The 70,783-nt window shown below is 42.8% G+C and overlaps 3 protein-coding genes across 5 annotated transcripts in view; all 3 read left to right on the forward strand.

Annotated features, from left to right (window-relative positions):
• Positions 1–1,659: 1,659 nt before the first annotated feature.
• Positions 1,660–28,076, forward strand: LOC138196977 (alpha-2-macroglobulin-like). Of its 2 annotated transcripts, XR_011178176.1 has the most exons (37): positions 1,660–1,745; positions 1,873–2,053; positions 2,222–2,378; positions 3,434–3,486; positions 4,104–4,124; positions 4,350–4,515; positions 4,603–4,687; positions 4,808–4,964; positions 5,402–5,519; positions 6,278–6,387; positions 6,489–6,656; positions 8,531–8,758; positions 9,388–9,451; positions 9,544–9,689; positions 14,483–14,632; positions 15,050–15,190; positions 15,338–15,428; positions 15,540–15,702; positions 16,034–16,259; positions 17,227–17,353; positions 17,509–17,630; positions 17,781–17,832; positions 18,148–18,231; positions 19,138–19,314; positions 19,510–19,591; positions 20,369–20,525; positions 20,857–20,931; positions 22,154–22,316; positions 22,392–22,579; positions 23,857–24,069; positions 25,058–25,176; positions 25,294–25,384; positions 26,564–26,632; positions 26,720–26,825; positions 27,485–27,523; positions 27,778–27,843; positions 27,880–28,076. XR_011178176.1 is itself a non-coding variant. In XM_069147392.1 (36 exons), the coding sequence occupies exons 1-36, from the start codon at positions 1,660–1,662 to the stop codon at positions 27,780–27,782; spliced, it is 4,380 nt and encodes a 1,459-aa protein (XP_069003493.1). In that variant the 3' UTR covers positions 27,783–28,076. The 2 variants fall into 2 exon arrangements, 1 of the variants encoding a protein (XP_069003493.1); XM_069147392.1 differs by having other exon boundaries at positions 27,778–28,076.
• Positions 28,077–30,938: 2,862 nt separating this feature from the next.
• On the forward strand, positions 30,939–59,605 carry LOC138196979 (alpha-2-macroglobulin-like). Of its 2 annotated transcripts, XM_069147395.1 has the most exons (37): positions 30,939–31,024; positions 31,152–31,332; positions 31,501–31,657; positions 32,713–32,765; positions 33,383–33,403; positions 33,629–33,794; positions 33,882–33,966; positions 34,087–34,243; positions 34,681–34,798; positions 35,557–35,666; positions 35,768–35,935; positions 37,810–38,037; positions 38,667–38,730; positions 38,823–38,968; positions 43,764–43,913; positions 44,331–44,471; positions 44,619–44,709; positions 44,821–44,983; positions 45,315–45,540; positions 46,508–46,634; positions 46,790–46,911; positions 47,062–47,113; positions 47,429–47,512; positions 48,419–48,595; positions 48,791–48,872; positions 49,650–49,806; positions 50,138–50,212; positions 51,435–51,597; positions 51,673–51,860; positions 53,138–53,350; positions 54,339–54,457; positions 54,571–54,661; positions 55,883–55,951; positions 56,039–56,144; positions 56,804–56,842; positions 57,097–57,114; positions 57,151–59,605. In XM_069147395.1, the coding sequence occupies exons 1-36, from the start codon at positions 30,939–30,941 to the stop codon at positions 57,099–57,101; spliced, it is 4,380 nt and encodes a 1,459-aa protein (XP_069003496.1). In that variant the 3' UTR covers positions 57,102–57,114; positions 57,151–59,605. The 2 variants fall into 2 exon arrangements, with proteins under 2 accessions (XP_069003496.1, XP_069003495.1); XM_069147394.1 differs by having other exon boundaries at positions 57,097–59,605.
• A 2,628-nt stretch (positions 59,606–62,233) lies between these two features.
• Positions 62,234–70,783, forward strand: part of tbcela (tubulin folding cofactor E-like a) — a 14,841-nt gene continuing 6,291 nt past the window's right edge. Inside the window, exons 1-9 of the mRNA XM_069147396.1 lie at positions 62,234–62,354; positions 62,468–62,538; positions 64,375–64,554; positions 65,913–66,052; positions 66,495–66,676; positions 67,746–68,002; positions 69,796–69,922; positions 70,112–70,228; positions 70,363–70,474. Coding sequence (XP_069003497.1) covers positions 64,407–64,554; positions 65,913–66,052; positions 66,495–66,676; positions 67,746–68,002; positions 69,796–69,922; positions 70,112–70,228; positions 70,363–70,474 — 1,083 coding nt within the window. The 5' untranslated portion in view covers positions 62,234–62,354; positions 62,468–62,538; positions 64,375–64,406. The remainder of the gene's footprint in view (positions 62,355–62,467; positions 62,539–64,374; positions 64,555–65,912; positions 66,053–66,494; positions 66,677–67,745; positions 68,003–69,795; positions 69,923–70,111; positions 70,229–70,362; positions 70,475–70,783) is intronic.

Genomic DNA, 70,783 nt, shown 5'->3' on the forward strand with positions numbered 1-70,783 from the left:
AGAAAACTCAAGAAAAACAATCTTACCTCCTTTATTCTAACCTCATAATCCCATGTGGCAGTCTGCAACCAATGCCACCAAACCACCCCTCTTTCTTTATAATACTGCCAAAAAATGCCCTTTGTACTTGGTCTCAAAACCTCTGTTGTGGAGCCTTGGTCACATGAACCCGCGTCACATGACATTTATAAGTATGTGAGTGTAAGTTTCAAAGTTTCAAAACGTATAACTTTCACACCAAGACAACCCAAAGCGTGGCAACCTCACGTTTTGCTACAGTGGATCGGCGTGTCTATTTCATGCTTTGGCGTGATACAAAAAATAAACCCCTTTCTAAAGGGACGGAAACAAAGTGACCCTCAGCAGGTTGATCTTTGAATCTGTTGACACTCTGAAGGCCAGTCAGCCTCTGCTTATATTAAATATCCAACTGAAAAAAACTGGACAGTAAGATTATAACACTGATAAAGCTGTCTGAAAGCAGACTAATATCTACAGAGCTGGACGTGGCTGAAGGGCCTGTTTGTCAGACCGGGTCGGGCTACATGGGACAGAGTCACTGGGTTTTGTATTATTCCTCAATTTTACTCTCTTATTTCACTCATTTCTCTTTATCTGGTGAAACATGAAAACTTTATTGGAATTTAATCTTTTGTGTACCAAACCATTATTTTTATCCTGGATTTAGTGTTGATAGGGTTTTGTTTTCAGTAGGTGGTGCTGTTGTATTGGTTTTTTTTAGTTTAGTTTGTTTTTTTTCTCTGTATTTTCCCTATAAGTAAAATCATTAGTGGGGTGAACTATAGAAAAACACGAAAGTTTCTTTATTAAAGAAGTGTAGGTTGAGAAAATATCATGTTTTTAAAATGCAGGCACATTTTCTGAATATTACATGAAGAAACCAACACGAGTTCAAATTTCAAATTGATCCCTGGTGATCATTTGTTTATTGGTTCAGCCCCAGAATATTCAGCTAAAACCTTTTTTTCATAGATTTTTTTTTTCAAAGCAGACATATTGATTTGTTACAGCAGGAGGATAATTAGTGCTGCTCATCAAACCAGCAGCACTGATTTCAGACCAGCCTTACTTTTATCACAAGATACTTTAACAGTTTCTATTAGAGGAGATTGTAGTTTAGCTCAGCAGATTTCACACAAAACCAAAACTGTTATTTGGTTTAAAACTATGGAGCCTCATATTGGCTGTAGCTCTACCTGCTGCAGTGCACAGGGTGAGGTTAAGAAACGGTTGCAATATATAGTAATAAGTCAACTTTCCACATATTTTTTTGTTTGTTTTAATAATTAACCAGAATCACCAATACATGTATTTGATCACTGCACACACTCTACTATTATCTGGTCTAGAATGAAATATTATATAGTGGGTAAAATAAATATAAATATATAAAGTGCTGGAAAATTACTGTTTGTACTGGGTTAGCTATAGTCTTTGGTAGAAAAGCCAATCTCCATTGAAATATTTTTCAATTCTGTGGTGTTTGGCCTGTTTAATTGTAAATGATTGACTTGAGATACCGGGAAATCATACAGAGGAGGTTTGTATGATGAGTGGGAGTGTGCTGGTGTGGGTGAAGGGTTCCTGTATCAGCAGCTATTTAACAGATGCTGACTCTGAGGATCATCGCAGTCCGTCATGGGTCAGCTGGGGATTCAGATGTGGACATGGACACTGTGTGTCTTCCTGAGTTGGATGTGTGGGAGTCAAGCGGTGGCGGGACCGTAAGTTCATCTGCACTGTCGGAGGAAATAATAGAAGTAGTTTGGTGTGTTTACGTATGCAGTGTTTTCTCCCATGTCAGAGCCGCTGAGGTGACTGCTGTGTGTGTGACTCTGTCTGCGTCTGTAGGCAGTACATGGTGGCTGTTCCTGCCGTTCTTGAAGCTGGAGCTGACACCAAATTCTGCGCGAGTCTCCGGCAGCCCAACGAGACTCTGGTCATGACTGTCACTCTGATGTCCAAAGAGAAGAACACGATTCTTCTCATACATTCATCCAGTGAAGAGTTTCGTACCTGCGCCGAGTTTAAGGTCAGCTCCCGAGATGGGTTTCCATTTAACATCCAAATACACTTTTCTTTCAGCTGGGGTTTTATAACACATAAAATGCTTTTATACACATCCTATGGTTGATTACATTTTTGATTTGGAGTTCATGTCTCTTGACTTTTGGCTAATTGGAATATCTTTGCGTCACAGGTTCCTTTAGTGCAGAATGAGGAGGTGCAGAAGTTTGAGGTGGAGGTACGAGGCGACACGTTTTACTCAAAAGAAGTCAGAAAAGTCATGATCCGAGTGTATCGACCGATGACATTCGTCCAGACAGATAAACCGATCTACCTCCCCGGACAAACGGGTAACTATGAGCTGACGATCTACAGAATGATATTGATGTGTGGTATTTCTCCTTCTGCAAACAGTTAAGGATGGTGGCATAGCAAAGGTGTAGAATATTTATTCTCGCAGTACTATGTCTTATATAACGAATTAATCAGTTTTCAAAAACAAAGCACTGTGCTTGGAAGAAGGAGCCTGTTAAGCTGTATATTCATTTGCAAGCAGCATTCATCCTTTGTTCTGAAAACTTTGCTATGCTGAAGTCTGCAATACAGGCAGTGAGAGATGAATTGTGTGTGTGGTTGAACATAAACAGAAACACCAAAGAAGACATTTGCAGATAGAACAAATTACTTCAAGTAACACTAACGTGAAAAAGTAACATTTCTTTTTTGTAAACAAAGTACAATAAGTGTGTATGCCTTGATTGAATTTGCCTTGATGGAAAAAATATTGCTGGCCTATGTAAGAAGAGTAAAACTATTTTAGATGACAAAAGTAACAACATGAAAAAAGAAACTTTAGAATATACAAAAAAGTAAAAGTAGCATCGATGGGAAAATTTTTTTTAGCCATATACAACAAATACAATGAAAAGAAATTGCATAAATGAAAAAGTTACATTGGCAAATATGAATAAAGTACCTTCAGTGTATATAGAAAATATTGACATTGAACATTTACATGAAAAAGCTTTCATAAAAAAAAAAGTGTTGACGTGTAGCAAAAGTAAAACTGTTGTGCTTGTTAAAGGGCTGCTGTCTGCAGGTGGGCCATCATAAACTGAACCTAAAGAAGTTTATTTCAGATTGTAAAGGATGTAAAGACGATGGCAATTTGATAAAGCTGAATGTAAAAAAAAAACCATGAGTACAGTAATGAACACATAAATACAGACTTCTAGAGACCGACTGAGTTTGAATGTGTCGCTCTGTTATAAAGGTTGATGAGAATGCTGGAGATGATTTTAACTTGTAAGTTTGATAATAATGATGTCATTTCTGAGCAGACAGAAGACGTTAGCATTAGCAGCCTGATGGATTAGATGAGATGTAAAATCAAGTCCTCTCTCAGTGCATTTCAGAGTCGTCTCTCTGGACACCAAGCTGAGACCTGCCGGTCAGCTGGTGAGTAATTGAACGGTCTCTTCCTTCTATTAGATCTCATGTACGAACAGCAGCAGTGATACCCTGTGAAAACAGCTCTGTTTGTAATGTGAACTGAGATATACTGTACACACACCGGCCAGTGGAGGTAAGCACAAGTGATGCAATGAAGTGAGCAACATGGGCGCGTGCTCTTTAACCCCAGTTACATTATGTCCACAATCAATCTGATCCTGCTGCAAAATCAATAGTACAGCTGAGGTCTCTTTAGGTAAACCTGTCTGTGTTGACTGTTGTTGATGTTGTAATAATTCTATCGACCTTCCACGCTTGTCATTTTGCAACGTTTTGCTGCAGATAATATCATTTGAGGGAATAAGCATCAAAATGTTTAACTACAAAATACCAACCGGACGAACGTTTGTTTTAATGAATTACAAATACTCCGTTTAAAGCTCTTCTCATGTTAAAGTGTGGTAAATGTTTCTTAAAGCCTTTCTCAAAATCTCTGTTGAGTGCATTGGAATCTGCAATAAATAACGAGTGTAAAAATAAAAAGGTTGGACCCAGACTCCACAGTAGACTTTATGATCAGAACAGTATGAACCAATTTAACATAGCTCTTTTTTCGTTTTCAGTACGATATCATCGAAATCGAGGTAAGAAAATATCCAACAGCATTTTTTTTCTTTTGTAAATTCAGCATGTTAACCTCCTCGACTCATCTGACCTTAAGTTTTCTGTGAGTTTCTATGAACAACATGGAGTTATAGCGCAACAGCTCTGAGATCTTTTACACTAAACAGCTTTTCACAAATGATCACATCAAGTCGAAGAACAGCAAACTTCTCTCTGAATAAATCTGTCGTGTGTAACAACAACAGGATCCGAACAACAACAGGATTGGACAGTGGCTGAACAAAACATCCGATGGTAAAATACTGCAGCTGTCTTACTCCTTGAACCCTGAGGCCCGCGAAGGTTTCTACCAAGTCATTGTGTCAATGGGTGAAGAAAAAATAACTTACAGCTTCAAGGTGGAGAAGTATGGTAAGTTAGGGCTTTTTTTTTTTTTTATGTGTGATTGTGTCCATTGATAATGAAGTATGGATGCTAACATGCAGAATTTGTCCCCAGTTTTGCCCAAATTTGACGTAACAGTAAACATACCTGAAGAAGTAAGTATTGGGCACAAAGAAATCGACGTTGAAGTATGTGCAAAGTAAGTAAAAGTCATTTTTCTGAGACGTGACAAACTCAAAGCTCAAAAAATGGGAAGTGCAGTTTGGTGAGTGAATGACTCAGATTTTTTAATGTTTTTTTTTTTAATTTTTTTTATTAGGTACACATACGGACAGCCTGTCCCAGGAACTGTCAAAGTTCAGATGTGCCGACCTATAAATCATTATATGTACAGGAACATTTTCATCAACAACGATGATCCAGAGGGAGCCAACAAGCTCCAGATAATTGCCCCGTGCCACATGGAGACAAAACAGGTACAGTTGCTACAGTTACAGTCTCATCTCTCTGCCAACACAACACACATGTATAGGTAGAACATTTACAGGATGCACACTGCACATATAACATACTGAAATTTGCACTAAACTCATCATTGTGAATAACCTCGTTCTTTTACTCATCACAAGTTCGTGTCTTTGCTAGAGCCACAAAAATTCCTTTATGACTACATGGACTGAATTTTCAACCTACAACTTAGAGTTTCTCCGTTCCTCCCTTTCCACAACAACAACACATACAATACAATAAAGCAACTTTATAAATAACTATTATAAAAACAAATATACCTCATATTACAGATGTTAAATTGAACCTTCACTTTATCGATGTATCATCCCAACATCACTTAAATAAAGATACATACATGTTCTTTATGCTCTTCTTTTTCTTTGTATTTTCTTGGACTTTCTAGGCGGACATTAAAGGCTGTGCCACTTTAACCTTCAAGATGGCAACTTTCACCAAGATTGACCAAAAGGCGGTGCAAGACGCATTGGATGTCACCGTCACAATGGAAGAGGAGGGAACAGGTGAGTCTTCCTGGTTTTTATATCACGTCCAGGGCAGGAAATGAACTTCTTTGTGTGTGGATTTTAAAATCTGTCAGCCTCTCCATGATTTCACCAGACAGACACTTTCCTCTTTTAACTAATGGCAGAAAATAGACTATTTTAAATCACACTTTGATTCACTGTAAAACGCTATCTATCTGATCTTTTTGCATTTTTAGAGATATGTGCTTCTAACAGAACAGAAACAATACAAATATCATAATTTTATTAAATATGATGCATTACTGTAGATTAGCCCAACCAACAGTATATACGTTAATTCAACATTAACAGGAAACATCCTATAAAATAATAAAACACCAACAGGGAGTATTTATTCGATATTTTGTATTTTGACTTTTCATACTTTGAACACATCTTGGTGATTACACACACTTTTATTAAAAAGGGTTTGGATGCAGTACTTTAACTTGTAGTGGAGTATTTTCACAATGTGGTATCAGTACTTTCACTGGAGCAAAAGACCTGAACTCTTCTTCCACCCCTGTCAAGAGTATCGCTTGGTTACGATTGCATTTATTGTTTTGTTTACTCGCTGGTAGGTTGAGCAGATCGTCGCTACACAAAATCTCCTGCATTTAGCAGTTGTTGGGTGATAATTTTCAACCCTGATTATGACTCTATTCCAAAAAGAGAGGGGTTATTACAACGAGAGAATGTTTTGTATTTTTACAACGTGACATGGACATTGTAACATGGAGGCTTTTCATTTTCAGGTGTTTCAGGCCTAAAAATAAGGAGAATAAGGATTTCATATGTTATTGGAAAGCTGTCCTTTACCGACACGCCCAAGATTTACGAACAAGGATCAAATGTGGAAGGAAAAGTAAGTGCAAAATGTTGTCTTCACTTTTTCTGTGTCGTGCAACGGTCAGAGCAGCTCAAATCATGTTCACTCTCAGTGATGCAGCGTTGTGCTTTCATCAGATTAAAGCTGTTTACTACAACGATACGCCCATCGCTGACATGCCGATCTACATGTTCGAGGGTAAACGGTGGTCGCCTCGCTTGCTGCTGAATCTCACAACCGACAGCGATGGTTTCGCCACGTTCTCACTGAGCACAGATGACTTCAATGGAGATGTCATCATCCACGTGAGTAGAAAGTAGCCCAAGAACTACAGTGGGTATGGAAAGTATTCAGACCCCTTTAAATTGTTCACTCTTTGTTTCATTGCAGCCATTTGCTAAAATCAAAAAAGTTCATTTTATTTCTCATTAATGTACACTCAGCACCCCATCTTGACAGAAAAAAACAGAAATGTAGAAATTTGTGCAAATTTATTAAAAAAGAAAAACTGAAATATCACATGTTCATAAGTATTCAGACCCTTTGCTCAGTATTGAGTAGAAGCACCCTTTTGAGCTGGTACAGCCATGAGTCTTCTTGGGAATGATGCAACAAGCTTTTCACACCTGGATTTGGGGATCTTCTGCCATTCTTCCTTGCAGATCCTCTCCAGTTCCGTCAGGTTGGATGGTGAACGTTGGTGGACAGCCATTTTCAGGTCTCTCCAGAGATGCTCAATTGGGTTTAGGTCAGGGCTCTGGCTGGGCCAGTCAAGAATGGTCACAGAGTTGTTCCGAAGCCACTCCTTTGTTATTTTAGCTGTGTGCTTAGGGTCATTGTCTTGTTGGAAGGTGAACCTTCAGCCCAGTCTGAGGTCCAGAGCACTCTGGAAGAGGTTTTCTTCCAGGATATCGCTGTACTTGGCCGCATTCATCTTTCCTTCAATTGCAACCAGTCGTCCTGTCCCTGCAGCTGAAAAACACCCCCATAGCATGATGCTGCCACCACCATGTTTCACTGTTGGGATTGTATTGGGCAGGTGATGAGCAGTGCCTGGTTTTCTCCACACATACCGCTTAGAATTAACGCCAAAAAGTTCAATCTTGGTCTCATCAGACCAGAGAATCTTATTTCTCATAGTCTGGGAGTCCTTCATGTGTTTTTTGGCAAACTCTATGCGGGCTTTCATATGTCTTGCACTGAGGAGAGGCTTCCGTCGGGCCACTCTGCCATAAAGCCCCGACTGGTGGAGGGCTGCAGTGATAGTTGACTTTGTGGAACTTTCTCCCATCTCCCTACTGCATCTCTGGAGCTCAGCCACAGTGATCTTTGGGTTCTTCTTTACCTCTCTCCCCAAGGCTCTTCTCCCACGATTGCTCAGTTTGACTGGACGGCCAGGTCTGGGAAGAGTTGTGGTCGTCCCAAACTTCTTCCATTTAAGGATTATGGAGGCCACTGTGCTCTTAGGAACCTTGAGTGCTGCAGAAATTATTTTGTAACCTTGGCCAGATCTGTGTCTTGCCACAATTCTGTCTCTGAGCTCTTTGGACAATTCCTTCGACCTCATGATTCTCATTTGCTCTGACATGCACTGTGAGCTGTAAGGTCTTATGTAGACAGGTGTGTGCCTTTCCTAATCAAGTCCAATTAGTTTAATTAAACACAGCTGGACTCCAATGAAGGAGTAGAACCATCTCAAGGAGGATCAGAAGAAATGGACAGCATGTGAGTTAAATATGAGTGTCACAGCAAAGGGTCTGAATACTTATGACCATGTGATATTTCAGTTTTTCTTTTTTAATAAATTTGCACAAATTTCTACTTTTCTGTTTTTTTTTCTGTCAAGATGGGGTGCTGAGTGTACATTAATGAGAAATAAAATGAACTTTTTTGATTTTAGCAAATGGCTGCAATGAAACAAAGAGTGAAAAATGTAAAGGGGTCTGAATACTTTCCGTACCCACTGTATATTTGTCAGGCACATCACAACGATGCAGCCCACAGGCCAAAAGGTTTCTCTATATGCTGCAACTGTTCATGGTGCTGCCATGGTTACTCGTGGCCACACTGAAAGACTTTACTCGTTCCAAACATTGACATTTGCCTCGCCTACGAAAACTGAGCTCACTTTCTCTTACATCAGCCACCATGAGCTCAACGTTTCTTCTCTCTGATCAAGGTGAGCAACATGCTGACACTGAACCACCCTGCATACAGAACCGCCTTCTATGAGACTGGATCTCGCACACTGTCTGCGTCCCAACCTTCCTCTCAAGACACAAAAACAGTCAGCACGCTGCAGGTGAAGAAGAAGAAGGAAGCACTTCCCTGCGACACTGAACAGACCATCTCCATCCAGTACACTGTGGTGGGAGAGGCCCAGGGCTCCGTGGATGTCATGTATCTGGTGAGTTATTTCTCAGCTTGCCAACAGCTCTCTCTTCCAGAGAAAACCAACAGAGGATGGAGGTTTTTAAAATGGCCTTCATATCATTTATATATATTCGATTTCAAGGAACACAACTGCGGTACTTTTATAGCACCGCAGATCTGTTTTGATCTACTCTTTGTCATTCCGTGCCAAACTTCTATACCTACGCTACATCCACACTAATGAGTTTTCATTTTGAAATATTTAACTTTCTCTCCATTTACACAGGAGTAAATCTCCTCGCCTACAGAGCTAATACTTGGGCGGCCTGCTCATGTAGATAACATTGCTCAGTTCCAACTTGTAAATATTCTCTCCGCATGAAAACGAAACATTTGTTGATAACAGAGCTGGTTTAAGACCGGTTACACTCATGTGAGTGACCAGAAACCAGAAACCTCAAACAGACCAAGTTACTTTGTGAAACAGGCCCCACAATCACATGTTTACATCTTAAACACTGAACGTTAGCTGTGCATGAAACGCATGAACATGTTCCACTACAGGTAGCATGAGAGAAGCGCACCGGAACAACAGACAGAATTTAATTGAGAATTCATTCATTCATTCTAATTCTTTGTGTCATTTTCTGTCAAATCCTGCAGGTTTTGTCCAGAGGAGCCATCACCATGCAAGGACTTAAACAGGTTCAAGTGCGAGATACATCCGGTGAGTAAAGACTGTCCGTAATCATGAGTTTACACTGTAATATCATCCGATAGAAAGAAAATAGCTTTATAATAGTTGCTTTGCTGTTTCAGTGAATGAGGGCGAGGTCTCCTTTCAGTTGAGGGTGTCTCCGGAGATGGCACCAGACGTCCAGGTCGTGGCTTACGCCATCCTCCCCAGTGAGAACGTGATCGCCCACAGCGCCGACTTCACCACTGAGAAATGCTTCAGTCACCAGGTCAGTGTGAGAAGAGGAGAAGTGGCACCAACTGCAGCAACAGTGTAAACTCAAAGGGGATGTTATCGTGCGTTCAAGCTGCTGAGAATTGGAAAAGTCTCCATTTGCGAACGTCCCACTTCCTAGTGGACAAAAAGGCATTTCCACAAGTCTTGATGTGCTACCGTTTTTAACATTTAATACAGATGGCAATCTTGGCGGGCTAAGCTAACCAAGTCTGGGTATTTTCACCTCATTATTTAGAGGAAGTTGATTTTCTTCCCCTTGAATTTGAGGTTTGACAAATGGTCGGAGCCTCCTTTCCAACACCCTGGCATAAGTTTTGCCCGGGACGCTCAGTGGTGTGATACCCCGATAGTTGGAGCACACTCTCCAGTCCCCTTCTTTGAAAATGGGAACCACCCTGTCAGTCCATGCTACATTGAAGAGGCGTGTCCGCCAAGACAGTCAAGCAATGTCCAGCACCTCCAGCATCTCAGGACAGATCTCATCCACCCCCGGCACCTTTTTGACTACCTCAGGGACCTCCACCAGGGATATGGGTGAGACCCCCCCCCCCCCCCAAGTCTTCAGACCCTGCCTCCTCTCCAGAGGGCATGCTGGTCGGGTTTAGGAGTCTTCCCGTGGGTGTTGGCCTCCATCAGGGCTGCCTTTTGTCACCAATCCTGTTTGAGACCTTCATGCAGATGATGTGGTCCTGTTGGCCTCTTCAGACCTCCAGCATTCACTGGGGTGGTTTACAGCCGAGTGTGAAGCAGCCGGGATGAGAGACAGCACCTCCAAAACCGAGGCCATGGTGCTCTGCCCGAAACCGGTGGATTGCTCCCTCCAGTTGGGGACTGTTGGACTCGGGCTCATGCTAGTACAAAGCCAATATACAGTATGTAAGCCCCCAGTCCTGCGTGTTCTTTAATGAGGCAATAGGAGAAGATGTCAGGCTTCAAGATATTTATTTAACAGCAACAGAATAATCAGTGTTACAGAGCTCTGGGTCAAGACTATGCTTCCCTGACAACAACAGAGTATGTGTCAGTTCACGAAGTCTGAACTCCTGATTCTCCCTGACCCAGTCTTCTTATAGTACAGGAACCAAAAAGTCATGTGTGGTGATGTGTCCTTTGTTGATTGGTCGAGGTAGGCCGTCTTGCCTTGTGGGGACGTGTTGCTCAGGTCAGTAACTTATTCCTGTTTTATGACTCGGAAGAAATAAGAAAGACAGGAGGTGAAACTAGTGGTCGTACCATCAACCGTTACAGCCTTGTTATTATGCACAGTAGCATGCTGACCCCAACAGGATCACTGACCTCAGCAGCATGCTGACCTCTACAGAAACAGCCTGTTGCATACGCCTGAGGATTAATAGTTGATTAATACGAGATTGTATATAAGGAATATAATATGGCATACATATATAGTATTATTGTAAGCAAAGACTAGCATAGGATAGCACAATTCCCCCTTTTGGTCTCCCATAGGAGACCAACAATCAGAAGAAAGAAAGAGAACACAAATCAACGCAAAAGAGACACGAGTGCATACAAACAAACCCTACACAACCTGCTCCTCATCATCCTCCGCCTCGTCCATCATGGCGGCCGGCTCTCCGCCCAGGAGCAGGGGCATTTGGTATGGGGGAGGTTCGCCCGTCTTCTCCACAGTGGCCACAATGATGCGGTTGCACAACGACCTAAGGCAGGGAACACAACCTAAGGCAGAGAACACAACCTAAGGCAGGGAACACAACAACAGCCGCACAAACCAAAAGCACATAACATCCCTAACACCGACAGAAACACAGATACAACAACATTCTTCCATTTACCAAACCACCCGCTAAGCATACTATCCAGGGGATTGTCAATACCTGGCATTTCATGCATTTCCTGGGAGAGCGTCTTGAGGCCTTCTAGGGCCCTTGTGACCGACCCATCAGGTGCCGTGTTGTTGGCGATATAAGTACAGCACTGATCCCCGAACATGTGGCACACACCCCCTTTTTCCGCCAGCAGCATGTCCAATGCCATCCTATTCTGCACTGTCACCAGCGAAGTCGCCGCCAGCTGCTCAGAGAGTCCCCTTTGGTCTCCGTCACCTGTGTAGAGAAACCTGACACCAAAGCTGTTAGTTGATCATAGTATGGCTTATATTTCATCCAGGAACTTGTTTCGATCACCACCGGGTTTCCTGCGCCTGGACCCGGAAACTGCTGTCCAGTCCACAGCTCAAAAGGGGTGAACCCTGTGGTAGAATTCACAGAGTTGCGCACTTCCATCAATGCTACTGGCAGAGCCTCCACTCAGGACCGCTTGGTTTGCGCACATACTTAACTGATTTTACTTTTCAGTGTCTGATTCATTCTTTCTACCCTCCCCTGTGACTGAGGGTGGTGGACCGTGCCAAATGCGTGTTTTAGGCCCAAATGTTTTTCTACTTCTTGTCAGTCTTTATTTTTGAAATGGGAGCCGTTATCTGAACGGATGCGACGAGGAAACCCATGCACGGGTATGTAGTGATTTATCAAGAATTTTATCACTGTTTTTGCATCCTCTTTTTTAGCAGGTATTGCCTCTGGCCAGCCAGTGTATGCATCCACGGCTACCAGGAGGTACCTGTGTCCTCCCGCTCTGTCAATCATGTCGGTGTAATCAATGATAATTTCCTGCCCCGGGAGCTGTGGCAGGGGAAACTGTCCTTGGTGCGGCTTAATGGTCGCCTTTACATTGTATACTACACACTACATTCTCTCACGTGGTTTTCTATCATAGCCGGTAGAAATAGATGCCACCAATGGGTCAGATGTCGCTGCATCTGTTTCTGTCCACAGTGAGTGAGACCATGTGCTTCCTGTAATGTACTCTGTACCAGGCCTGGTGGCAGAACTAGTCTACCATCCGGGGCTCTCCACAATCCATCCTGTTTTTTGGCTCCTCTGTCCTGCCATACACTGGTGTCCCATGGAGAGGCCTTGGCCTGTTCCTTTCTTATCATGTCTACATCACACTGTGGCAGCATGTCCTGTATTGTCCTGTCAGTTTGCAACATAATGTACGCAGCTCCATATCTTGCCGTTCTCTTGGCAGCCTGGTCAGCTTGATCATTGCCTATTGCAATCCAAGTGTCTGTTTTGTCATGTCCTTTACACTTCATGATAGCCACAGCTTTTGGCTTCATTAGTGCCTCCACCAGTCTCTTCATGTCTGCTTCATGTCTGATGGGTGTCTTTTCTGCAGTCAGGAATCCTGCTCTGATCCATTGTCTCAGCTCTATATGAATAGCACCCACTACATATGCTGAGTCTGTGTCGATGTTTACAACTTTCCCTTCTGCCCATTCCAGTGCTTTAATCATGGCCTGTAGTTCTGCTATCCCAACAGGATCGCTGACCTCAGCAGTATGCTGACCTCTACAGAAACAGCCTGTTGCATACGCCTGAGGATTAACAGTTGATTAATACGAGATTGTATATAAGGAATATAATATGGCATACATATATAGCATTATTGTAAGCAAAGACTAGCATAGGATAGCACAGGATGGAGTGCCTGACCCAGGCAAAGGAGTTTAAGTATCTCTGGGTCTTGTTCAAGAGTCAGGGGAGGATGGAGCGGGAGATCGACCGGTGGATCGGGGCGGCTGCAGCAGGAAAACAGGTGCTGCACCGGACCGATTTGGTGAAGAGGTAGCTGAGCCGAAAGGCGAAGCTTTCTATTTACCGGTCGATCTACGTTCTGACCCTCACCGATGGTCACGAGCTCTGGGTCGTGACTGACAGAACGAGATCACGGCTACAAGTGGCTGAAATTAGTTTCCTCCGTAGGTTGGCCGGACTCAGCCTTAGAGATCGGGTGAGTAGCTTGAACATCAGGAGGGAACTCGGAGTAGAACCAATACTCCTTTGTGTCGAAAGGAGTCAGTTGAGGCGGTTCGGGCATCTGATCAGGATCCTCCTGGGCGCCTCCCTCTGGAGGTTTTCCGGGCACGCCCAACTGGCAGGAGACCCAGAACACGCTGGAGGGATTATATCTCCCAGCTGGCCTGGGAACACCTCGGGATCTCCCAGGATGAGCTGGAAAATGTTGCAGGGGAGAGGGAAGTCTGGGCCAACTCGCTTGGCCTGCTGCCATCGCTACCTGATCCCAGATAAGTGGAAGAACATGGATGGATGAATTTCTTTCTTATACCACAAATGCTGCCATGTCAAGTTGCATCAAACCTACCTCACTGAGCTCTTAGAAAAGTCCTATTTCTAAAGTAGGATGTTCGACAGGCATTCAGGGGTATTTTCCTATTTTAAGGTCGTAACTTTCCCACTTCCCAGTAGCCATTGAACTCACCATTAGCATCCTACATTAGCTGCTGATACAAAAGATCAATATGAAGCTAATCTAAAATTAGAAATATTCTACAGTAGCGTTATGGTGGTTTAATCTGTGTGAAGTCCTCTTGTTATACTAACCAGTGCATTTTAATTCTCGACAAAGTCAGACCAATTCATGGTTTCTGTGTTAACATGGCCACACAGTGACCACACATACGGTCCCTGCTACAGGTGTGCTGACCGAACATGTGCTAGATGAGTAAACTGGACTCTTGTCCGCACCGTGTGTCTGTCCAACTGTTGAACTGTCCAACTGTCTGTCTGATAAGAGCTAAAGATACAGAGCTCAACAAGTGTGTCGTCTGTAAAAAAAAGTTATGCCACTAAAGTCTGTTGTTTAATGTGTGTGTGTGTGTGTGTGTGTGTGTGTGTGTGTGTGTGTGTGTGTGTGTGTATGTGTGTGTGTGTGTGTCAGGTGGGGCTGGAGTTCTCACCGTCCACAGTCGTCCCAGGAGAGGACACCACCATGAAGCTGATGGCCCAGCCTGACTCTCTGTGTGGTGTGAACATTGTGGACCAGAGTGTCCTCATCAAGGAGCCACTGAAGACTCTGACTACAGACAAGGTACCCGCTGCTATCAGCCACAAATCAATGGAAACATCCTTTACTGTTAGTGTCCTCAGTATAATATCATCTTCTTCACTGTCAGAGGTTACAGTTTTATCCTGTCACTGTTTCCTGAACATTTCCTCTTTTTCTCCGATGGACCAGTTGTAAATTTTTACCAAATGTTATAAAATAATTCAATTTGAGTTATTTTCCTGTAAAGCATGATGTTTAAAAAAATTCTATTTTGAAGAAATAATGTATGTACATCTTAAGATTCTACCTCATTAATAAATAACTTTGGACTGACAGACTTAACGTTTAAGTTTCAAAATAAAAGAGCAGGCCTTACTTCTGATTTGCCCAAACGTCCAAACTTCAGAGAACATAAACCCTCCGGACGTTTTTCAACTTGACCCATATTTTTCTTTTCAGATATTTAACTTGCTGCCTGTCACGAAAGTGTCCGATATCCCATATGAGGTTCAAGATCCTACAGAGTGTTTGCCTGTGAGACCAAGAAGGGACATACGGTATCCTGGTCAAGAGAAAAATGATGCCCACACAGTTTTCAAGGTACCTCTTATTCAACAAATAATATGTATTATAAAGAATATGACCGTATTTACCTGAAAGCTGATATTAAATATAATAGTTGTTGTTGTTGTTGTTGTAGCTATAATTGACGTTTTGTTGATGTTTGTGTGTTGTTGGATTTTCTAGAATGTCGGACTGAAGATGGCAACAAACGTGTTTGTCCGACTGCCTTCATGCCTCAAGTTCAAAGGGAGAGAATACCATCACTCTATCTACGGTGACTTTTTATTTCTTTAAGTGCCACATGCAGAGTATTTACCAAAAATAAAGCAGTCATCTGTGTCGCTGCTGCTCTCTGCTTCTGATGAGGTATTTCCTCTCTTTGCAGGCTATCGTGTCTACCACCATCCCGGGGCCGTGGCGATAGGTAAGGCAGGTTCGATAGGCAGCAGTAGATCTGATTTTGGAAACACCGGATCACCGCCTCCACCGATAGAGACAGTCCGCACTTTCTTCCCTGAGACTTGGCTTTGGGACCTGGTGCAAGTTGGGTGAGCTTCTGCTGCGAAGGGATGAAATCAGGGAAAATGACTTTGAGTGAATTTATGGAGCCAGAGAGCATGTGTACGTCCTTCTGTCTCCCTGCACACGTGATTTTAAGGATGTTCGTGATGCTTAGCAAAATGTTTTACAAATAATTGTGTGTCTAAAAAAATGATACTCTTGATGATGATTCATGAAAATTATTGCATGAATGTTTTTATAAACATGAAACTCTATTACGTTCTGACTCGAACAGTGAAAACGGTTTCACATTTACACAGATCACAGTAACTATACTGTTACACATGTACTTCCATGTGTGTGTCTCTGCTGATTCAGAGCGTCTGGAACGAAGGACGTGTCCCTCACCGTCCCGGACACCATCACCACCTGGGAGACGGAGACTTTCTGTTTGTCCCCTCAGGGTTTCGGTTTGGCTCCTCGTAAAGAAATCACCGTCTTCCAGCCGTTCTTCCTCGAGCTCACCCTGCCCTACTCCATCATCCGGGGGGAACAGTTTGAGCTGAAGGCGACCACCTTCAACTACCTGACCAGCTGCATCATGGTAACGAATCATTTCACATCAGTGTCAGCATCCTCACACGCTCATTATGACACTGTCACCATGCCGATGTTAGTTTGCTGTGTTAGCATGCTAATATTTGCTAAAGGACACTGAACTCAAAGCACAGCTGAGGCTGACGGAAGTGACTTTAGTTTTTCAGGTATTTTTGTCATAAATCAAAGCAATGGGCAGATTTTGACCCGTATGAGAAAAGGCAGAGGGTGCCAAAGGTGTTGCAATGTAAACAGTAGTGCACATGAATTTCTGTATATAATTTTGTGGAAAATCATCCAATATTTAATTGAACATAGTGTTAGTTTAGGCAGGCCATGAAATCAAGCTCAGCTATTTTGCCAGCTCAGCAGCTGATTTCGAGGCCGGCCCACATCAGCTCATGCATTCATTGGCAAATCTCAAACAGGGCGCCTTCTTTAAGCAGCTTCAGCTTTCCTACCCTTCCTGCTTCCTCTGTAAGACACTTTACAATCCACCGCCCGACCAGCTCCTCCCTTCATGCTGCGTCTGATTTAATCAATGTCATTTCTGTTGTCATTGATGCCTGCTCTGTCCTTGGGGATCTTGCTGCTGTTCTCTGTGCCTTAAGTCACATTAAGTAGTCACATGGAGGGACTCTGCGTGTGCTCTCCCCGTCTCAGGCTGTCCACGTAAGCTTGTGGAAGGGCAGCCAGGTCCCAGAACAGATCCATATTGCCAAATGTAACTTACTGTTATGCAATAAAAGCCGTCTTTGACGCAACTGGTCCTGACTGAAATGCAGTTTGTGGTTTTGTTCTAACTTTGATTTGTTATGTCAGAATGTTTCTCTCTCAGATTCCACGACAGGTCGTGATGGTGAACATAAAGTACAGTGACTCTGATGATGAGAGCACTTTGCTCACTTTTCAGATTTGACTTGTTTTGAAGCATTATGATTGTAGATAAATGTATTGTTGTGTCTCTTGAACAGGTCACTGTGACTCCAGCCCCCTCCTCAGATTACACCCTCACCCCCCTCTCTGGTGACCAGTACACATCCTGTCTGTGTGGCAACGAGCGCAAGACCCTCAGCTGGACCATGACCCCCACAGCCTTGGGTGAGGTTTTCATCCACACTGGTGTAAAACTTAAAAGGATGTCAGGGTGCAGGAACCGCTGACTATCCGCCTAACACACCTTCATAAAATCAGTGAGATCCATCTAAGGGGCAAAATGTTTTGATGATGAAAACAGGATCTTAAATCTGTTTTAGGGGTTCCAAATGTCACTGTGACTGCGGAGGCCGTGACATCACACGCTTCCTGTGACAATGAGATCGTGAGCGTGCCAGACAGAGGTCGCATCGACGTGGTCACAAAACCTCTCATAGTAAAGGTTGGTGCCACAAAAAAAAAAACGATGACAAAGACAAAGTTTACTTTACCTTTGTTTGGCTTTTAAAAAGGATTTTAAAGTATATTTTCCCTGATAGAGCTGAAACTGTAACTCGTAATAAAGTTTAGTTCCCGCATCTTCTCCTGGCAGGCCGAGGGAACCGAGATGACAAAGACGTACAACTGGCTGCTCTGCCCGAAAGGTCAGTTCGGTTCAGGCCAGGAACGGCCTGTCAAACATTTTGAGAGGGGAAACCCAAATGCTTGATGTCTGGAAAAGTTCAGGACATTGTACTGTATGTTGCAAAAATTTTAATGAAAAGGTGAAATTACTTCAATCAAACTAGTGGAAGAACTGATCATGCGTTGAGAACCCCTGATATTGTCCCACCTAGTTTCCTGTATGATGTATTATAATTCATGGTCCACTGACTTGATAGTCTAATGAGCCTGTATGTTTTAGTGCTTCCCTCCACTGGAGATCTCTGTGTAAGCAGTTTATTTCTGTCTGTCCACAGGAGAAACGTTGACAGAGGAAACAGAGATTCAATTCCCTGACAATGTGATTGAAGGGTCTGCCCGTGCTTCAGTCTCTGTCCTGGGTAAACTGATGTGTTCATTTAAACTGAGTGCTGATAATTTAAACCAGCTCCTCTTCCTTGTAGCTCTGCTAAAAGAGGCAGTTGTAAATGAAGACTAAATGTAAGTGGAGTTTTAAAGCTGGTTTGTGTTTGTTAAAACATCATGTTTTGTTGTTACACTTCAAACGTGGCATTTTCATGCCATAAAGAAAGCAAATTGATATAATGAAGTACAAAAACAACTTTAAAGTATGCACATCTTTTGTAGTCTGCTATTACCAGACTACAATTCACTGTGTGAACGTTCAGATCTGTCCACGCTCCGTTAAGAATTGTTTCCAGTCCTTGCATCCTAATGGTCGTAGACCTCGGGTTCATTTTGAAACTATTGGAGCAGCCTTTAACCAATCAGCATTGACCACCATATGATGTGTGTGGTGTGCCGAAACTCACCGAGCTACAAACAACAGAGACCATCTACCAATGTAAGCAGAGTGCAACACCATGTTGGTAAATGTCTATCTCAGACATTTAAGACGTTGGTGCTCCGGCCTCAATTGCTCGATATTAAATATCGTGGTACCACTGCTACCATTGTTGGAACCACATTTAGAAACAAAAGTTTGACTGAAACGTCACCGCCCTTAGCCACACCCACTGGTCCCTGATTGGTCAGCCTGACAGAGTGACTGAGTGAACCTTCAGGTGAAAAGACTTTAATCGCAGCAAGAACAGAAGCTCTAAACAGTTGGTGCCAGCGGGCAAAAAAAAATGTTGAACTACTTTTTCAAAGCCTGTTTAGCTGTTTTATAACACCTGCATCCTGGTGAATGTTTTTGAACACATGCATTTATCTAATCCATCTGAGATTAGAGGTAGGCTTCGTTCTCTGTTCCCTCTCAGTGATTCAGTGTCTTCTCTGTGCAGGTGACATCCTCGGCCGGGCCCTGAAGAACCTGGATGGACTGCTGCGGATGCCGTATGGATGTGGAGAGCAGAACATGGCTCTTTTGGCTCCCAACATCTACATCCTTCAGTACCTGAGAGGCACGGAGCAGCTGACCCCGGCTATCATGGAGAAGGCTGCGGGCTTCCTGACCAGTGGTTTGTTTTCTAATGCAGCTAAAAGAGAAAAACTGCCAAATCTGTCAATCTGAGACACACTAGTGCTGATCACACACAATGTACTGTCAGCCAAAGTCATAGAATTCTCCTGTTCCTCGGACATAAACTAAATAAACAACGTGACAATGTGTGTCTCATTAACCCCCTAATCATTGCGTTCCTACCGTTCAACAGGCTACCAGAGACAGCTGAACTACAAACATTACAACGGTCCTTACAGCACGTTTGGAGAAGGAACAGGAGCTGGGAACACTTGGTGAGATCATTAGTGTTCAGTCAACTTAGATAGTAGCCTACGAACGTTGATCTTCCCAAGGGCCTCATCTTTTCCCTTTGTGCCTTAACATTCCCTGCATGACGTTATCTCCCTGTTAGCTTGCCAAATTTTTAGTCTCTGTGGCTTCTAGATGTCGTCCACGTTGTCATTGCCTAGAAACTGTGTTTTTACAACTAAACCCACTTGAACGTCAAACACACGGTGCCCACGACTTCCCACGTTGTAACCACGAGCTCACGAGTTCCATTCGAACGCAGCAGTAGAATTCACCTCAGAAACAAAACCTTATACGTTCACCACAAAGATTACACCGTGGTTGTCTTGCTTCAGATTAGCGTGTCAGAGAAATGGGATTTTACTCCCCCATAAATGACTTTTAATTACTCAAAGTTTCTTCACAGTGATACAGACACGAGCATATTCAGCTGTGTTGCTAAAATATAGGACTGTACTCGTATCTGCTTTTGTCACTCAAATCAGATTTGGCTGTTTAATATGAGGATGGTACATTCAATCTCTGAGTGCAAAATAATCCTCACCCTAAAAAACTGTTTAAAAAACTATTGGACTTGAAGAATCTGTTGTCTCCAACACAGGATTCGAGTCAGTGACTTTTAGGCAGCAGCCGTTCTAAAAACTTAATTAGCTTCACTTACAACCTTAATTATAACGTTTGATCAATACTATGTCATGTTGACATCATGGTGAGACATGAGTTAGTTAAATGTCTTTGTAAGTTGTTTTGCTTTTCTTCAGGCTGACTGCGTTCGTACTGAGAACTTTTGCCAAAGCGAAGTCTTTCATCTACATCGATCCAACAAACATCGAAGAGTCGAAGACGTGGCTGGAAAGCAAACAACGAGAAAATGGCTGTTTCGAACAGTCAGGAAGACTGTTCAACAACAGAATGAAGGTAAGCCGGTTGTTCCTGTAGAGTCTGTGCATAATGGAAACGTTCATTTTCACACAGTGACATCTCGCATTAGCAGAACTTAAATCAGCACCATTTTATTCATAGATCATAGTGCATAACACCAGCCTGGGTCACAACTCTCCCTGCAGAGGTTGATGAAGTTATTCTGAGTTTGATTTGTAACAAGCAAGAAATAATTTGCAGTATGAGAGGATGCCCTCTCAAATTATTATAACAGGTTGCAACACTGTGACCCCTGACTGAGCTCATGCAGTAAGAGTCATGTAGGACTGAAATGTATTAAAGTCTCTGTGCTGCGTTCTCTCTGCAGGGGGGGGTGTCTGATGAAGTCACCCTCAGTGCCTACATCACTGCTGCCTTCTTGGAGATGAACGGGTCCACAAATGTGAGTGAATTGCTCTTTCAATTTTGTACAGTTAGACAGAAAAACTAAAATTATTCATTTACTTTTTTGCTCATTTAATTGACATTTCTCATGTTATGTCAGTACTTCCTGGCTGGAGATGAAGAAGAAGTATTTTCAAAAACATTTATATTTATGTAATGTCAAGAACACTGAGAAGACTGTTGGCTTTTTTGACATATTTAAACAACGCCTTTGGCTGCAGATTGTGGTGTTGCTGTTTTTGCTTTTGCAAAATTGTTCACCAGTCTCTGACATGAGCTGGCTGAAAGGTTTGATCCCTCGTCCATGAAAAACTCCTTCAGTTGTGAAATATTTCAGAGTTTGTTGCATGATTCACAGCATTTCAGTGAAATTCAAATCCAGCTCCATCTCGTCTTTTAAAGCCATTCCTTGTTTTGCATTGCATTGTACTGTTTAACAGAGGATCACGTTTTTAATGGTAGAAATGTCAAAAAGCGCACAATCGCACATCAGTGCACATACAAAAATTCATAAAATAGCACCGCAGGTAAGCAAAGGAGAATTATCCACAAATTAAACACAATCAATTTCAAAGCAACCCGTTGCTTGGTCCCCATCTGGCTCCGCCCACCTATTGCTCACTGCTTCTGTCTTCGCTGTGATTACAGTCTGGAAACCCTGTTCGCATTAAGGTTTGTTCAGCCACCAATCAGCGACCAGCGGGGGTGACTATGTGCGATGACATTACAGTAGTTACAACATTTGTCAGTGTTAGAGTTTTAGTGCCCAACATAGAGTATATGGGGGTCAATGCTGATTAGTTGAAGGCTCCTTCAATAGTTTCACCACTTACTGGAGTTCCACGTCCGTAAGGATGCAATCACTGCAAACAATCCTGAGTGGAGTCACCAGACCCAGACATTCACACAGTGAGTTTAAGCATTAATCCTGATAAACACATAGTACTGCATTCACTTTTCCAACACACAGCCAAGTGAAATGACTGCTATTCCTCTGAAACTGGGAAAAGATAGATGAAACATTAATGCTGTTCAGTATTATCGCCACCATCCATTGAATCCTTCTCCTAAAGTTTCCTGAGTTCCTGTGTTCAAAGACTATCTGAGCACCACCACTTTGGCTCAGTGGCAGTGATGAAGATCACAGATGTGTTTGAATCAATAGAATCAGTCCTACCCTGAAATGTTGAAATATAATGTGTTCCTTTAATCTGTTAAAGAATCCTGTGGTGAACAAAAGCCTGTCGTGCCTGAAGGAGTCCATTGGAAACTTCAGCAACACCTACACTACGGCTCTGCTGGCGTACGTCTTCACCCTGGCAGGAGACATGGAGACCCGGGCTCAACTCCTGCAGCACCTCGACACCGTCGCAATCAGACAAGGTGAGTCATCCTGCTGAAGGAAATCATCTCAGGCATCATTCCTGTGAATGTAACCTGTGTTGTGTCTGTTTTCAGGGAGTTTCCTCCACTGGTCTCAGACAGCAAAAGAAACATCAGCCTCTCTGTCTGTGGAGATCAGCTCTTATGTGATGATGGCCAAACTCAGTGCCTCGCCTACAGCTGAAGACTTGGGCTATACCGCCGGCATCGTCAGGTGGCTGACGGGGCAGCAGAACTCATACGGAGGCTTCTCCTCCACACAGGTACCGACATGTCCGTGACTACCTCAGACCTAATATTAAAGCTCTATCATTCCATTCCTTTCCTGTGAAAACCACGTATCTCCACATCGCCAACTTTTCATGAGATGGCAGATCAACCTCGTTTTATCTTTGTGACAAAACAACTTTCAGATAATTCAGTGGTTTGACTTTACGAATGAAGTAGGGGACTTTTCTCAACCCATAAAGACGTGCTAGCACCGTTAGTTTATCTGAAAGTTCATTGTTTTCACAGGACAATGATGGTACCTCTCTTATCGCTACCGTTTAACACACCATGAGAAGACCGCTCATCCAATTTTGTGTCACCAGTTGGTTTGTGAACGGCTGTTATGAAGCCTCCAGTTTCGGATTTTGGCCGGCGCCATCTTGTTAGTTTGGAGCGGTTTGTTTTTGGATCTCGAGGCGTTCCCAGGCCAGATGGGAGATATAATCCCTCCAGCGTGTTCTGGGTCTCCTGCCAGTTGGCCGTGCTGGAAAACCTCCAGAGGGAGGCGCCCAGGAGGATCCTGATCAGATGTCCGAACCACCTCAGCTGACACCTTTCGACGCAAAGGAGTAGCGGCTCTACTCCAAGTTCCCTCCTGATGTCCGAGCTCCTCACCCGATCTCTAAGGCTGAGCCCGGCCACCCGACGAAGGAAACTCATTTCAGACACTCGTTCTTTCGGTCACGACCCAGAGCTCGTGACTATCGGTGAGGGTCGGACCGTAAATCGACCGGTAAATAGAAAGTTTCGCCTTCCGGCTCAACTCCTCCCCTCACTCGTGAACAAGACCCCGAGATACTTAAACTTCTTCGCTTGAGGCTGGCACTCCGTCCCCACCTGGAGGGAGCAATCCACCGGTTTCCGGCAGAGCACCATGGCCTCAGATTTGGAGGTGCTGACTCTCGTCCCGGCCGCTTCACACTCGACTGCAAACCGCCCCAGTGAATGCTGAAGGTCTGAAGAGGCCAACAGGACCACATCATCTGCAAACAGCAGAGAGACGATCCGGAGACTCCCTAACCTGAAGTTCTCCTCCCCCCGGCTGCACCTAGACATCCTGTCCATGAAGGTCACAAACAGGACGGGTGACAAAGAACAGCCCTGGCGGAGGCCAACACCCCCCAGAAACGTGTCTGACTTATTGCCCAGAATACGAACACACTTCTAAATATGAAAGCTGCTGCGTGTAAACAAAAGTTAATGATGACATTTGTATAAATTGACAGTATTAGCTGTTGCTGCTATTGTGTGTTTTGTGTGTGTGTTGCAGGACACGGTGGTGGCCCTGCAGGCTCTGTCTCTCTACTCCACTCTGGTGTTCAGTCCAACGGGCTCCAGCACTGTGAAGGTCCAGTCTCCCAGTGGACATCTGACGTTTGACGTGAATCAGGACAACAAGCTGCTCTACCAAGAGACGATGCTGCCGGCAGTGACAGGAAAGTACGGCCTGGAGGTGACGGGCACCACGTGTGCTTCAGTGCAGGTCAGTGACAGGAGCACTTGAAGAAGTCCTGATGGGTTCTGACTCTCACGCATGTAATACACCCTTCACTACGTCATACTGTGTCAGGGCCTCGTTTTGTGTCGGCTAGACCTGAAAAAGCACGTGTTTACGGTTCGGAAAAGATTAATTTCACGTTGCTTTCTCACAGACTTGAGGTTCACAGATCATCCCCAACACCCCTCCCTTCCTGGACTTTATCACTTTTGTGCTTCATCACATCACCTCCTGTGTCACGGCAAAGCTTGTAATACTCACGCTCTTCTACTGAAGGGAAAGCATGCATTTGACATGGTGTCTCTTAGCTTGGTGTCTTCTAGATATGAGAAGAACAAGTACGTAAACAGAGGTAGGTCACGTGATGGATGTCATGAGACGAAGTGCAAAGGCTAAAGTAAGTCGCGGACTCTCAACCATGGATGGATCGAGTCCAGCAGGCAACAATTTTGTTGTGTTTTTAATTGCATTTTCTTTGTTTTCTTACTGTAACCACTTGGTTTTCCCCACATGGTTTTGTTTTCCTTAAGCACCTTACACTGATACTCTTCCATCTAGTGGACAGACGTGTGTATTACACACTTTGCCGTGAAACAGGGTTTCTTTCTTCAACCTGTCATATGTGCATGTAATTTTCACACTAAAGCAAAGTAAAGCGTGACACTGACACGGTTTCCTCTACTGGACTAACGGCTGTATTACGCACTTTGCTGTAAGACTGGAATGGACTATTTCAATTATTAGAAAAAAAGATGAAAGAATAAAGATTGACATTTTCTTTAAAATGAAATTATAATTTTTTATTGTATATGCGTAGATAGTCCACTTACAAATTCAGCATGGGAAAGAGAAGTTGTCTTACACAAGGTTTCTTTGGTAACGTAAATTTGAACAGAATTGATCAAAACACTTTCTGACACTCTTGTTCACTCGTCAGGAGCGTTAACCTCTCTCCGGGTTTCCTGTTTCCCAGATTTCTCTCCTCTATAACATCCCGATTCTTGCTGATGTCACCACTCTCAGCGTGGAGGTCGACACAGAGGTCGACTCCTCGAGCCGCAAACTCAAACTCAACCTGAAGCTGAAGTCCCTGTAAGTGATCGACAAGCAGCTAAAGATGTGATGGAGGACTTTGTGTTGTGTGTGCCAGTGGGTGGATGGACATGTACATTCAAAAAAATACCATCATGTTTTATTGTTCCACTACAGGTACAGTGGAAAGGAGAACAGCACGAACATGGTGATCCTGGATATCAAAGTCCTCTCTGGATTTGTCCCAGACCCTGAGTCTCTGAAGGCGGTAACTTACAACACTGATATTAACCACGCTGAGGGGTGAACCACGAAGGGAGATTAGTGGGTTAGCGAGGTATGTTGAGGCTAAAGACAGGGTTGTCACAAAGGTGGCTCTTTTAAACTAGCTAGATCACCGTGGTTACTTACCCGGTGCGGAGCAGGTCATGTTGGAGATATCGGATCAAAACATATCAAAGTAGCACCTACTGACCAATCAGTTCTCTGAAAAGTGTCACCACCAATCAGAGAAGATCCCGTAGAACTCGGTGAGAGACAGTGAGACGTTCCTCTGTAGAGTGAGACAGTGAGACAGTCCTCTGTGGAGTGAGACAGTGAGACGGTCATCTGTGGAGTGAGACAGTGAGACGTTCCTCTGTAGAGTGAGACAGTGAGACAGTCCTCTGTGGAGTGAGACAGTGAGACGGTCATCTGTGGAGTGAGACGTTCCTCTGTAGAGTGAGACAGTGAGACAGTCTTGTGTGGAGTGAGACAGTCGTCTGTGGAGTGAGACAGTCCTCTGTGGAGTGAGACAGTGAGACTGTCCTCTGTGGAGTGTTCAGAGACCAACCAACCTCGGTGTCTTTCCCCGGTGATTTTTGTACGAGTTGTAGATAAATTTCATTGTGTTTTTTACACAGGTGAAACTATAAAACTAAAACGTTCATACACATCATGAGAATACATTTAAGAATTCATTAACGTAATGAAATATGCACATGTAATTCCAGTCAGATCTTCCAGAGAACTTTTTGGGAAGGTGATATTAGAAGCTTTCAACTTAGCAGTCTGTGATTTTTTTTTTTTTCCAGCACATCCATTATGTTTTTTAACTTCATATTTCTTTTAATTAGAATTTGCTCCTCATTTTGTAAAATAAGTCGCTCTGCTGTCAGTACACTTGTCCATGTTTGTGATTGGTCAGAGGCTACAAACACCCCCTCTTCTATGTGAAATCACTCAGAGCCTAAAGCAGAAAGTCTGAGCTAACAGAGAAAGTTGATAAACACCGTTGTGGCACCGATTATCTCTGACTGAGAGTTTCAGCTTTGTGGAGCTCAAACACAGAAAGCCTGCGTATGTTGAACTTGCGTCGTAGTACACCCCTCTGGAAAAGTTTGTGTCAGTTATTGGTGTCGTCATGGTGACAGTGATGATAATCTACCTGAATATCGTCTCCTCGCAGCTCAAAGGTGCCCCGCAGGTGGATCGTGTTGAACAAAAGGAAGATCACGTCCTGGTGTACTTACGGGAGGTGAGAGGGATTCACAGTGGAGAAACGCTACATGATGCTTTTTGATTGTGTTACTGACTCTGTTGTCTGTTTTGCTGTTGTGTTCAGTTACCGCAGGGCCTCGTCATCCCCCACCGCTTAGTGCTCGTACAGGAGCTCCCGGTGCAGAACCTGAAGCCAGCCGTGGTCAAGATCTACGACTACTACCAGCCAAGTAACACCCTCAATCACACAGCACACACGTTGTTCCTCGGTACAACTGTCGAGTCAATAAATCTTCAGTCGGGCCAGTCGTGTTCACATTCTTCCAAAAATATTTACTGTAAAAATGAGAGTAAAATACAATCAGGCTGGCAGAGTTCAATGCCATGAAAGATTTACTGCTTAAGCAGAAGACAGAGCAGCAAACCTGAGAGTTGGTTTCCATTAAAGAGCCTCTGACAAGATCACTGAGGATCCCGCTTGTTATAACTGCTGTAAGATAAACAGGCCTTGTAGTGTGCGGTTTCACATACACTCTGTTCATTTCATTCATTTTCTGAGGATTTCCCACCAGACGGTCGAGGCCACTGTTTCCCTCCTTATCTGCACCTGTCGCTTTACATGAGTTCTCCACAGAATCTTCCATTATTCTCAGGAGGAGAAATACAAATCATGTAAAGGCTTTATGGGCCTAAGATAAAAGAATAAATGATTTACGGCCTCCTTATGAGTTATTTAAACTTTGACCACACATCACACTTTTGAAATGATTACTGATAGATTACATACAGTTGTATTTCACAATAAACAGAACAGTTTTAAGAGTTATTATTTTAAGTTAAAGCCTTGAGAAATTAGACTGTAAAACTTTTCCTCTCCCTCATTTCCCAGGTGACCAGGCTGAGGCACAATACCTCTACAGTGCTGCAGGTAACAGTCAGTAATAATCACCACAAACTTTTTTCACAAAATTCATACAGTAGTCCCAAAATATTTTTACCTCAACTCAAAAATCAAGTCTTCAGTTCACATTAACAGATGTGTCTAACAAGTATGAACAGCAATTAAGAAAATCAACCAATGATTCAGTAGATTATTAGAATTATTCAAAAAGAAACTAACAACTACTGTAAATGGACTGAAACTTTTAACTGAGTTATTACTTTTTATTGTTTCTGTTGCAGATTAAAGAAAGATGTGAGGTCATCACTGAGGTCATCACTGAGGTCATCACTGAGGTCGTCACTGAGGTCATCACTGAGGTCATCACTGAGGTCATCACTGAGGTCGTCCAGTATAATATAAAAAGCAGCATTTTATTAAAGACACCTTTCCAATACATTTTGTATTTCATCGTCTCTTTGTGTTCTCGTACACAAACAGGTTTCTGTCACAACTCCTCCACAGCTGCGAAACTCTTGTCGGTGTTTAATATCAAATTCAACCATACTGTACAATAAAACACAATGAAGTGACCTTTAAACTGGTTTCTGTTTTCCTACAGTCGCACTTCATCCTGCGGCTTTAATGTTCTTTATATATCTGATGTCGTTTTATCCACCAAGCAGAAAATAAGTTAAGAAAGTCATTTTAGTGTGAAATTAGAAACACAAACAACAAAGAAGAAAGTGTTTTTTTCTTTAGAATCAGTCATTAAGAGGAGCAGACGGGTAAATTACAGACAGTCTACAGCTTTTGTACTAATACAGTTCGTACCAAGACGTACTTGTAGGTTTAAGGGAACCACACATGAAGTTAGCATTAGCAGTAGCTTTATTGTTAGCAATGTTAGCGGTGGTTTTCACGTCGCCGCTTTCCCTTGGAGCCCATTTTTGTCACGACCACGTGAACAGACATGCACTGGAACGATCATCAATCATTTTGATGCAATGAGCCGCACATTCACTGGTGCCATGAAGAAGAATTGTTTCATTATTATTTAATTCAGCATATTTAACTTCTAACCTGTCATACTCACACTATTTTGTCTTATCCTGGTATTAATCATGTTAGTTATCATGTTAATATGGGACATTAGAAGCTCTGTGACTTATAACATTATTCCATGTTACTGAGTGTGCAGGTACGTCTGTGACTCCTCCCAGAGATGCAGGAATTGTCCATATCTGACATTTGCAAATGTTGTGACCATGTTTGGTTTAACAATACACTTACATTAAAATCAGTAAACCCCACATTAGGAAAACATAACATTCCTCTGATCGTTTTCTGTATTTCTGTATCATTTAAGATGTCGGATCTGTTGTGGCAGGAAGCTTTGAACTCATTTTCAACCTCTGAAAGGGGTCAGATCTAAACTGATCGTTATCACTGCCTCACAATCTGTTGACACAATAAAGATTCATGTGTTTTGCAGATCTCATATCTAACCGAGTAATACGTAGCTAAATGTACACCCAAAACAATAAAAACAGCCTGAGCATGATCATCTGATCAATAAATCTGTCATGAGTTCATGAATACACTCTGTGCCAACATGTTTGAGAATGAAGAGGTTTTTACTGCTGCGACCCGGTATCACGGTAAAGCGTGAAATAGACACGCCGGTCCACTACAGCAAGACGTGAAATAACCACACTTTGCGCTGCCAAAGCGTGAAAGTTTAGCAAAATCACGTGGTTGGGGTTGGGGAAAAGTAAAAACATGGCTGGGGTTAGGACACAAAAAGAAAACTCAAGAAAAACAATCTTACCTCCTTTATTCTAACCTCATAATCCCATGTGGCAGTCTGCAACCAATGCCACCAAACCACCCCTCTTTCTTTATAATACTGCCAAAAAATGCCCTTTGTACTTGGTCTCAAAACCTCTGTTGTGGAGCCTTGGTCACATGAACCCGCGTCACATGACATTTATAAGTATGTGAGTGTAAGTTTCAAAGTTTCAAAACGTATAACTTTCACACCAAGACAACCCAAAGCGTGGCAACCTCACGTTTTGCTACAGTGGATCGGCGTGTCTATTTCATGCTTTGGCGTGATACAAAAAATAAACCCCTTTCTAAAGGGACGGAAACAAAGTGACCCTCAGCAGGTTGATCTTTGAATCTGTTGACACTCTGAAGGCCAGTCAGCCTCTGCTTATATTAAATATCCAACTGAAAAAAACTGGACAGTAAGATTATAACACTGATAAAGCTGTCTGAAAGCAGACTAATATCTACAGAGCTGGACGTGGCTGAAGGGCCTGTTTGTCAGACCGGGTCGGGCTACATGGGACAGAGTCACTGGGTTTTGTATTATTCCTCAATTTTACTCTCTTATTTCACTCATTTCTCTTTATCTGGTGAAACATGAAAACTTTATTGGAATTTAATCTTTTGTGTACCAAACCATTATTTTTATCCTGGATTTAGTGTTGATAGGGTTTTGTTTTCAGTAGGTGGTGCTGTTGTATTGGTTTTTTTAGTTTAGTTTGTTTTTTTTCTCTGTATTTTCCCTATAAGTAAAATCATTAGTGGGGTGAACTATAGAAAAACACGAAAGTTTCTTTATTAAAGAAGTGTAGGTTGAGAAAATATCATGTTTTTAAAATGCAGGCACATTTTCTGAATATTACATGAAGAAACCAACACGAGTTCAAATTTCAAATTGATCCCTGGTGATCATTTGTTTATTGGTTCAGCCCCAGAATATTCAGCTAAAACCTTTTTTTCATAGATTTTTTTTTTCAAAGCAGACATATTGATTTGTTACAGCAGGAGGATAATTAGTGCTGCTCATCAAACCAGCAGCACTGATTTCAGACCAGCCTTACTTTTATCACAAGATACTTTAACAGTTTCTATTAGAGGAGATTGTAGTTTAGCTCAGCAGATTTCACACAAAACCAAAACTGTTATTTGGTTTAAAACTATGGAGCCTCATATTGGCTGTAGCTCTACCTGCTGCAGTGCACAGGGTGAGGTTAAGAAACGGTTGCAATATATAGTAATAAGTCAACTTTCCACATATTTTTTTGTTTGTTTTAATAATTAACCAGAATCACCAATACATGTATTTGATCACTGCACACACTCTACTATTATCTGGTCTAGAATGAAATATTATATAGTGGGTAAAATAAATATAAATATATAAAGTGCTGGAAAATTACTGTTTGTACTGGGTTAGCTATAGTCTTTGGTAGAAAAGCCAATCTCCATTGAAATATTTTTCAATTCTGTGGTGTTTGGCCTGTTTAATTGTAAATGATTGACTTGAGATACCGGGAAATCATACAGAGGAGGTTTGTATGATGAGTGGGAGTGTGCTGGTGTGGGTGAAGGGTTCCTGTATCAGCAGCTATTTAACAGATGCTGACTCTGAGGATCATCGCAGTCCGTCATGGGTCAGCTGGGGATTCAGATGTGGACATGGACACTGTGTGTCTTCCTGAGTTGGATGTGTGGGAGTCAAGCGGTGGCGGGACCGTAAGTTCATCTGCACTGTCGGAGGAAATAATAGAAGTAGTTTGGTGTGTTTACGTATGCAGTGTTTTCTCCCATGTCAGAGCCGCTGAGGTGACTGCTGTGTGTGTGACTCTGTCTGCGTCTGTAGGCAGTACATGGTGGCTGTTCCTGCCGTTCTTGAAGCTGGAGCTGACACCAAATTCTGCGCGAGTCTCCGGCAGCCCAACGAGACTCTGGTCATGACTGTCACTCTGATGTCCAAAGAGAAGAACACGATTCTTCTCATACATTCATCCAGTGAAGAGTTTCGTACCTGCGCCGAGTTTAAGGTCAGCTCCCGAGATGGGTTTCCATTTAACATCCAAATACACTTTTCTTTCAGCTGGGGTTTTATAACACATAAAATGCTTTTATACACATCCTATGGTTGATTACATTTTTGATTTGGAGTTCATGTCTCTTGACTTTTGGCTAATTGGAATATCTTTGCGTCACAGGTTCCTTTAGTGCAGAATGAGGAGGTGCAGAAGTTTGAGGTGGAGGTACGAGGCGACACGTTTTACTCAAAAGAAGTCAGAAAAGTCATGATCCGAGTGTATCGACCGATGACATTCGTCCAGACAGATAAACCGATCTACCTCCCCGGACAAACGGGTAACTATGAGCTGACGATCTACAGAATGATATTGATGTGTGGTATTTCTCCTTCTGCAAACAGTTAAGGATGGTGGCATAGCAAAGGTGTAGAATATTTATTCTCGCAGTACTATGTCTTATATAACGAATTAATCAGTTTTCAAAAACAAAGCACTGTGCTTGGAAGAAGGAGCCTGTTAAGCTGTATATTCATTTGCAAGCAGCATTCATCCTTTGTTCTGAAAACTTTGCTATGCTGAAGTCTGCAATACAGGCAGTGAGAGATGAATTGTGTGTGTGGTTGAACATAAACAGAAACACCAAAGAAGACATTTGCAGATAGAACAAATTACTTCAAGTAACACTAACGTGAAAAAGTAACATTTCTTTTTTGTAAACAAAGTACAATAAGTGTGTATGCCTTGATTGAATTTGCCTTGATGGAAAAAATATTGCTGGCCTATGTAAGAAGAGTAAAACTATTTTAGATGACAAAAGTAACAACATGAAAAAAGAAACTTTAGAATATACAAAAAAGTAAAAGTAGCATCGATGGGAAAAAATTTTTTAGCCATATACAACAAATACAATGAAAAGAAATTGCATAAATGAAAAAGTTACATTGGCAAATATGAATAAAGTACCTTCAGTGTATATAGAAAATATTGACATTGAACATTTACATGAAAAAGCTTTCATAAAAAAAAAAGTGTTGACGTGTAGCAAAAGTAAAACTGTTGTGCTTGTTAAAGGGCTGCTGTCTGCAGGTGGGCCATCATAAACTGAACCTAAAGAAGTTTATTTCAGATTGTAAAGGATGTAAAGACGATGGCAATTTGATAAAGCTGAATGTAAAAAAAAAACCATGAGTACAGTAATGAACACATAAATACAGACTTCTAGAGACCGACTGAGTTTGAATGTGTCGCTCTGTTATAAAGGTTGATGAGAATGCTGGAGATGATTTTAACTTGTAAGTTTGATAATAATGATGTCATTTCTGAGCAGACAGAAGACGTTAGCATTAGCAGCCTGATGGATTAGATGAGATGTAAAATCAAGTCCTCTCTCAGTGCATTTCAGAGTCGTCTCTCTGGACACCAAGCTGAGACCTGCCGGTCAGCTGGTGAGTAATTGAACGGTCTCTTCCTTCTATTAGATCTCATGTACGAACAGCAGCAGTGATACCCTGTGAAAACAGCTCTGTTTGTAATGTGAACTGAGATATACTGTACACACACCGGCCAGTGGAGGTAAGCACAAGTGATGCAATGAAGTGAGCAACATGGGCGCGTGCTCTTTAACCCCAGTTACATTATGTCCACAATCAATCTGATCCTGCTGCAAAATCAATAGTACAGCTGAGGTCTCTTTAGGTAAACCTGTCTGTGTTGACTGTTGTTGATGTTGTAATAATTCTATCGACCTTCCACGCTTGTCATTTTGCAACGTTTTGCTGCAGATAATATCATTTGAGGGAATAAGCATCAAAATGTTTAACTACAAAATACCAACCGGACGAACGTTTGTTTTAATGAATTACAAATACTCCGTTTAAAGCTCTTCTCATGTTAAAGTGTGGTAAATGTTTCTTAAAGCCTTTCTCAAAATCTCTGTTGAGTGCATTGGAATCTGCAATAAATAACGAGTGTAAAAATAAAAAGGTTGGACCCAGACTCCACAGTAGACTTTATGATCAGAACAGTATGAACCAATTTAACATAGCTCTTTTTTCGTTTTCAGTACGATATCATCGAAATCGAGGTAAGAAAATATCCAACAGCATTTTTTTTCTTTTGTAAATTCAGCATGTTAACCTCCTCGACTCATCTGACCTTAAGTTTTCTGTGAGTTTCTATGAACAACATGGAGTTATAGCGCAACAGCTCTGAGATCTTTTACACTAAACAGCTTTTCACAAATGATCACATCAAGTCGAAGAACAGCAAACTTCTCTCTGAATAAATCTGTCGTGTGTAACAACAACAGGATCCGAACAACAACAGGATTGGACAGTGGCTGAACAAAACATCCGATGGTAAAATACTGCAGCTGTCTTACTCCTTGAACCCTGAGGCCCGCGAAGGTTTCTACCAAGTCATTGTGTCAATGGGTGAAGAAAAAATAACTTACAGCTTCAAGGTGGAGAAGTATGGTAAGTTAGGGCTTTTTTTTTTTTTTATGTGTGATTGTGTCCATTGATAATGAAGTATGGATGCTAACATGCAGAATTTGTCCCCAGTTTTGCCCAAATTTGACGTAACAGTAAACATACCTGAAGAAGTAAGTATTGGGCACAAAGAAATCGACGTTGAAGTATGTGCAAAGTAAGTAAAAGTCATTTTTCTGAGACGTGACAAACTCAAAGCTCAAAAAATGGGAAGTGCAGTTTGGTGAGTGAATGACTCAGATTTTTTAATGTTTTTTTTTTTAATTTTTTTTATTAGGTACACATACGGACAGCCTGTCCCAGGAACTGTCAAAGTTCAGATGTGCCGACCTATAAATCATTATATGTACAGGAACATTTTCATCAACAACGATGATCCAGAGGGAGCCAACAAGCTCCAGATAATTGCCCCGTGCCACATGGAGACAAAACAGGTACAGTTGCTACAGTTACAGTCTCATCTCTCTGCCAACACAACACACATGTATAGGTAGAACATTTACAGGATGCACACTGCACATATAACATACTGAAATTTGCACTAAACTCATCATTGTGAATAACCTCGTTCTTTTACTCATCACAAGTTCGTGTCTTTGCTAGAGCCACAAAAATTCCTTTATGACTACATGGACTGAATTTTCAACCTACAACTTAGAGTTTCTCCGTTCCTCCCTTTCCACAACAACAACACATACAATACAATAAAGCAACTTTATAAATAACTATTATAAAAACAAATATACCTCATATTACAGATGTTAAATTGAACCTTCACTTTATCGATGTATCATCCCAACATCACTTAAATAAAGATACATACATGTTCTTTATGCTCTTCTTTTTCTTTGTATTTTCTTGGACTTTCTAGGCGGACATTAAAGGCTGTGCCACTTTAACCTTCAAGATGGCAACTTTCACCAAGATTGACCAAAAGGCGGTGCAAGACGCATTGGATGTCACCGTCACAATGGAAGAGGAGGGAACAGGTGAGTCTTCCTGGTTTTTATATCACGTCCAGGGCAGGAAATGAACTTCTTTGTGTGTGGATTTTAAAATCTGTCAGCCTCTCCATGATTTCACCAGACAGACACTTTCCTCTTTTAACTAATGGCAGAAAATAGACTATTTTAAATCACACTTTGATTCACTGTAAAACGCTATCTATCTGATCTTTTTGCATTTTTAGAGATATGTGCTTCTAACAGAACAGAAACAATACAAATATCATAATTTTATTAAATATGATGCATTACTGTAGATTAGCCCAACCAACAGTATATACGTTAATTCAACATTAACAGGAAACATCCTATAAAATAATAAAACACCAACAGGGAGTATTTATTCGATATTTTGTATTTTGACTTTTCATACTTTGAACACATCTTGGTGATTACACACACTTTTATTAAAAAGGGTTTGGATGCAGTACTTTAACTTGTAGTGGAGTATTTTCACAATGTGGTATCAGTACTTTCACTGGAGCAAAAGACCTGAACTCTTCTTCCACCCCTGTCAAGAGTATCGCTTGGTTACGATTGCATTTATTGTTTTGTTTACTCGCTGGTAGGTTGAGCAGATCGTCGCTACACAAAATCTCCTGCATTTAGCAGTTGTTGGGTGATAATTTTCAACCCTGATTATGACTCTATTCCAAAAAGAGAGGGGTTATTACAACGAGAGAATGTTTTGTATTTTTACAACGTGACATGGACATTGTAACATGGAGGCTTTTCATTTTCAGGTGTTTCAGGCCTAAAAATAAGGAGAATAAGGATTTCATATGTTATTGGAAAGCTGTCCTTTACCGACACGCCCAAGATTTACGAACAAGGATCAAATGTGGAAGGAAAAGTAAGTGCAAAATGTTGTCTTCACTTTTTCTGTGTCGTGCAACGGTCAGAGCAGCTCAAATCATGTTCACTCTCAGTGATGCAGCGTTGTGCTTTCATCAGATTAAAGCTGTTTACTACAACGATACGCCCATCGCTGACATGCCGATCTACATGTTCGAGGGTAAACGGTGGTCGCCTCGCTTGCTGCTGAATCTCACAACCGACAGCGATGGTTTCGCCACGTTCTCACTGAGCACAGATGACTTCAATGGAGATGTCATCATCCACGTGAGTAGAAAGTAGCCCAAGAACTACAGTGGGTATGGAAAGTATTCAGACCCCTTTAAATTGTTCACTCTTTGTTTCATTGCAGCCATTTGCTAAAATCAAAAAAGTTCATTTTATTTCTCATTAATGTACACTCAGCACCCCATCTTGACAGAAAAAAACAGAAATGTAGAAATTTGTGCAAATTTATTAAAAAAGAAAAACTGAAATATCACATGTTCATAAGTATTCAGACCCTTTGCTCAGTATTGAGTAGAAGCACCCTTTTGAGCTGGTACAGCCATGAGTCTTCTTGGGAATGATGCAACAAGCTTTTCACACCTGGATTTGGGGATCTTCTGCCATTCTTCCTTGCAGATCCTCTCCAGTTCCGTCAGGTTGGATGGTGAACGTTGGTGGACAGCCATTTTCAGGTCTCTCCAGAGATGCTCAATTGGGTTTAGGTCAGGGCTCTGGCTGGGCCAGTCAAGAATGGTCACAGAGTTGTTCCGAAGCCACTCCTTTGTTATTTTAGCTGTGTGCTTAGGGTCATTGTCTTGTTGGAAGGTGAACCTTCAGCCCAGTCTGAGGTCCAGAGCACTCTGGAAGAGGTTTTCTTCCAGGATATCGCTGTACTTGGCCGCATTCATCTTTCCTTCAATTGCAACCAGTCGTCCTGTCCCTGCAGCTGAAAAACACCCCCATAGCATGATGCTGCCACCACCATGTTTCACTGTTGGGATTGTATTGGGCAGGTGATGAGCAGTGCCTGGTTTTCTCCACACATACCGCTTAGAATTAACGCCAAAAAGTTCAATCTTGGTCTCATCAGACCAGAGAATCTTATTTCTCATAGTCTGGGAGTCCTTCATGTGTTTTTTGGCAAACTCTATGCGGGCTTTCATATGTCTTGCACTGAGGAGAGGCTTCCGTCGGGCCACTCTGCCATAAAGCCCCGACTGGTGGAGGGCTGCAGTGATAGTTGACTTTGTGGAACTTTCTCCCATCTCCCTACTGCATCTCTGGAGCTCAGCCACAGTGATCTTTGGGTTCTTCTTTACCTCTCTCCCCAAGGCTCTTCTCCCACGATTGCTCAGTTTGACTGGACGGCCAGGTCTGGGAAGAGTTGTGGTCGTCCCAAACTTCTTCCATTTAAGGATTATGGAGGCCACTGTGCTCTTAGGAACCTTGAGTGCTGCAGAAATTATTTTGTAACCTTGGCCAGATCTGTGTCTTGCCACAATTCTGTCTCTGAGCTCTTTGGACAATTCCTTCGACCTCATGATTCTCATTTGCTCTGACATGCACTGTGAGCTGTAAGGTCTTATGTAGACAGGTGTGTGCCTTTCCTAATCAAGTCCAATTAGTTTAATTAAACACAGCTGGACTCCAATGAAGGAGTAGAACCATCTCAAGGAGGATCAGAAGAAATGGACAGCATGTGAGTTAAATATGAGTGTCACAGCAAAGGGTCTGAATACTTATGACCATGTGATATTTCAGTTTTTCTTTTTTAATAAATTTGCACAAATTTCTACTTTTCTGTTTTTTTTTCTGTCAAGATGGGGTGCTGAGTGTACATTAATGAGAAATAAAATGAACTTTTTTGATTTTAGCAAATGGCTGCAATGAAACAAAGAGTGAAAAATGTAAAGGGGTCTGAATACTTTCCGTACCCACTGTATATTTGTCAGGCACATCACAACGATGCAGCCCACAGGCCAAAAGGTTTCTCTATATGCTGCAACTGTTCATGGTGCTGCCATGGTTACTCGTGGCCACACTGAAAGACTTTACTCGTTCCAAACATTGACATTTGCCTCGCCTACGAAAACTGAGCTCACTTTCTCTTACATCAGCCACCATGAGCTCAACGTTTCTTCTCTCTGATCAAGGTGAGCAACATGCTGACACTGAACCACCCTGCATACAGAACCGCCTTCTATGAGACTGGATCTCGCACACTGTCTGCGTCCCAACCTTCCTCTCAAGACACAAAAACAGTCAGCACGCTGCAGGTGAAGAAGAAGAAGGAAGCACTTCCCTGCGACACTGAACAGACCATCTCCATCCAGTACACTGTGGTGGGAGAGGCCCAGGGCTCCGTGGATGTCATGTATCTGGTGAGTTATTTCTCAGCTTGCCAACAGCTCTCTCTTCCAGAGAAAACCAACAGAGGATGGAGGTTTTTAAAATGGCCTTCATATCATTTATATATATTCGATTTCAAGGAACACAACTGCGGTACTTTTATAGCACCGCAGATCTGTTTTGATCTACTCTTTGTCATTCCGTGCCAAACTTCTATACCTACGCTACATCCACACTAATGAGTTTTCATTTTGAAATATTTAACTTTCTCTCCATTTACACAGGAGTAAATCTCCTCGCCTACAGAGCTAATACTTGGGCGGCCTGCTCATGTAGATAACATTGCTCAGTTCCAACTTGTAAATATTCTCTCCGCATGAAAACGAAACATTTGTTGATAACAGAGCTGGTTTAAGACCGGTTACACTCATGTGAGTGACCAGAAACCAGAAACCTCAAACAGACCAAGTTACTTTGTGAAACAGGCCCCACAATCACATGTTTACATCTTAAACACTGAACGTTAGCTGTGCATGAAACGCATGAACATGTTCCACTACAGGTAGCATGAGAGAAGCGCACCGGAACAACAGACAGAATTTAATTGAGAATTCATTCATTCATTCTAATTCTTTGTGTCATTTTCTGTCAAATCCTGCAGGTTTTGTCCAGAGGAGCCATCACCATGCAAGGACTTAAACAGGTTCAAGTGCGAGATACATCCGGTGAGTAAAGACTGTCCGTAATCATGAGTTTACACTGTAATATCATCCGATAGAAAGAAAATAGCTTTATAATAGTTGCTTTGCTGTTTCAGTGAATGAGGGCGAGGTCTCCTTTCAGTTGAGGGTGTCTCCGGAGATGGCACCAGACGTCCAGGTCGTGGCTTACGCCATCCTCCCCAGTGAGAACGTGATCGCCCACAGCGCCGACTTCACCACTGAGAAATGCTTCAGTCACCAGGTCAGTGTGAGAAGAGGAGAAGTGGCACCAACTGCAGCAACAGTGTAAACTCAAAGGGGATGTTATCGTGCGTTCAAGCTGCTGAGAATTGGAAAAGTCTCCATTTGCGAACGTCCCACTTCCTAGTGGACAAAAAGGCATTTCCACAAGTCTTGATGTGCTACCGTTTTTAACATTTAATACAGATGGCAATCTTGGCGGGCTAAGCTAACCAAGTCTGGGTATTTTCACCTCATTATTTAGAGGAAGTTGATTTTCTTCCCCTTGAATTTGAGGTTTGACAAATGGTCGGAGCCTCCTTTCCAACACCCTGGCATAAGTTTTGCCCGGGACGCTCAGTGGTGTGATACCCCGATAGTTGGAGCACACTCTCCAGTCCCCTTCTTTGAAAATGGGAACCACCCTGTCAGTCCATGCTACATTGAAGAGGCGTGTCCGCCAAGACAGTCAAGCAATGTCCAGCACCTCCAGCATCTCAGGACAGATCTCATCCACCCCCGGCACCTTTTTGACTACCTCAGGGACCTCCACCAGGGATATGGGTGAGACCCCCCCCCCCCCCCAAGTCTTCAGACCCTGCCTCCTCTCCAGAGGGCATGCTGGTCGGGTTTAGGAGTCTTCCCGTGGGTGTTGGCCTCCATCAGGGCTGCCTTTTGTCACCAATCCTGTTTGAGACCTTCATGCAGATGATGTGGTCCTGTTGGCCTCTTCAGACCTCCAGCATTCACTGGGGTGGTTTACAGCCGAGTGTGAAGCAGCCGGGATGAGAGACAGCACCTCCAAAACCGAGGCCATGGTGCTCTGCCCGAAACCGGTGGATTGCTCCCTCCAGTTGGGGACTGTTGGACTCGGGCTCATGCTAGTACAAAGCCAATATACAGTATGTAAGCCCCCAGTCCTGCGTGTTCTTTAATGAGGCAATAGGAGAAGATGTCAGGCTTCAAGATATTTATTTAACAGCAACAGAATAATCAGTGTTACAGAGCTCTGGGTCAAGACTATGCTTCCCTGACAACAACAGAGTATGTGTCAGTTCACGAAGTCTGAACTCCTGATTCTCCCTGACCCAGTCTTCTTATAGTACAGGAACCAAAAAGTCATGTGTGGTGATGTGTCCTTTGTTGATTGGTCGAGGTAGGCCGTCTTGCCTTGTGGGGACGTGTTGCTCAGGTCAGTAACTTATTCCTGTTTTATGACTCGGAAGAAATAAGAAAGACAGGAGGTGAAACTAGTGGTCGTACCATCAACCGTTACAGCCTTGTTATTATGCACAGTAGCATGCTGACCCCAACAGGATCACTGACCTCAGCAGCATGCTGACCTCTACAGAAACAGCCTGTTGCATACGCCTGAGGATTAATAGTTGATTAATACGAGATTGTATATAAGGAATATAATATGGCATACATATATAGTATTATTGTAAGCAAAGACTAGCATAGGATAGCACAATTCCCCCTTTTGGTCTCCCATAGGAGACCAACAATCAGAAGAAAGAAAGAGAACACAAATCAACGCAAAAGAGACACGAGTGCATACAAACAAACCCTACACAACCTGCTCCTCATCATCCTCCGCCTCGTCCATCATGGCGGCCGGCTCTCCGCCCAGGAGCAGGGGCATTTGGTATGGGGGAGGTTCGCCCGTCTTCTCCACAGTGGCCACAATGATGCGGTTGCACAACGACCTAAGGCAGGGAACACAACCTAAGGCAGAGAACACAACCTAAGGCAGGGAACACAACAACAGCCGCACAAACCAAAAGCACATAACATCCCTAACACCGACAGAAACACAGATACAACAACATTCTTCCATTTACCAAACCACCCGCTAAGCATACTATCCAGGGGATTGTCAATACCTGGCATTTCATGCATTTCCTGGGAGAGCGTCTTGAGGCCTTCTAGGGCCCTTGTGACCGACCCATCAGGTGCCGTGTTGTTGGCGATATAAGTACAGCACTGATCCCCGAACATGTGGCACACACCCCCTTTTTCCGCCAGCAGCATGTCCAATGCCATCCTATTCTGCACTGTCACCAGCGAAGTCGCCGCCAGCTGCTCAGAGAGTCCCCTTTGGTCTCCGTCACCTGTGTAGAGAAACCTGACACCAAAGCTGTTAGTTGATCATAGTATGGCTTATATTTCATCCAGGAACTTGTTTCGATCACCACCGGGTTTCCTGCGCCTGGACCCGGAAACTGCTGTCCAGTCCACAGCTCAAAAGGGGTGAACCCTGTGGTAGAATTCACAGAGTTGCGCACTTCCATCAATGCTACTGGCAGAGCCTCCACTCAGGACCGCTTGGTTTGCGCACATACTTAACTGATTTTACTTTTCAGTGTCTGATTCATTCTTTCTACCCTCCCCTGTGACTGAGGGTGGTGGACCGTGCCAAATGCGTGTTTTAGGCCCAAATGTTTTTCTACTTCTTGTCAGTCTTTATTTTTGAAATGGGAGCCGTTATCTGAACGGATGCGACGAGGAAACCCATGCACGGGTATGTAGTGATTTATCAAGAATTTTATCACTGTTTTTGCATCCTCTTTTTTAGCAGGTATTGCCTCTGGCCAGCCAGTGTATGCATCCACGGCTACCAGGAGGTACCTGTGTCCTCCCGCTCTGTCAATCATGTCGGTGTAATCAATGATAATTTCCTGCCCCGGGAGCTGTGGCAGGGGAAACTGTCCTTGGTGCGGCTTAATGGTCGCCTTTACATTGTATACTACACACTACATTCTCTCACGTGGTTTTCTATCATAGCCGGTAGAAATAGATGCCACCAATGGGTCAGATGTCGCTGCATCTGTTTCTGTCCACAGTGAGTGAGACCATGTGCTTCCTGTAATGTACTCTGTACCAGGCCTGGTGGCAGAACTAGTCTACCATCCGGGGCTCTCCACAATCCATCCTGTTTTTTGGCTCCTCTGTCCTGCCATACACTGGTGTCCCATGGAGAGGCCTTGGCCTGTTCCTTTCTTATCATGTCTACATCACACTGTGGCAGCATGTCCTGTATTGTCCTGTCAGTTTGCAACATAATGTACGCAGCTCCATATCTTGCCGTTCTCTTGGCAGCCTGGTCAGCTTGATCATTGCCTATTGCAATCCAAGTGTCTGTTTTGTCATGTCCTTTACACTTCATGATAGCCACAGCTTTTGGCTTCATTAGTGCCTCCACCAGTCTCTTCATGTCTGCTTCATGTCTGATGGGTGTCTTTTCTGCAGTCAGGAATCCTGCTCTGATCCATTGTCTCAGCTCTATATGAATAGCACCCACTACATATGCTGAGTCTGTGTCGATGTTTACAACTTTCCCTTCTGCCCATTCCAGTGCTTTAATCATGGCCTGTAGTTCTGCTATCCCAACAGGATCGCTGACCTCAGCAGTATGCTGACCTCTACAGAAACAGCCTGTTGCATACGCCTGAGGATTAACAGTTGATTAATACGAGATTGTATATAAGGAATATAATATGGCATACATATATAGCATTATTGTAAGCAAAGACTAGCATAGGATAGCACAGGATGGAGTGCCTGACCCAGGCAAAGGAGTTTAAGTATCTCTGGGTCTTGTTCAAGAGTCAGGGGAGGATGGAGCGGGAGATCGACCGGTGGATCGGGGCGGCTGCAGCAGGAAAACAGGTGCTGCACCGGACCGATTTGGTGAAGAGGTAGCTGAGCCGAAAGGCGAAGCTTTCTATTTACCGGTCGATCTACGTTCTGACCCTCACCGATGGTCACGAGCTCTGGGTCGTGACTGACAGAACGAGATCACGGCTACAAGTGGCTGAAATTAGTTTCCTCCGTAGGTTGGCCGGACTCAGCCTTAGAGATCGGGTGAGTAGCTTGAACATCAGGAGGGAACTCGGAGTAGAACCAATACTCCTTTGTGTCGAAAGGAGTCAGTTGAGGCGGTTCGGGCATCTGATCAGGATCCTCCTGGGCGCCTCCCTCTGGAGGTTTTCCGGGCACGCCCAACTGGCAGGAGACCCAGAACACGCTGGAGGGATTATATCTCCCAGCTGGCCTGGGAACACCTCGGGATCTCCCAGGATGAGCTGGAAAATGTTGCAGGGGAGAGGGAAGTCTGGGCCAACTCGCTTGGCCTGCTGCCATCGCTACCTGATCCCAGATAAGTGGAAGAACATGGATGGATGAATTTCTTTCTTATACCACAAATGCTGCCATGTCAAGTTGCATCAAACCTACCTCACTGAGCTCTTAGAAAAGTCCTATTTCTAAAGTAGGATGTTCGACAGGCATTCAGGGGTATTTTCCTATTTTAAGGTCGTAACTTTCCCACTTCCCAGTAGCCATTGAACTCACCATTAGCATCCTACATTAGCTGCTGATACAAAAGATCAATATGAAGCTAATCTAAAATTAGAAATATTCTACAGTAGCGTTATGGTGGTTTAATCTGTGTGAAGTCCTCTTGTTATACTAACCAGTGCATTTTAATTCTCGACAAAGTCAGACCAATTCATGGTTTCTGTGTTAACATGGCCACACAGTGACCACACATACGGTCCCTGCTACAGGTGTGCTGACCGAACATGTGCTAGATGAGTAAACTGGACTCTTGTCCGCACCGTGTGTCTGTCCAACTGTTGAACTGTCCAACTGTCTGTCTGATAAGAGCTAAAGATACAGAGCTCAACAAGTGTGTCGTCTGTAAAAAAAAGTTATGCCACTAAAGTCTGTTGTTTAATGTGTGTGTGTGTGTGTGTGTGTGTGTGTGTGTGTGTGTGTGTGTGTGTGTGTGTATGTGTGTGTGTGTGTGTCAGGTGGGGCTGGAGTTCTCACCGTCCACAGTCGTCCCAGGAGAGGACACCACCATGAAGCTGATGGCCCAGCCTGACTCTCTGTGTGGTGTGAACATTGTGGACCAGAGTGTCCTCATCAAGGAGCCACTGAAGACTCTGACTACAGACAAGGTACCCGCTGCTATCAGCCACAAATCAATGGAAACATCCTTTACTGTTAGTGTCCTCAGTATAATATCATCTTCTTCACTGTCAGAGGTTACAGTTTTATCCTGTCACTGTTTCCTGAACATTTCCTCTTTTTCTCCGATGGACCAGTTGTAAATTTTTACCAAATGTTATAAAATAATTCAATTTGAGTTATTTTCCTGTAAAGCATGATGTTTAAAAAAATTCTATTTTGAAGAAATAATGTATGTACATCTTAAGATTCTACCTCATTAATAAATAACTTTGGACTGACAGACTTAACGTTTAAGTTTCAAAATAAAAGAGCAGGCCTTACTTCTGATTTGCCCAAACGTCCAAACTTCAGAGAACATAAACCCTCCGGACGTTTTTCAACTTGACCCATATTTTTCTTTTCAGATATTTAACTTGCTGCCTGTCACGAAAGTGTCCGATATCCCATATGAGGTTCAAGATCCTACAGAGTGTTTGCCTGTGAGACCAAGAAGGGACATACGGTATCCTGGTCAAGAGAAAAATGATGCCCACACAGTTTTCAAGGTACCTCTTATTCAACAAATAATATGTATTATAAAGAATATGACCGTATTTACCTGAAAGCTGATATTAAATATAATAGTTGTTGTTGTTGTTGTTGTAGCTATAATTGACGTTTTGTTGATGTTTGTGTGTTGTTGGATTTTCTAGAATGTCGGACTGAAGATGGCAACAAACGTGTTTGTCCGACTGCCTTCATGCCTCAAGTTCAAAGGGAGAGAATACCATCACTCTATCTACGGTGACTTTTTATTTCTTTAAGTGCCACATGCAGAGTATTTACCAAAAATAAAGCAGTCATCTGTGTCGCTGCTGCTCTCTGCTTCTGATGAGGTATTTCCTCTCTTTGCAGGCTATCGTGTCTACCACCATCCCGGGGCCGTGGCGATAGGTAAGGCAGGTTCGATAGGCAGCAGTAGATCTGATTTTGGAAACACCGGATCACCGCCTCCACCGATAGAGACAGTCCGCACTTTCTTCCCTGAGACTTGGCTTTGGGACCTGGTGCAAGTTGGGTGAGCTTCTGCTGCGAAGGGATGAAATCAGGGAAAATGACTTTGAGTGAATTTATGGAGCCAGAGAGCATGTGTACGTCCTTCTGTCTCCCTGCACACGTGATTTTAAGGATGTTCGTGATGCTTAGCAAAATGTTTTACAAATAATTGTGTGTCTAAAAAAATGATACTCTTGATGATGATTCATGAAAATTATTGCATGAATGTTTTTATAAACATGAAACTCTATTACGTTCTGACTCGAACAGTGAAAACGGTTTCACATTTACACAGATCACAGTAACTATACTGTTACACATGTACTTCCATGTGTGTGTCTCTGCTGATTCAGAGCGTCTGGAACGAAGGACGTGTCCCTCACCGTCCCGGACACCATCACCACCTGGGAGACGGAGACTTTCTGTTTGTCCCCTCAGGGTTTCGGTTTGGCTCCTCGTAAAGAAATCACCGTCTTCCAGCCGTTCTTCCTCGAGCTCACCCTGCCCTACTCCATCATCCGGGGGGAACAGTTTGAGCTGAAGGCGACCACCTTCAACTACCTGACCAGCTGCATCATGGTAACGAATCATTTCACATCAGTGTCAGCATCCTCACACGCTCATTATGACACTGTCACCATGCCGATGTTAGTTTGCTGTGTTAGCATGCTAATATTTGCTAAAGGACACTGAACTCAAAGCACAGCTGAGGCTGACGGAAGTGACTTTAGTTTTTCAGGTATTTTTGTCATAAATCAAAGCAATGGGCAGATTTTGACCCGTATGAGAAAAGGCAGAGGGTGCCAAAGGTGTTGCAATGTAAACAGTAGTGCACATGAATTTCTGTATATAATTTTGTGGAAAATCATCCAATATTTAATTGAACATAGTGTTAGTTTAGGCAGGCCATGAAATCAAGCTCAGCTATTTTGCCAGCTCAGCAGCTGATCTCGAGGCCGGCCCACATCAGCTCATGCATTCATTGGCAAATCTCAAACAGGGCGCCTTCTTTAAGCAGCTTCAGCTTTCCTACCCTTCCTGCTTCCTCTGCAAGACACTTTACAATCCACCGCCCGACCAGCTCCTCCCTTCATGCTGCGTCTGATTTAATCAATGTCATTTCTGTTGTCATTGATGCCTGCTCTGTCCTTGGGGATCTTGCTGCTGTTCTCTGTGCCTTAAGTCACATTAAGTAGTCACATGGAGGGACTCTGCGTGTGCTCTCCCCGTCTCAGGCTGTCCACGTAAGCTTGTGGAAGGGCAGCCAGGTCCCAGAACAGATCCATATTGCCAAATGTAACTTACTGTTATGCAATAAAAGCCGTCTTTGACGCAACTGGTCCTGACTGAAATGCAGTTTGTGGTTTTGTTCTAACTTTGATTTGTTATGTCAGAATGTTTCTCTCTCAGATTCCACGACAGGTCGTGATGGTGAACATAAAGTACAGTGACTCTGATGATGAGAGCACTTTGCTCACTTTTCAGATTTGACTTGTTTTGAAGCATTATGATTGTAGATAAATGTATTGTTGTGTCTCTTGAACAGGTCACTGTGACTCCAGCCCCCTCCTCAGATTACACCCTCACCCCCCTCTCTGGTGACCAGTACACATCCTGTCTGTGTGGCAACGAGCGCAAGACCCTCAGCTGGACCATGACCCCCACAGCCTTGGGTGAGGTTTTCATCCACACTGGTGTAAAACTTAAAAGGATGTCAGGGTGCAGGAACCGCTGACTATCCGCCTAACACACCTTCATAAAATCAGTGAGATCCATCTAAGGGGCAAAATGTTTTGATGATGAAAACAGGATCTTAAATCTGTTTTAGGGGTTCCAAATGTCACTGTGACTGCGGAGGCCGTGACATCACACGCTTCCTGTGACAATGAGATCGTGAGCGTGCCAGACAGAGGTCGCATCGACGTGGTCACAAAACCTCTCATAGTAAAGGTTGGTGCCACAAAAAAAAAAACGATGACAAAGACAAAGTTTACTTTACCTTTGTTTGGCTTTTAAAAAGGATTTTAAAGTATATTTTCCCTGATAGAGCTGAAACTGTAACTCGTAATAAAGTTTAGTTCCCGCATCTTCTCCTGGCAGGCCGAGGGAACCGAGATGACAAAGACGTACAACTGGCTGCTCTGCCCGAAAGGTCAGTTCGGTTCAGGCCAGGAACGGCCTGTCAAACATTTTGAGAGGGGAAACCCAAATGCTTGATGTCTGGAAAAGTTCAGGACATTGTACTGTATGTTGCAAAAATTTTAATGAAAAGGTGAAATTACTTCAATCAAACTAGTGGAAGAACTGATCATGCGTTGAGAACCCCTGATATTGTCCCACCTAGTTTCCTGTATGATGTATTATAATTCATGGTCCACTGACTTGATAGTCGAATGAGCCTGTATGTTTTAGTGCTTCCCTCCACTGGAGATCTCTGTGTAAGCAGTTTATTTCTGTCTGTCCACAGGAGAAACGTTGACAGAGGAAACAGAGATTCAATTCCCTGACAATGTGATTGAAGGGTCTGCCCGTGCTTCAGTCTCTGTCCTGGGTAAACTGATGTGTTCATTTAAACTGAGTGCTGATAATTTAAACCAGCTCCTCTTCCTTGTAGCTCTGCTAAAAGAGGCAGTTGTAAATGAAGACTAAATGTAAGTGGAGTTTTAAAGCTGGTTTGTGTTTGTTAAAACATCATGTTTTGTTGTTACACTTCAAACGTGGCATTTTCATGCCATAAAGAAAGCAAATTGATATAATGAAGTACAAAAACAACTTTAAAGTATGCACATCTTTTGTAGTCTGCTATTACCAGACTACAATTCACTGTGTGAACGTTCAGATCTGTCCACGCTCCGTTAAGAATTGTTTCCAGTCCTTGCATCCTAATGGTCGTAGACCTCGGGTTCATTTTGAAACTATTGGAGCAGCCTTTAACCAATCAGCATTGACCACCATATGATGTGTGTGGTGTGCCGAAACTCACCGAGCTACAAACAACAGAGACCATCTACCAATGTAAGCAGAGTGCAACACCATGTTGGTAAATGTCTATCTCAGACATTTAAGACGTTGGTGCTCCGGCCTCAATTGCTCGATATTAAATATCGTGGTACCACTGCTACCATTGTTGGAACCACATTTAGAAACAAAAGTTTGACTGAAACGTCACCGCCCTTAGCCACACCCACTGGTCCCTGATTGGTCAGCCTGACAGAGTGACTGAGTGAACCTTCAGGTGAAAAGACTTTAATCGCAGCAAGAACAGAAGCTCTAAACAGTTGGTGCCAGCGGGCAAAAAAAAATGTTGAACTACTTTTTCAAAGCCTGTTTAGCTGTTTTATAACACCTGCATCCTGGTGAATGTTTTTGAACACATGCATTTATCTAATCCATCTGAGATTAGAGGTAGGCTTCGTTCTCTGTTCCCTCTCAGTGATTCAGTGTCTTCTCTGTGCAGGTGACATCCTCGGCCGGGCCCTGAAGAACCTGGATGGACTGCTGCGGATGCCGTATGGATGTGGAGAGCAGAACATGGCTCTTTTGGCTCCCAACATCTACATCCTTCAGTACCTGAGAGGCACGGAGCAGCTGACCCCGGCTATCATGGAGAAGGCTGCGGGCTTCCTGACCAGTGGTTTGTTTTCTAATGCAGCTAAAAGAGAAAAACTGCCAAATCTGTCAATCTGAGACACACTAGTGCTGATCACACACAATGTACTGTCAGCCAAAGTCATAGAATTCTCCTGTTCCTCGGACATAAACTAAATAAACAACGTGACAATGTGTGTATCATTAACCCCCTAATCATTGCGTTCCTACCGTTCAACAGGCTACCAGAGACAGCTGAACTACAAACATTACAACGGTCCTTACAGCACGTTTGGAGAAGGAACAGGAGCTGGGAACACTTGGTGAGATCATTAGTGTTCAGTCAACTTAGATAGTAGCCTACGAACGTTGATCTTCCCAAGGGCCTCATCTTTTCCCTTTGTGCCTTAACATTCCCTGCATGACGTTATCTCCCTGTTAGCTTGCCAAATTTTTAGTCTCTGTGGCTTCTAGATGTCGTCCACGTTGTCATTGCCTAGAAACTGTGTTTTTACAACTAAACCCACTTGAACGTCAAACACACGGTGCCCACGACTTCCCACGTTGTAACCACGAGCTCACGAGTTCCATTCGAACGCAGCAGTAGAATTCACCTCAGAAACAAAACCTTATACGTTCACCACAAAGATTACACCGTGGTTGTCTTGCTTCAGATTAGCGTGTCAGAGAAATGGGATTTTACTCCCCCATAAATGACTTTTAATTACTCAAAGTTTCTTCACAGTGATACAGACACGAGCATATTCAGCTGTGTTGCTAAAATATAGGACTGTACTCGTATCTGCTTTTGTCACTCAAATCAGATTTGGCTGTTTAATATGAGGATGGTACATTCAATCTCTGAGTGCAAAATAATCCTCACCCTAAAAAACTGTTTAAAAAACTATTGGACTTGAAGAATCTGTTGTCTCCAACACAGGATTCGAGTCAGTGACTTTTAGGCAGCAGCCGTTCTAAAAACTTAATTAGCTTCACTTACAACCTTAATTATAACGTTTGATCAATACTATGTCATGTTGACATCATGGTGAGACATGAGTTAGTTAAATGTCTTTGTAAGTTGTTTTGCTTTTCTTCAGGCTGACTGCGTTCGTACTGAGAACTTTTGCCAAAGCGAAGTCTTTCATCTACATCGATCCAACAAACATCGAAGAGTCGAAGACGTGGCTGGAAAGCAAACAACGAGAAAATGGCTGTTTCGAACAGTCAGGAAGACTGTTCAACAACAGAATGAAGGTAAGCCGGTTGTTCCTGTAGAGTCTGTGCATAATGGAAACGTTCATTTTCACACAGTGACATCTCGCATTAGCAGAACTTAAATCAGCACCATTTTATTCATAGATCATAGTGCATAACACCAGCCTGGGTCACAACTCTCCCTGCAGAGGTTGATGAAGTTATTCTGAGTTTGATTTGTAACAAGCAAGAAATAATTTGCAGTATGAGAGGATGCCCTCTCAAATTATTATAACAGGTTGCAACACTGTGACCCCTGACTGAGCTCATGCAGTAAGAGTCATGTAGGACTGAAATGTATTAAAGTCTCTGTGCTGCGTTCTCTCTGCAGGGGGGGGTGTCTGATGAAGTCACCCTCAGTGCCTACATCACTGCTGCCTTCTTGGAGATGAACGGGTCCACAAATGTGAGTGAATTGCTCTTTCAATTTTGTACAGTTAGACAGAAAAACTAAAATTATTCATTTACTTTTTTGCTCATTTAATTGACATTTCTCATGTTATGTCAGTACTTCCTGGCTGGAGATGAAGAAGAAGTATTTTCAAAAACATTTATATTTATGTAATGTCAAGAACACTGAGAAGACTGTTGGCTTTTTTGACATATTTAAACAACGCCTTTGGCTGCAGATTGTGGTGTTGCTGTTTTTGCTTTTGCAAAATTGTTCACCAGTCTCTGACATGAGCTGGCTGAAAGGTTTGATCCCTCGTCCATGAAAAACTCCTTCAGTTGTGAAATATTTCAGAGTTTGTTGCATGATTCACAGCATTTCAGTGAAATTCAAATCCAGCTCCATCTCGTCTTTTAAAGCCATTCCTTGTTTTGCATTGCATTGTACTGTTTAACAGAGGATCACGTTTTTAATGGTAGAAATGTCAAAAAGCGCACAATCGCACATCAGTGCACATACAAAAATTCATAAAATAGCACCGCAGGTAAGCAAAGGAGAATTATCCACAAATTAAACACAATCAATTTCAAAGCAACCCGTTGCTTGGTCCCCATCTGGCTCCGCCCACCTATTGCTCACTGCTTCTGTCTTCGCTGTGATTACAGTCTGGAAACCCTGTTCGCATTAAGGTTTGTTCAGCCACCAATCAGCGACCAGCGGGGGTGACTGTGTGCGATGACATTACAGTAGTTACAACATTTGTCAGTGTTAGAGTTTTAGTGCCCAACATAGAGTATATGGGGGTCAATGCTGATTAGTTGAAGGCTCCTTCAATAGTTTCACCACTTACTGGAGTTCCACGTCCGTAAGGATGCAATCACTGCAAACAATCCTGAGTGGAGTCACCAGACCCAGACATTCACACAGTGAGTTTAAGCATTAATCCTGATAAACACATAGTACTGCATTCACTTTTCCAACACACAGCCAAGTGAAATGATTGCTATTCCTCTGAAACTGGGAAAAGATAGATGAAACATTAATGCTGTTCAGTATTATCGCCACCATCCATTGAATCCTTCTCCTAAAGTTTCCTGAGTTCCTGTGTTCAAAGACTATCTGAGCACCACCACTTTGGCTCAGTGGCAGTGATGAAGATCACAGATGTGTTTGAATCAATAGAATCAGTCCTACCCTGAAATGTTGAAATATAATGTGTTCCTTTAATCTGTTAAAGAATCCTGTGGTGAACAAAAGCCTGTCGTGCCTGAAGGAGTCCATTGGAAACTTCAGCAACACCTACACTACGGCTCTGCTGGCGTACGTCTTCACCCTGGCAGGAGACATGGAGACCCGGGCTCAACTCCTGCAGCACCTCGACACCGTCGCAATCAGACAAGGTGAGTCATCCTGCTGAAGGAAATCATCTCAGGCATCATTCCTGTGAATGTAACCTGTGTTGTGTCTGTTTTCAGGGAGTTTCCTCCACTGGTCTCAGACAGCAAAAGAAACATCAGCCTCTCTGTCTGTGGAGATCAGCTCTTATGTGATGATGGCCAAACTCAGTGCCTCGCCTACAGCTGAAGACTTGGGCTATACCGCCGGCATCGTCAGGTGGCTGACGGGGCAGCAGAACTCATACGGAGGCTTCTCCTCCACACAGGTACCGACATGTCCGTGACTACCTCAGACCTAATATTAAAGCTCTATCATTCCATTCCTTTCCTGTGAAAACCACGTATCTCCACATCGCCAACTTTTCATGAGATGACAGATCAACCTCGTTTTATCTTTGTGACAAAACAACTTTCAGATAATTCAGTGGTTTGACTTTACGAATGAAGTAGGGGACTTTTCTCAACCCATAAAGACGTGCTAACACCGTTAGTTTATCTGAAAGTGCATTGTTTTCACAGGACAATGATGGTACCTCTCTTATCGCTACCGTTTAACACACCATGAGAAGACCGCTCATCCAATTTTGTGTCACCAGTTGGTTTGTGAACGGCTGTTATGAAGCCTCCAGTTTCGGATTTTGGCCGGCGCCATCTTGTTAGTTTGGAGCGGTTTGTTTTTGGATCTCGAGGCGTTCCCAGGCCAGATGGGAGATATAATCCCTCCAGCGTGTTCTGGGTCTCCTGCCAGTTGGCCGTGCTGGAAAACCTCCAGAGGGAGGCGCCCAGGAGGATCCTGATCAGATGTCCGAACCACCTCAGCTGACACCTTTCGACGCAAAGGAGTAGCGGCTCTACTCCAAGTTCCCTCCTGATGTCCGAGCTCCTCACCCGATCTCTAAGGCTGAGCCCGGCCACCCGACGAAGGAAACTCATTTCAGACACTCGTTCTTTCGGTCACGACCCAGAGCTCGTGACTATCGGTGAGGGTCGGACCGTAAATCGACCGGTAAATAGAAAGTTTCGCCTTCCGGCTCAACTCCTCCCCTCACTCGTGAACAAGACCCCGAGATACTTAAACTTCTTCGCTTGAGGCTGGCACTCCGTCCCCACCTGGAGGGAGCAATCCACCGGTTTCCGGCAGAGCACCATGGCCTCAGATTTGGAGGTGCTGACTCTCGTCCCGGCCGCTTCACACTCGACTGCAAACCGCCCCAGTGAATGCTGAAGGTCTGAAGAGGCCAACAGGACCACATCATCTGCAAACAGCAGAGAGACGATCCGGAGACTCCCTAACCTGAAGTTCTCCTCCCCCCGGCTGCACCTAGACATCCTGTCCATGAAGGTCACAAACAGGACGGGTGACAAAGAACAGCCCTGGCGGAGGCCAACACCCCCCAGAAACGTGTCTGACTTATTGCCCAGAATACGAACACACTTCTAAATATGAAAGCTGCTGCGTGTAAACAAAAGTTAATGATGACATTTGTATAAATTGACAGTATTAGCTGTTGCTGCTATTGTGTGTTTTGTGTGTGTGTTGCAGGACACGGTGGTGGCCCTGCAGGCTCTGTCTCTCTACTCCACTCTGGTGTTCAGTCCAACGGGCTCCAGCACTGTGAAGGTCCAGTCTCCCAGTGGACATCTGACGTTTGACGTGAATCAGGACAACAAGCTGCTCTACCAAGAGACGATGCTGCCGGCAGTGACAGGAAAGTACGGCCTGGAGGTGACGGGCACCACGTGTGCTTCAGTGCAGGTCAGTGACAGGAGCACTTGAAGAAGTCCTGATGGGTTCTGACTCTCACGCATGTAATACACCCTTCACTACGTCATACTGTGTCAGGGCCTCGTTTTGTGTCGCCTAGACCTGAAAAAGCACGTGTTTACGGTTCGGAAAAGATTAATTTCACGTTGCTTTCTCACAGACTTGAGGTTCACAGATCATCCCCAACACCCCTCCCTTCCTGGACTTTATCACTTTTGTGCTTCATCACATCACCTCCTGTGTCACGGCAAAGCTTGTAATACTCACGCTCTTCTACTGAAGGGAAAGCATGCATTTGACATGGTGTCTCTTAGCTTGGTGTCTTCTAGATATGAGAAGAACAAGTACGTAAACAGAGGTAGGTCACGTGATGGATGTCATGAGACGAAGTGCAAAGGTTAAAGTAAGTCGCGGACTCTCAACCATGGATGGATCGAGTCCAGCAGGCAACAATTTTGTTGTGTTTTTAATTGCATTTTCTTTGTTTTCTTACTGTAACCACTTGGTTTTCCCCACATGGTTTTGTTTTCCTTAAGCACCTTACACTGATACTCTTCCATCTAGTGGACAGACGTGTGTATTACACACTTTGCCGTGAAACAGGGTTTCTTTCTTCAACCTGTCATATGTGCATGTAATTTTCACACTAAAGCAAAGTAAAGCGTGACACTGACACGGTTTCCTCTACTGGACTAACGGCTGTATTACGCACTTTGCTGTAAGACTGGAATGGACTATTTCAATTATTAGAAAAAAAGATGAAAGAATAAAGATTGACATTTTCTTTAAAATGAAATTATAATTTTTTATTGTATATGCGTAGATAGTCCACTTACAAATTCAGCATGGGAAAGAGAAGTTGTCTTACACAAGGTTTCTTTGGTAACGTAAATTTGAACAGAATTGATCAAAACACTTTCTGACACTCTTGTTCACTCGTCAGGAGCGTTAACCTCTCTCCGGGTTTCCTGTTTCCCAGATTTCTCTCCTCTATAACATCCCGATTCTTGCTGATGTCACCACTCTCAGCGTGGAGGTCGACACAGAGGTCGACTCCTCGAGCCGCAAACTCAAACTCAACCTGAAGCTGAAGTCCCTGTAAGTGATCGACAAGCAGCTAAAGATGTGATGGAGGACTGTTGTGTGTGCCAGTGGGTGGATGGACATGTACATTCAAAAAAATACCATCATGTTTTATTGTTCCACTACAGGTACAGTGGAAAGGAGAACAGCACGAACATGGTGATCCTGGATATCAAAGTCCTCTCTGGATTTGTCCCAGACCCTGAGTCTCTGAAGGCGGTAACTTACAACACTGATATTAACCACGCTGAGGGGTGAACCACGAAGGGAGATTAGTGGGTTAGCGAGGTGTGTTGAGGCTAAAGACAGGGTTGTCACAAAGGTGGCTCTTTTAAACTAGCTAGATCACCGTGGTTACTTACCCGGTGCGGAGCAGGTCATGTTGGAGATATCGGATCAAAACATATCAAAGTAGCACCTACTGACCAATCAGTTCTCTGAAAAGTGTCACCACCAATCAGAGAAGATCCCGTAGAACTCGGTGAGAGACAGTGAGACGTTCCTCTGTAGAGTGAGACAGTGAGACAGTCCTCTGTGGAGTGAGACAGTGAGACGGTCATCTGTGGAGTGAAACAGTGAGACTGTCCTCTGTGGAGTGAGACAGTGAGACTGTCCTCTGTGGAGTGAGACGGTCATCTGTGGAGTGGGATGGTCATCTGTGGAGTGGGATGGTCATCTGTGGAGTGAGACAGTCCTCTGTGGAGTGAGACGGTCATCTGTGGAGTGGGATGGTCGTCTGTGGAGTGAGACGGTCATCTGTGGAGTGAGACAGTCCTCTGTGGAGTGAGACAGTGAGACTGTCCTCTGTGGAGTGTTCAGAGACCAACCAACCTCGGTGTCTTTCCCCGGTGATTTTTGTACGAGTTGTAGATAAATTTCATTGTGTTTTTTACACAGGTGAAACTATAAAACTAAAACGTTCATACACATCATGAGAATACATTTAAGAATTCATTAATGTAATGAAATATGCACATGTAATTACAGTCAGATCTTCCAAAGAACTTTTTGGGAAGGTGATATTAGAAGCTTTCAACTTAGCAGTCTGTGATTTTTTTTTTGCCAGCACATCCATTATGTTTTTTAACTTCATATTTCTTTTAATTAGAATTTGCTCCTCATTTTGTAAAATAAGTCGCTCTGCTGTCAGTACACTTGTCCATGTTTGTGATTGGTCAGAGGCTACAAACACCCCCTCTTCTATGTGAAATCACTCAGAGCCTAAAGCAGAAAGTCTGAGCTAACAGAGAAAGTTGATAAACACCGTTGTGGCACCGATTATCTCTGACTGAGAGTTTCAGCTTTGTGGAGCTCAAACACAGAAAGCCTGCGTATGTTGAACTTGCGTCGTAGTACACCCCTCTGGAAAAGTTTGTGTCAGTTATTGGTGTCGTCATGGTGACAGTGATGATAATCCACCTGAATATCGTCTCCTCGCAGCTCAAAGGTGCCCCGCAGGTGGATCGTGTTGAACAAAAGGAAGATCACGTCCTGGTGTACTTACGGGAGGTGAGAGGGATTCACAGTGGAGAAACGCTACATGATGCTTTTTGATTGTGTTACTGACTCTGTTGTCTGTTTTGCTGTTGTGTTCAGTTACCGCAGGGCCTCGTCATCCCCCACCGCTTAGTGCTCGTACAGGAGCTCCCGGTGCAGAACCTGAAGCCAGCCGTGGTCAAGATCTACGACTACTACCAGCCAAGTAACACCCTCAATCACACAGCACACACGTTGTTCCTCGGTACAACTGTCGAGTCAATAAATCTTCAGTCGGGCCAGTCGTGTTCACATTCTTCCAAAAATATTTACTGTAAAAATGAGAGTAAAATACAATCAGGCTGGCAGAGTTCAATGCCATGAAAGATTTACTGCTTAAGCAGAAGACAGAGCAGCAAACCTGAGAGTTGGTTTCCATTAAAGAGCCTCTGACAAGATCACTGAGGATCCCGCTTGTTATAACTGCTGTAAGATAAACAGGCCTTGTAGTGTGCGGTTTCACATACACTCTGTTCATTTCATTCATTTTCTGAGGATTTCCCACCAGACGGTCGAGGCCACTGTTTCCCTCCTTATCTGCACCTGTCGCTTTACATGAGTTCTCCACAGAATCTTCCATTATTCTCAGGAGGAGGAATACAAATCATGTAAAGGCTTTATGGGCCTAAGATAAAAGAATAAATGATTTACGGCCTCCTTATGAGTTATTTAAACTTTGACCACACATCACACTTTTGAAATGATTACTGATAGATTACATACAGTTGTATTTCACAATAAACAGAACAGTTTTAAGAGTTATTATTTTAAGTTAAAGCCTTGAGAAATTAGACTTTAAAACTTTTCCTCTCCCTCATTTCCCAGGTGACCAGGCTGAGGCACAATACCTCTACAGTGCTGCAGGTAACAGTCAGTAATAATCACCACAAACTTTTTTCACAAAATTCATACAGTTGTCCCAAAATATTTTTACCTCAACTCAAAAATCAAGTCTTCAGTTCACATTAACAGATGTGTCTAACAAGTATGAACAGCAATTAAGAAAATCAACCAATGATTCAGTAGATTATTCGAATTATTCAAAAAGAAACTAACAACTACTGTAAATGGACTGAAACTTTTAACTGAGTTATTACTTTTTATTGTTTCTGTTGCAGATTAAAGAAAGATGTGAGGTCATCACTGAGGTCATCACTGAGGTCGTCACTGAGGTCATCACTGAGGTCATCACTGAGGTCGTCACTGAGGTCATCAATCATTTTGATGCAATGAGCCGCACATTCACTGGTGCCATGATGAAGAATTGTTTAATTATTATTTAATTCAGCATATTTAGGTTCAGTCAACTTCTAACCTGTCATACTCACACTATTTTGTCTTATCCTGGTATCAATCATGTTAGTTATCATGTTAATATGGGACATTAGAAGCTCTGTGACTTATATCATTATTCCATGTTACTGAGTGTGCAGGTACGTCTGTGACTCCTCCCAGGGATACAGGAATTGTCCATATCTGACATTTGCAAATGTTGTGACCATGTTTGGTTTAACAATACACTTACATTAAAATCAGTAAACCCCACATTAGGAAAACATAACATTCCTCTGATCGTTTTCTGTATTTCTGTATCATTTAAGATGTCGGATCTGTTGTGGCAGGAAGCTTTGAACTCATTTTCAACCTCTGAAAGGGGTCAGATCTAAACTGATCGTTATCACTGCCTCACAATCTGTTGACACAATAAAGATTCATGTGTTTTGCAGATCTCATATCTAACCGAGTAATACGTAGCTAAATGTACACCCAAAACAATAAAAACAGCCTGAGCATGATCATCTGATCAATAAATCTGTCATGAGTTCATGAATACACTCTGTGCCAACATGTTTGAGAATGAAGAGGTTTTTACTGCTGCGACCCGGTATCACGGCAAAGCGTGAAATAGACACGCCGGTCCACTACAGCAAGACGTGAAATAACCACACTTTGCGCTGCCAAAGCGTGAAAGTTTAGCAAAATCACGTGGTTGGGGAAAAGTAAAAACATGGCTGGGGTTAGGACACAAAAAGAAAACTCAAGTAAAACAATCTTACCTCCTTTATTCTAACCTCATAATCCCATGTGGCTGTCTGCAACCAAAGCTACCAAACCACCCCTCTTTCTTTATAATACTGCCAAAAAATGCCCTTTGTACTTGGTCTCAAAACCTCTGTTGTGGAGCCTTGGTCACATGAACCCGCGTCACATGACATTTATAAGTATGTGAGTGTAAGTTTCAAAGTTTCAAAACGTATAACTTTCACACCAAGACAACCCAAAGCGTGGCAACCTCACGTTTTGCTACAGTGGATCGGCGTGTCTATTTCATGCTTTGGCGTGATACAAAAAATAAACCCCTTTCTAAAGGGACGGAAACAAAGTGACCCTCAGCAGGTTGATCTTTGAATCTGTTGACACTCTGAAGGCCAGTCAGCCTCTGCTTATATTAAATATCCAACTGAAAAAAACTGGACAGTAAGATTATAACACTGATAAAGCTGTCTGAAAGCAGACTAATATCTACAGAGCTGGACGTGGCTGAAGGGCCTGTTTGTCAGACCGGGTCGGGCTACATGGGACAGAGTCACTGGGTTTTGTATTATTCCTCAATTTTACTCTCTTATTTCACTCATTTCTCTTTATCTGGTGAAACATGAAAACTTTATTGGAATTTAATCTTTTGTGTACCAAACCATTATTTTTATCCTGGATTTAGTGTTGATAGGGTTTTGTTTTCAGTAGGTGGTGCTGTTGTATTGTTTTTTTTAGTTTAGTTTGTTTTTTTCTCTGTATTTTCCCTATAAGTAAAATCATTAGTGGGGTGAACTATAGAAAAACACGAAAGTTTCTTTATTAAAGAAGTGTAGGTTGAGAAAATATCATGTTTTAGAAATGCAGGCACATTTTCTGAATATTACATGAAGAAACCAACACGAGTTCAAATTTCAAATTGATCCCTGGTGATCATTTGCTTATTGGTTCAGCCCCAGAATATTCAGCTAAAACCTTTTTTTCATAGCAGACATGTTGATTTGTTACAGCAGGAGGATAATCAGTGCTGCTCATCAAACCAGCAGCACTGATTTCAGACCAGCCTTACTTTTATCACGAGATACTTTAACAGTTTCTATTAGAGGAGATTGTAGTTTAGCTCAGCAGATTTCACACAAAACCAAAACTGTTATTTGGTTTAAAACTATGTAGCCTCATATTGACTGTAGCTCTACCTGCTGCAGTGCACAGGGTGAGGTTAAGAAACGGTTGCAATAAAGAGTAATAAGTCAACTTTCCAAATATTTTGTTAAATCAAATGGAGAAATGCCTGAATTTCCCTTAAAGAAAAACAATGAGAATTTCACACGTGCAAAAACTTGTGATCACATGACACATGTGATTGTGCACATTTAAAACATGTATTCTGCTGATGGCAAACATGGTTTTGGAAGATTTTCATGGTGTAATGTGAAGATCATGTAGACTTTTCCACATATTTCCCCCATGTTATCATGTCATTCATGTGGTAAACATGGGAAACTCAAGTTTTTCTCTGTAACTATACTTTCAAGTGTAAATTGTTGAAGAGCTAATAGTAATAAATAAAAGCACGGATAAGTTTGAACTGAATTTTATGAATTCATTTCTCTATCTATTTATCTATAGCCTAAAGTTTTTGTCGGTTTTATATAATTTTACTCGATTTTATTTCATTTTTAATTCTGCCTCTGGTGTTTCCTTATCATTGAGATCTATGACGTGCTTTTCCTGAGTTCTTCTGTTCCTGTTTTTATTATGTACCAAAAAATAAAGTCTGATTGATGACTGATTAAATAGCGAACAATTGAAACATAGTTAAAAGTAATGGATGAACAACTGAAATAGAAGTAATACATAAAGAGTGAAAAAGCTTAACGTTATGCATGTAATAACTGAAATATTGATAATACTCTTTGGAAAATGTGGGGAAAAAAAGGCTAAAAGTACTGGACCAGCGCTCGAAACGGCAATCTGAAACCTGTTTCTGTATTCATATGGACGCTTTGACTATAAACCTGTTTAACAGGAGACATTATTTTTGACTTGTCATAAAAGCACAGCTCGGGCTGATTTGTATTGATGATGGCTCTGTTCCATGAAGAAAGCTTGTTTAAATAAATAGAAGGCAGTCTTTGGTTACACCTGTGGTTTTCCTGCAATAGCAAGCCAAACTGTCTGCTGTGAAGAACTCTATTGTTTTTAAAGAGGCTTAAAAAATTGTGAACCTGTCCTTTAATTGTCCCTGTGAGTCAGTCAACACAACACCAGGGCACCTGCTCTCCTAAACTATATGCAGCCATCATTGATGTCATCAATTATACGTGTGCTCTCCCTGCAGTGACATGCCAAAATGTCTACAGTAATATAAGATCAAATAATAAAACTCTTCAGAGTATCAGGCAAGTTGCACGTTAAACAACACAAACCATAATTGCCCTCAGCAGCAGCAGCAACTTAATGACATCATAGATCTACTCTGTGGGTACCTCCGTTTTTTTCTTTTTCATTATTTTCTTTTGTAAATTTCATACTATCCCTATCCAGGCTCAGAAAAAAACATATGGTGCTGCTTAAACATTTTGCCAATTTAAAGCAAGTTATTAAATTATGAAGGGGGGGAAGCTCGTTTTCTGCTATTAAAATACGTCACTTCCGGGTTGCAGGGGAGAGCAAAATGACAGCTGGTTTGTTTTCATCATCAAGGGGAAATTAAAGTAGACATTAAAGGTACGTAAAACGACGACCTGCTATTTTATCAGATTCCGACACGTTGTCCGAGCGCATTGTCATCAGCTGGAGACAGTTGAAAGTGTATTTGTATCGGAGCCATCTGTAATCCACCTCGGGCTCCATCGAGCTGCTGCTGGGGGTCAGACTCTCTGACAGGGAGTCTGGACTGGACACTGTCTGCTACCCTTATGGCAACAACAAGCAGTCCGTTTCTCTCCTGAAATGTCGTCTCCTTTAGCTGGTGCTGGAAAATGGAAAAGGATGTTGTTACTGTTTGTAATGGGTTAGCTATAGTATTTGGTTGAAAAGCCAAACTCCATTCAAATATCTTTCAATTTTGAGGTGTTCATGGCTTTTCGGCCTGATTATAGTGTAACTACACTATTTGTACACCTCGTTCTAATCACCGAGAGTCATACATCGATTCGGCATACATTTCATAGAAGAAGCAGCTCCTGCAGCAATAAATTATAAACTTGTATTACCAGTCTGCCTGTTGTTGCCAGGAGAATTTTTTTTGCCAAACTGATGCTGCTCGGTGACGCGCTGTAGTCAGGAAGGTGCGTATCAAAGTTAAAATTTTGCATGAAAATGAAATGGTTTGTCAAAAAGCGTTGTGCCAAATATACATAAACATCATGCTCTACATTACGTTGACATGCTGACTCTCTGTGATGTGTACATTCCCTGAAAAGCGAAGAAGAGGGAAAAAATTACGTGACTTCAAGGGCGTTTAGCACAGCGTGCACCTCTTAAATCAAAATGAGGCCAATTCTCTTCCAGAATCTGCTACTTTTATATGTAACCGTATCTTATCAGTCGATGTATAATATAGCAACACCGCTGAAGATATTTTACAAAGCATTGACAGCTACCCAACAATTCGGCATAAATTAAACAAAAAAGTAACACTTTCTGCAATAAAAAAAAAAAAATCAACTTTAAAATCAATTTGCCTGTTAGCAACGATTATTTTTCGCCGTTACTCCAATAGTAGATAGCTGTTAAATTACCAATAAAAGTTGTAATTTCATACAAATTACTTTTAAGTTCTCAACAAGACGTATGCCGAATTTAGGTGAATTATGTGCTTGTTTATTTGCCATCGTGTTTTCTATCTGTTTAAGTACATATTATTACGGAAAACTGAAGGGATATACAATTGTCATAGTTCCTAAGGGAGTTCGGCATAGCGGGCTTCACAGTAACCAAAATAAACCAGAACCTCTTTCCTAACTATTTAAGTGATTTATTCAGTTCACAATAATAATCAGTCACTGAGTACATTGTTACTGACAGATAATTTTGTCTTATTTTGTAAAGCCTGTCTGGTTGTATGTGCTGGAAGAGCCGTGCGGCTGCTTACAACAGCATATCTGTCACTTCCAAGAGATCCAGATGTGCTTGTATGTTCTTTTGCCATATTGATATTGGCAAGTGAGTCACAAGGCAGAAAGTGATCTTTGACCTTGTTTGTTCTCCAGTGTCATGTGGTAAGCAGTCAAGTCCTCTCTGCTCCTGTCTGTGGAGAGCAAATCCTGCCAGCTAACCAAAGAGGGACCAGCGTTTTTCTCTGCAGACGTCTGTCAGCCCCACCAGCCACTCTGGAGTAAGACTGATAATGCTACAGGGCCTGTCTTGGATCTCCCACACAGTTTAGTCTTGCGTAAAAGTTATGCTATTTAGTTTAGTTACAGAGAATGATCCTGATTTCTTTGACAGGCCGTCAGTACAGAAACAGAAGAAGACAGTGAGCAGTGATAGAGGTCAAATCAAAGGAGACTTCTCTTCAGGTAAGACGGTTTCTGTCACATCCCTTCAACTGTAACAGCTTAGAAATGTGTCTGAGTTGTCTCAATCACAACAGTGGATGAAACACACAAGTCTGATGTGTGTTTTATTTGTCTTATGCCTGTAAAAAAAAAAAAATCAATATGGCATCACAGCAAATCACTGGATTTATTAGCTGAAGAGTAACAAAGTGCTTTCATACATTGCCACAATTTACTGCACCCTATTTTTGTCAAATATTGTAACAGGATCCTTTTTTTTTTTTTTTTATACCAGCCAAACCACTACATTATTCATGCTTCCCTGCAGCAGATTCCTCAGCGAGGCTCTGCCCGCCGGGTGTTAGAAAACAGATGCTCGTCATTTTAATTATAGAAACTTCAGTGATAAGTTAGGTCAGATTGTTTTATTTTGAAAGGTTCAGCACAAAGATCAGCTTCCTTGTTTTTCTTCCTTGTTATTTATATGGGACTTTGTGTGTGTGTGTGTGTGTGTGTGTTTTGTTGAGGAAATAGCTGAGGATTCCCCATTGAGTAGACCAATCTTTGTTATGTTAGCAGTGTATTAACATTGAACAGAACAATAGCTTGAAATAGGTATTTGATGCGTGAAAGCTCTGGGCTGCGGTTTCCTGCTGGTCGTGGAGTTTCTGGGATGTTAAGGAGCAGCTGTGTGTCGGATAGGAACACGGAGGATTACTGAGCTCTAGCGTGGTTTACACACAATTAATTCATCAAACATTAATTGGTTCATGGGCGGCCCAGTGGTGCAGTGGGCAGCGGTGTCGACACACAGCCAGAGGGTTGTGGTTTTGAGCCTGTCGGACGGCTGGGGCCTTTCTGTGTGGTGTCTGCATGCCCCCCCCCCCCCCCCCCCCCCCACACACACACACACCCCACCCCCTATGGTGGCATCACCACCACCACCTCTCCAGGGGCTCCACTTCCCCCCACAGTCTAACTGATGACTCTAAATTAGTTGTAGGTGTTAATGTGAGCGTACAGTTGCCATGAACGGGGCAATTATCTGTACAGACCTAAGAGACCAGCTTGTGAACATTTAAACATTCAATTTTAACAAGGGGGTCGATGGGGATCGATTTACTTTTTGGAGCCGGCCTCATGTGGCCACTCGAGGAACTGCAGATTTTATGCATTTCAGCATTTATTTCCAGCCCTCGCAACGTCTCAGAGAAGCAAGTCTAGCTGATGGTATGGTTTGGTGATTGGTTCGACAAAAATCTGTTAAAATTAACCGTCTATTAACATCAACGAGCTGAAACAATCAGTAGACAAAAAAATGATGAATGAACTCTACGAGCCGATTAAGGTTCAGTTGTCCGGCCTCTTTAGTGTGAGTGTTTTTGCTGCCATTTTAAAAATATATTCCACTGATCTTTGGACCACCTCAACATTATCTGACTCGTGATTAAATCATTTAAAGAAAGATGAAAACTGGTGCAACAGATCCAGAAATATCTTATCATCAGTTTACGAACCGATGGGTGACGTCATGGCGGGCTGCTGCTAATCCGCCTGCACTGGAGCTGGAATGATCAGCTGATTATGAGATTGAACTATTTATCTGATTGATAATCAAATAATTATTGGTCATTCATTAACTGTTTATCAGTTCAAGTCCAAAGACTTTCTGGTTCAGGCGTCTCCAGTTTCCAGTGTTTCTCTGTCGAAAGAAGAACATTTCAGGATGTTACTTTGGACATTTTGCACGTGCTCGTTTACACCTGAATGCTGCGGCGCTTCAAACAGGTCTTCGCTGTTGCGGTTAAAACATTTACATGGTGACAGCTCATCTCTGTGCATGTGTGTTTGGTGAAGCTGAAGGGGAGGCTTCTCAGCGGGACGGAGCCATGGAGCCACCGGAGGACCAGGAGGGCCGTACCTTTGTGGAGGTGATCAGTGAAAAGTACAGCCCGGAGAACTTCCCGTACCGCAGGGGGCCTGGTATGGGGGTGGTGGTGGTTCCCACCGCAGGGCCCCAAGGTTCCCCGATGAAAGGTGAGCTGGAGAAGAATTACGACTGCGCCTTGGCACTTCTATATTTTCCTCTTTGGTGTACTGGGACTTTCTCTCACAGGCTGTCTGTCCTCCTTTGGTTGGTGCTAGATCGGATCAGCGAGAGGGAAGCTCTGCTGGGATTGGTTGTTACCTTGTTGGAGGGTTGATTGACAGTTAGACCACCATCCACAGCAGCACAGAGTGTATAGCGTGCTTCTCTCCAGCTGATCTAATGTAGCACCAACCATGTTCGCTGCAACATTACCTTCCCCTTACAACATGGACGGCCTGTCTCCAAAAGGCCACAAAGAGAACACATTTTAAGTTGGATGATGACACAGCGGAGCCTCAAAAGTCAAAGTCAAATCCTTCCCAGCCAGTTCTAAATGCAGTAAGCTAGCGTTTGCGCCAGTCCTATAAACAAAGAGAACAAAAACACTTGCAGCTACAATTCAGTTTAACCCCCCAAAAATACTGTCAGTGAATTACAATTTTATTTGTCTTACAAAAAAATGTGCTGCTGAATTTATGGCACTGTCAAACATTCAATTGCATAATACAACCTCAAACTCTCCAGAGTTCATTTTCAGAAAACGTCCGAGGTCACCGAATGCCACAACTTCCTGTATCCGTTTCAAATTAAAAGCCATCCAGCATTTTGATACACCATCCAGCCACAAACTTGTTATTTACTCTAATAATGGTAATGGATATTGATTGACTTGATTAAATTAATTTATGTTGGTGACATCATCAGTATCTCCTACATATCTTTTATTCACTGTAGAGATTCAGAATGTAATATATGTTGGTGATACACACGCCCACATGTAAATAAGGGAAGTACTGGAACTTGTTTTTTGATGAGAAAATGCAGACCTGTAGCGTCATTTCTTTTACATTGTTAAAGCCATGTTTCTACAAACTATGGGCAGTCTTTCAGGTCAAGTGTGAGGGAGTCTGCACCTCAGCTGGACTCTCTGGAAGTCTGCAGGAAGTGTGATTGATGCACATCGGTACTCTCGGACTTCCTGCGAACACGTCTGTTAAGTTTTTGTCTGCAAGTGCGGAGAACTCCAATTGGATTGAGTCCATGTCTTGTAGCTGCGTAGCATTATGGTCTAATGAGGCTTTCTGGTTGTGGTCAAATTGAAGACAGACAGAAAACGTTGTCTCCTCTTTCTAGAAACTGAGACACCATAGTGAACCAAAGATACTCACAAAGATATGCTATTAAAACTCGTTAAGCTTGTTTTCTTTTTATCAGTGAAACATCACAATAGTTTATTATAAACACTTACTGTAATCAGGTCCGGGTTGGTTTTCATCCTCATTAAATCTTCCCTCCTTCCTGTCAGAGCGTCTGAACCTGCCCAGTGTGCTGGTGTTGAACAGCTGTGGGATCAGCAGGGCAGGAAACCAGGCTGGGATTGCTGCCTTCTGTGCTCATGTCATGGAGCTGGACCTGTCTCACAACAAGCTGCAGGACTGGCATGAGGTGCTGTCTCTGGCTTCATTTCAGTAGTGTGTTCTGCATTTTATCTTGGTGCCAGTAAATCCCACGAAAAGATCAAAACCGACAATGAACTATTTGTGCCATAGAGCGGCATTGATGTTAATGAGCCACGCTGTTGCACAGGGTGACACGTGTGTTCATTACTGTGAACCATAGACTGTATATAAAAGTGGACGTGATCTCTGGGTCTGAAAAAAGAAAAGTGTAATACCGCAGATGACCCACTAGGGGTTGCCTAGTGAAAATCTGGACAGGGTGACTGTTATCCTTTTGGTGTATTTGCGATGGTACAAATTCTGATCACCAGTAAAGATCTGTGACCACTAAATGTCTAGTTTTCTGTTTAAATTCACTGTTCTTTTGATCATATTGCAGAATTTTTTTTTTTTTTTTTTTTTTAACTCCTCACTCTCCCCTTTTTTAGATCAGTAAAATTGTATCCAACCTCCCCAAGCTGGTGTTCCTCAACCTGAGCTCCAACCCGCTGGCAGGAATCGCCCTGAAGCCTCGGTGTGCTGAAGCCTTTTCCCGGGTCCGACACCTCGTCCTCAACAACACTCAGGTGTCCTGGGACACCGTGCTGCTGCTCACTCGGGAGACACCTGAGTAAGACGAGCAGTTACACTTCATCAGCCTTGAGACTAAGAATAAGCTGGCTTTAACATTCCCAGCAGGCACTGCGCTGTTTTATTAGCGAGAACAGAATGAGCAGCTGGCCGGCACAACAACCTGCTTATTTCTGAGTAACGCTGACACATAATTGAAAACCTCCGACCAGAAAGGATCACGTTACCCAAACTACAGCACAGAAAACATACAAAAAACACAACAGTGCACTGAAAAATGACTATTTTTGAATTTTATTTTACCTTTAGGTCTATATCTGTATCTGTTGCTCAGGATAAATCTCAGGCCCGGCTGTGAACAGCTTCATTGGAGCTACTGTCATGTTGTTTCATAGTATATTGGATTTGAAAACAAGTAAATTCCTAAATGACAAGGGAAAAAAAAAAAATCTTGATTTTTGTTACCAAATATATTTATATTGCAACAACACTGTACCCATGTTTATTGGTCCTTTTTGATCAATAATCATCAGTGATGTGTATATAATGAACAGCGAGAGCAACGGGGTAAGTTCAGTAAATGACATCACTTTACTGTAATTCAGCCTTTAAAATCAGGAAAAGACGACGTTTGTGTCATATTACGATGATATCTGGTCTCGTATCACGAAATAATGATATAATAGTGATATATTGCCCAGCTCTACAGCCGACCCAGAACACTTTAAACAAATCACAGATAAGTAACACATATTTAATGTAAGATAAGACTTGAAATGTTGCAGTGTTAATATTTAACTGTGTCCCAGTATACTAAATAATGTAATATAGCATAATATTTATAGTTATATCCTAATATGATATTAGAGTGTTGTATAATATATATCCCCACATATGCTCGCTTTATAGTCTAAAACTTGGAGTAGATGTGGGGAAGGCGTTATTTAACTTATTCTAATTGGAGAAAGACAGGTTTACTAAGTAGTTAAAGAACTGATTTTTACTTGAAATTTTCCCCTTTGTCCTCAGAGGGACGAGGACCGTCTCTGTCTGTCCCACACGGCACTAATTCTGTCCTCCGCCCTGCTCTCTCCTGTGCTGTCCTGCAGGCTGAAGGAATTGTTCCTGTGCCTTAACGAGTACAGCAGCGTGAGTGCCTCCGGTGTGACCTGCCCCACCCTGCGCCTGCTTCACATCACCGACAACAGCCTCCAGGACTGGGCCGAAGTCCGCAAGATCGGCTCCATGTTCCCCGGCCTGGACACCCTGGTTATGGCCAACAACAACTTGGCCTCCATTCAGGACAGCAAGGACATCCTGCAACGGTTCTTCCCCAGCCTCCGCAGCATCAACCTGAACAACTCAGGTCAGTGTGTGTGTGTGTGTGTGTGTGTGTGTGTGTGTGTGTGTGTGCTTTACACATGTTAACTATTCAAAGTGGATGTTTCAGGGTCCCATGATGGTTTCATTTCAGGAAGAAATGCTGAATCCCTCCTGGTTTTCAGCATATTGTCCCAGAGTCTGTTCAAAATTAAAGTGTCTGCATAATAACAGCTGATAAAATTAGCACAAGCAAACATGTCACTGGATCCTGAAAGCTTTGTGTTATTTGGAGAGTATTACACCAAATTCCTCTCCACAGCAGCTTTTACCTCAGGAGCGGTTTGTATTTGGGAGAGTATCAGCGCTGACTCTATTTATAGACTTCTTTTGAGAGTCGAGGGAACGAAGACGATTGCCAAAGAAGTGTTCAAATTGACTTCAATACATTCGTTTGTCAGAACTCCTACGCCTGAGGCACCAAAAAAAACATCTTTCCTGCAAGGCATTTAGTCTCACGTTCATCTTTCAGTTCTTAGTTCTCTTAAAATGAAAAAGATTCAGATGTTTTTAGAAACTCCAGTGTCTTAAAACGAGTGTTGACAAGGCAGCAAAGATTATAACTAAGATTAAGCTTTTGACATTTAAAAAACAGTCTCATTAATTTCCTCAAACAGTTGGTCTGGTTACTCCAGTTTACACAGACACTAGTAAATAATACATTTATATTTCTATTATTTTCAGGAACAGATTAGATTAATACACATTTTGTGCTTGAGCTACTGTAAGTGTTGCCACTATTAACGTGAGTTTCCCCGGTACACATCACACGGTCAAGTGTGAGCGGCGACCAGCAGTGACGTCACCTGTCGGTTTGTGAACGTCCGTTATGAAGCCTCGCGTTCGCAATTTGTCTGTTGCCATCTTGCTAGTTCAGAGCGGTTTGGAGCAGGAAGTGACCATATTTGGGGGAGATGGGGGGATGGGGAGGGGGCGAGGTGGATCTGACTCGATCTGATTGAAAACCCGGGAATACTACGTCCCGCCCACCGATAGCTGTAACCTGACTGCACCACAAGCACACTTTGCTTCAGGGCTCCTGGTTGGAGATCCCCTCTTCCTGTTACACACACATGGAACAGCAAAATAAAATTGCCAAAGATTAAAAATGTTACAATGTAAAAAATGACTATTGTGAACATGAGCAGATCTGTTTCCTCTGGAGAGAAGCGTTATGTCCTCCTACTCAGCAGGTCTGCTGTTATGATAGCAATCCACCAAGGTGCAAGTGAACCGGACTTTAAATGGAATGAGAGATGATAATCTGATTGTTTCTGATTACTTCATGTTACACCCAAAACACACTTATGATTAATTTAGAGACCAAGTAAAATGTTTCCAGCTTACTTTGGGCTCAGATCATCTGCTGCTAAAAGAACCAAATCATTAAAATAGTGGCCCTAGTCTTTTTGATTCCACATGTTGCTTCTTCCTCGTCAAAACGTGGCCCCTACATGACCTAAAACACCTGCCTGCTGACTGTCCACCAGTTGATTTTGGGGTGTTACACTAGTAGCGGCTAATTTGGCATCCAGCAGACATGAGGGAATCTGGGAAGCTCAGTTATTCTGCTTTTCTATTTCTTTGTGTTAATCATCTTGTAGTCTTCAGACCCAACTGATGCCGACTCACTCGATGTCACTATACTTTGTGCAAAGTATGCAACTTTTCTCACATATGCAGGCGTGCCCTCAACACGTGTAAACAGACTTTGTTGTGTAGAATTGATGAAGTCCTCCTTCAACAGTTTGACACATGACTTGTCCTTGGTGCTGTCAGGTCTCAATCAATGGGAAGACATAGAGAAGCTGAACTTCTTCCCCAAGTTGGAGGAGGTGCGGCTGCAGAGCATTCCCTTACTGCAGACCTACACCAACGCAGAGCGGCGCAGCCTCATGGTCGCACAGTAAGTCCTGTCAGTGATGCCAGCGAGACTTTACCTCCTCTACAGTGAGGGGAGAGCACCGAGGAGTCTGACAATGAATGGATCTCAGTTTGACTCTCCAAACTGTAGAGCTCAATAATGTGGTGTACTTTCGGATTCATACAAACATCTGCTACTTAATATGCATAAAATGTCTGCGCTTCCCCTCAGGCTTCCCTCCATATCACTGCTCAACGGCAGCGTTGTGACTGACAGTGAGAGAGAAGATGCAGAGAGGTTCTTCATCCGTTACTACTTAGACTACCCCGAGGAGGAGCTGCCTTATAGGTACGCTGCACAGCCTGTCCGTACGCTGGCTGCAGTGGTATGAGTCTTGGTGTTGGTGTTTTAAGTGTGTGTGTGTGTGTGTGTGTGTGTGTGTGTGTGTGTGTGTGTGTGTGTGTGTGTGTTTTCCTCCTTAGATACCATTCCTTGGTAACCAAGTATGGGAAGCTGGAGCCACTAGCTGAGATTGACCTCCGACCTCGCTGCCGTGCCCAGGTTGAGGTTCACTGTGAGGAGAAGGTAGAACAGGTACGTTCAGAGATACTATTCAGATTAGTTCCCAAAAGCAGAATAACATGTGGCAGGTAAATCATGTAAATCTAGTAAATTACTGTTTCAGTCAGTACTGTCATTTTATTCATGCACCAAACATTCGGTGAAAACAATGGCACTACTTTCTCCAACATGACAATGCACCTGCATTAAAACGTTAAAAACACACAATCGTAGCTCTTCAGCCTCTCTAGTCACCACATTTGTCCACCTGCTAATTCTTTCTGTTCTCCAAAAAGGTGACACAAAATTTGGATGTGCTAAAGTTTCAGGTTGAGGGCAAAT

The sequence above is a fragment of the Embiotoca jacksoni genome, unplaced genomic scaffold (genome assembly GCF_022577435.1).
Source record: "Embiotoca jacksoni isolate LCO1_2020_lvr unplaced genomic scaffold, fEmbJac1.0.p SCAF_14, whole genome shotgun sequence".
Classification (NCBI taxonomy): domain Eukaryota; kingdom Metazoa; phylum Chordata; class Actinopteri; family Embiotocidae; genus Embiotoca; species Embiotoca jacksoni.

What these genes read in the sequence shown, in the direction of transcription:
- LOC138196977 (XM_069147392.1), top strand. Translation starts at nt 1,660, where the DNA reads ATGGGTCAGCTGGGGATTCAGATGTGGACATGGACACTGTGTGTCTTC. An exon ending in GTACCTGCGCCGAGTTTAAG is followed by an intron (nt 2,054 to 2,221) that starts GTCAGCTCCCGA and finishes TTTGCGTCACAG; the next exon opens with GTTCCTTTAGTGCAGAATGA. An exon ending in TCAAGTGCGAGATACATCCG is followed by an intron (nt 9,452 to 9,543) that starts GTGAGTAAAGAC and finishes TTGCTGTTTCAG; the next exon opens with TGAATGAGGGCGAGGTCTCC.
- LOC138196979 (XM_069147394.1), top strand. Translation starts at nt 30,939, where the DNA reads ATGGGTCAGCTGGGGATTCAGATGTGGACATGGACACTGTGTGTCTTC. An exon ending in AGACTCTGACTACAGACAAG is followed by an intron (nt 43,914 to 44,330) that starts GTACCCGCTGCT and finishes TTTTCTTTTCAG; the next exon opens with ATATTTAACTTGCTGCCTGT. An exon ending in AACCTGAAGCTGAAGTCCCT is followed by an intron (nt 54,458 to 54,570) that starts GTAAGTGATCGA and finishes GTTCCACTACAG; the next exon opens with GTACAGTGGAAAGGAGAACA.